The sequence below is a fragment of the Phalangium opilio genome, unplaced genomic scaffold, assembly GCF_054372755.1.
Source record: "Phalangium opilio isolate 3A_F unplaced genomic scaffold, DU_Popi_V2 ptg000077l_1, whole genome shotgun sequence".
Lineage (NCBI taxonomy): Eukaryota > Metazoa > Arthropoda > Arachnida > Opiliones > Phalangiidae > Phalangium > Phalangium opilio.
In genome coordinates this window covers 8,290,060-8,361,058 of record NW_028324185.1, presented here as the reverse complement: position 1 = coordinate 8,361,058, position 70,999 = coordinate 8,290,060, and the positions used below count along the sequence as shown (strand labels likewise).

The following is a 70,999-nucleotide window of genomic DNA, read 5'->3' as shown; positions in this document are numbered from 1 at the left end:
GGGGTCGGACGTTCGGCATTTTAGTGTACGGGATTTTGAAATTTCAAGATTTTGAATAAGATTTTGAGATTTTGCCCAGATTTTGAGATTCTGACTGAGATTTTAGAAATCTTAAAATCAAGTCCAAGATTTTAAGATTTCGGGATTTTCAAGGAGATTTTCAGATTTTGAACGGGATTTTCAGATTTCGATGGAGATTTCGGGATTTGTTCAGGATTTTCAGATTTTGAAGGCGATTTCGGGATTTGGAACAAGATTTACAGATTTTGAAGGAGATTTTCAGATTTCGAGGAGATTTTCGGATTTTGAAGGAGATTTTCAGATTTCAAGGAGATTTTCCGGATTTTGATGAAATTTTGGGAATTTGCAGGGGATATCAAGATTTACTATTTACTTCCGGTGTTCAAAGGATATTTCGATATTTTGAAATACAGGTTTAGGTTTTAGGCTTTAAATTTCCTTTAATTTACCGTAATGAATACTGGGCAAAAATCGAGAAAACTAGTCTAATTTGTAATACAGAACTCTTATATAGCGTAGGCGCCAAAAAGCGAGATGGAAGGCAGAGTTTTACCCCCATGTCTTCCCCTCTTAAATAGATGCAAAACGTGTATTGTAATCGTGGGGATTTTCAGATTTTGATATTTTAGGGTGAGATTTCGGGATTTTACGTTAAGATTTCGGGATTTCTGGATTTTAATGTGAAATTTCGGGATTTTAGGTGAATATTTCGGGATTTTGAGATTTTAAGGGTAAGATTTCGGGATTTCGAGATTTTCGAGAGAGATTTTAAATAGATTTCAAACGAACTATACGGGATTTTGACAAACGTCCGACCCCTCGAATCTTAGCTCTCCCACTCTTGGGCAACCCCTCGGCCAAAATCCCATTACACTAAGTGGAACAGGTATAAACTTGAAAATACAAGTGGGATTAGGTGTCCCTGTCCAAGCGTACTTAGTTTAGTGGCTTTGTTCGAAATGTTTCAAAGTTTCCCATTTCCATCCCATTTTTGTTCATATTTTTGTACACTAATTCCACCCATATTTTTCATCAACCTCCCAATCCGTTACCGATCCGTGGTTTCCAAATACCAACCATTCCCGATTAAGAAACGTTATTGCAGTTCCAACCATTACCGAAATGAACAATAGCGAAAAACCATTTCCCTACCATAGTTTTCGAAAGAATATAAAACTTGAGCGTCTTGGTTTGGGCCAAAACTCCCACTGCAAAACAGGTTCTTCATCGGGAATTTTAGTAAAATTAAGGAGGCCAGACAACTGTAGAAAAATTTGACTTGACTGAGGGACTCTTGTTCGCCCGTCGCCAAGTTGCATGAGTCACTTCCCAAAATATTTATTCCGAGCATTTGGCGCGAAAACTTACAATGGACTGATTAACAGCTATAGTAGCCGTGAATCTCGTTTGTAAAAGTAATAGGAGGATGAGCTAGAAGACGGTACTGTGAGCTTCGTTCGCTAGTAACAAGGCTAGGACAAATTAAGTGAGATGAGTAGTAGTGGCACCTATGTTATATTGCCATATATCGTCTAATACAGTCAAAGGCAGAGAGCTGCCATTACTCAGTGGCAAACCCCTTTTTAAATCTTTTTGGAATTTTAGAACCTTCCATAGAAAATAGGTTCCATCCATTTACTAACCATTTCCAAACTAAAATGTATATCAATTAAACCACTTCCATTCCATATTGGTTTTTTCCGTCCATTCCCGATCCGAATATGTGATATTACTAGAAAAACCATCGATTCCCACGGTTTTCAATGGTTACCGTGGTAAATGGAAATATACCATTTCCATGCAGCTCTCTATTTTCTTGGGTTGAAATGTTTTCAAGGTTTAAAAATACAGCCAAATATAAGCGTGAGTAGGTGTCTTTGTCAAACCGTACTTGATTTAGTGGCTTAGGTTGAGAAGTGTTTCATGTTTATCAGAATACAGTCAGATTGGCCAGGACAGAAGGGCCAAAAAGGGCTTGACCTAGAACATTTGAACATAAAGATGAAAATTGGTTCATGTGTTGTTTTTGACCCAACAAAAAATGTACTAAAAGTCCCCTGCTGTAGAGCGCGAGCTTTCACCGCCATCTTGGAAAATGGCCGCCGGGAATGCCAGCAAGAATGTATTCCACGTTCTTCTTCAAAAATTATGAAAATTATGACAGATTATGATTGGAACCACAAGAACAACATGACAAACTTTTACAGCTCTGTGTTCAATAGTTTGGTCGCCATATTGGGAAATGGCCGCCGTGAATGCTAAGTACAGTATTTTTCATCATGTCGTGGGAAAATTATGAAAATTGATAGGTATTATAATGAGAGCTGTGTGAACCTCATAGTAAAATATTGAAGCCATTAATCAGATGGTTTGGCCGCCAAGTTGGAAAATGGCCGTCATCAATGTCATTTAGATACAGTATATGGTTCAAAAATTATGAAAATTGGTAATAATTATGTTGAAGACCGTCTAAACATCCTCCTTGAATATTGAAGACGTGCTAGTGATAGCTTGGGCGCCATCTTGGAAAATGACGCTTGAAATGCCAAATATATAAGCGATATATAAATTTTTTCGATATTTCTTTATTGAGTAGATGATTTTCATGAACGTATTAAACACCATAAAAATAACTCTTTTCGAGTCTAAATTATCTACCCATCTTCAAAAATGGTCGCTGAAATATTATTATCCTAAAATCTGAAAAAAAAGAAAAGGAAAGCCATGATACTCGGATTTTGGTTAGGGAAAACCGTTTCATATGGGGTATATACATTCTAGTGTCGTTAAGGATTAGATTTAACACACATTTTTAACATTTCGTTCATATTACTCGTCATCCTGAAGATTTTTTATTACGGCTAATACCTTGACAATGACCACACATTGCCGTGAAATCCAATCCCGATCGTCTACATTTTTTTTCTAAGCTTTTGCCTACAAAGGGATTTCCACACTAAGCCGGTGGCTTATTTACGGGTGGTTCCCTTAACAATGCATAGAGGGGTGGTGGCTAGCGCCTATGCCACAGCTAACCTACAGCGCTAACTAATACTAACTATTACCGTTAACCTCTGCAATTTTTGATGAATGGAGAAACCGGGTTAGACCGCGGAGGAAAACACCTTTAACAAGCGGGGAGAGAACTTGCAAACTCTACGCAGAAGGATTTGTTCCCAGATTTTCACCCGGTGCCACAGTCCGGGATCGAACCCGGGATCCTCTTGCTGCGAGGCGAAAGCGCTAACCGCTACGCCACCCCACGAGACGGAACGGGATATCCTTTCCGATAAACGATTGGCGGGAAAGAAATTTTGGCGGATGTTTAATCCGCCACCTGCGAATCTGGTCGTGGCGTCCGTTAAGGCGGAGGATGGTGTTACGGTTCTGTCTTGCCCTAAGGACGTACGAACGAGGGTGGCTGATTTCTTCCGGGTGGAGAGGCTCGCTTCCTTGAGTACCATGCCTTAATGCCGCTGCTGCCTGCTCAGGGGGAATGGGTTGTGGGTCCTAATGACTCTCTCTGCAGTGCGGTTTTGTTACCAGAAGTTCATGCTGCACTAATGCGGGGAAAGCTAGGGGTGAAGACTCTATATCGTACGAACTTTCAAAATCTCTGGGGGGTCGTTCACGACATGTCCTGTGTGACCTGTTTACTGATGTTATAGACCGGGCCTCTTTTCCTCAATCATGGGGGTTAACTGAAATTAAACTCTTGTTTAAAGGTGGTGGTAAAGACATAGAACAACTATCACCGTTCCGTCCAATTGCCCTTTCGAAATTGTTTGTCGCGATCTTTTAAAAGCTCGGCTAGCAACATTTGTCGAGGAAGATCAGATTCTTGGTGAGATGCAGAATGGGTTCTGTAGGGATAGAAGGGGGGCTGATAGCCTTTTTATTGTGACGCAGTTGATGGACATTTCTCGATTTGAGCAGCGTCCTCTGTTCCTAGCTTTCCTTGACCTCCGCAAGGCGTATGATAGCGTTAGCCGTCCAAAATTATGGGAGACCTTGAGAATGTTGGGCATTCCTGGTCGGTTCGTTGCTTTGCTAGCTGCCCTTTATACGGATGTACAATATCGGTTCTGGTTTGGTGGGTTAGCTACGGAGTTCCTCCCAAGTGCGGTCGGTTTGAAACAGGGCTGTCCCTTATCACCGCTCCTCTTTGCCTTATACTTGGAGCCCCTGGAAAGAGCCCTTAGAACGTCCAACTGTGGTTTTTCCCTCTGTCTCCCTGGCGCCTCGAGTGTGGAACTCAGAATATCGGGGGATCTCTTCGCTGATGACATTTCTGTAGCTGCAGAATCGAGGGTATTCTGGATTTTTGTGGGCAGTTTGCGTGCGCTGCCGGGTTAACCTTTAGTACCGAAAAGTGTGTTGTTCTAGCTGTCAACGCGCCTATGGGGGAATCGCCGGTTCCTTTTTCCCTTCAAGGTGGTGCTCTTTTAGAGGTAAGGGAGGTGACATATTTTGGGGCCAAATTGACAAATAGGGTGCCATTTCTGGGGAGCCAGGATACCTACCTGGCTGCGAAAGCAAATCGCTTGGCCGGAGCCATTAAACACAAGGGCTATCACTCGTACAATAAATATAGTGTCATGAGGACGCTGCGGAAGGCTGTGTCTGAGTGCCACGACGTATCGCCGTCTCGATCAGGCTCAGTTCTCTGTCGGGAAGGCTGCTTTAGGTGGAAATATTTTGACTGCCCATGCGGCCGTTAAAGGGGAAATGGCTTGGTCGACCTTCGAGGAGAGGGAGGCTAAGAGTAAGCTACGTTTTCTGGGGAGGCTTTGGTATATGGACGACTAACGCCTTGCTAAGCGCGTCTACCTTTACATCCGCGCGATGCCCCGTAAGACTTCGTGGTTACAGCGCGTGGAACGCCTACACGAGCGTTATGGTTCCGGTGTGTCTAGGCGCGACGTTGACTCCCTGCGGGATTGGTACAGGTTTATAGATCGGGTGGTGGTCGAATCCTCGCAGGAACGGTGGCGAATGGAGTTTTGTCGGCATCCGAGCCTGACTCGTTACGCTTTGAAGGAGCGGCCGGCCCTTGATCAGTTTTATTCTAACTCCATCTCGAGTAGTTATCTTTTTTGGCCAGATCAGGTGCTCTTCCGACTGGCGCCCGCTTATCTCGTGTTTTTGGGAACGCAGACCCCTGTGGGGCAGCGCGAGAGGACGTGGAACACATCCTTATGGTGTGTCCGGTCCTTACTCCCGCGAGGGATTTGTACCGGAATTTTGGGAATCCTACCCTTGAGGATAGGCTGGCTCTTGGGGGTGATTTTGCGAATGGCGTCATTGAGGTCACAAGATTGGTTTTAAGTCGATGGGCGTCTTTACGCCTCCAGAGCTCTTCGCGATCCGTTCTGCATCTCACCAGCAATTGGGTTATTTGGTTTTTGGGTTTTTTGTTTTTATTCATATTTTGCGGCTGTATAATTTTGTATGTTTGTGTTTAATCCATTAATTTTTTTATTGTGACGTGACTCTTTGTCCTTAGCCAATTTGGTTTAGATATTGATATTGCTATTGTTGTTGTCGGTATATTTGTTTGTTACAAATTTTGTATGTATTTTTTGGACATGTGAACCTCTTGCGGGTTCCTCCCTGATTCAAAAGGGATTATTAGGGTCATTGAAACATTCATTCATTCATTCACATTCACAGTTCTTTATACAAGATGTTCTGTAGACTGCAGGTACAAATAAGGAGTGTTATAAGTTCATCTGATGCCGGAAGGAGAATGGTGTGAATGAGTCTTCGACTTTCGCGATCGCGAACCAATCCCCACTGTTCGGGATTAAATCGTTTCCTAGCTATTGCTCGACTTGAAGATACGCTCGGAAAGAATGTAGTTTTGCGGCGTCGGTTGTTGGACGAAGCTTAGCGAGATCAAATGATGACTTGACAGAAAGTGTGGCAACGGTTCCATTATACGTGTAATATCTACATCTCTGTCAATTATCACCATAAAAAAGCGACGAGAAATCTTTCTTCGGCAGCAGCTATGGCTTCCTTAGATGCAATATGGTCATTAAAAAACCAGGCCTTTATCTCAAAGGACTTGTCGTCCTTGGAGCTTCTTGCTGGCAAGACGTGCAAGATTTGACCAATTCGCTGATGTCATCATCTATTTTTGGCCACCAAATTCGAGCGCGGGCCGTTGCCTTCATCTGTACCATTCCCTGATGGGAACTGTGCAGGTCCTGAAGCAGTTTCTTTCTTTGGCTAGCAGGAATTATGACTCGATTTCCTCTTCAGAGGATGTTGCCAAAAGTGGATAGTTCATCCCGATGTCGGTGGTACGGTATCAGGGCCTCTGGCAGTGATGAAGGCCAACCTTGGGTCATGTAAACGCGGAGTGTAGATAAGACTTTATCAGTGAGTGTTAAATCATCCAATTCCTATACTGTCAAAGGGCCAGCGGTGGCCTGCGTTAATGCAAAAACGTATTCAGCAGGGACAGGAGTTTGCCCTGCAGGAAAAAGAAGTGGATATCGGCTCAAAGCAGAGCTGTGCCAATTAATTAGTTAGCTAATTGAATTTCTAATTAATTAGCAACGTTTACTAATTGAAAATGGTAATTGAATTTTAATTACCTTAGTGCTAATTGAGAAGTAATTATAATTAATTAGTATGAAAAGGAAAGGTAATTATCTAATTAAAATTTAATTAGATTTAGGATTAACTAATTAGCCAATTGGATTTTCAATTAATCTTTTAATTTAGTAAAAACTAAAAATCGAGGAATTAACTCTTGAGTCTTCTATTTGAATATTTCAGCTCCTCAAAACATGAGAGAATACTAGAACTAGTAGAAAATTTCGTAAATCGTAATTGTCCCATTTCGAAATTTTGACTGTTTTTCCTACTCGAATTTATAGCAGTGCCCATGGATTTACTACTCAGAGTCCATTATTGGAACTGTGGCAAGAAAATGAAGAAATGAGACAAATTTTAACATGACGGAAGGCTCGAGGCTTGTCTCATTTTTCGTGAATAATTCACGGCTTCCGTACCCGTTTTTCAATGGCATTAAACCATTAAACTTTGCATTACCAAAGTACTAAATCCATGGGCGCTTTTAAACTTTTATATTTACTTATGGTTTCTTTTTTTCCTTAATTAGACAAGTAATTAATTAGAAATTAGTAATTCTAATTTAATTAGTTTGATAAATAAATGGCTAATTTCTAATTGAATTTAATTAGTTTCTATGTCTAATTGCAAATTGGCTAATTAATTAGTTCATAAATATTTACCTAATTTCTAATTCTAATTCAATTAGTAGTCAGCTAATTAGCACAGCTCTGGCTCAAAGCATCTGCATTTACCTTCAATGCACCCTTCTTGTGTCGAATTTCATACGTGTAGGCAGGTAGGATAAGCGCCCATCGTTGCAAGCGAGCAGCTGCTATGGGAGGAATGGGCTTCTTTTCGTTTAAAAGGGAGACCAAGGGCAGGTGGTCTGCGATAAGGATGGAATTCTGGCCATAGATGTAGTCCTGGAACTTTTTGACACCAAAAATTATGGCAAGGGCTTCCCGATCAAGCTGCGAGTAGTTGCGTTCCGCCTTGGTTAAACTTCGTGAGACGAAGGCTATAGGGCGCTCTTGGCCGGGTATTTCATGCGAAATTACAGCTCCGAGCCCCACTGGCGAAGCGTCGCAGGTCAGTGTCACTTGTTTGGTGACATCGTAGTGCATTAGGACACTTAAATTTTTCAAGGTGTTTTTAGCTTCTTGAAAAGCTAATTCTTGGACTGGGCCCCGCGGTGTGCTTGTTCAAAAGGGAATACAGTGGTGCCAGCTTGGTTGCACTGTTAGGCAGGAACATGGCATAGTAATTCAAGAGCCCTAAGAAGGAACGCAATGTTTCCAAGTCCTTTGGAGCTGGCGTGTCCATTATGGCAGCCATTTTTGAAACCTGTGGGTGTAGTCCAGTTGCGTCGAGCGTGTGTCCAAGAAATTCAACTACGGGTTCATTGAACTTGCATTTGTCACGCTTGAGGTGATTTTCTTGGAAGATCGTGAGCGTATCATCGAGTTGTAACAAATGATCATGCTTGGTTTTGCCGCCTAGTAAGACGTCGTCTTGAAATGGGAAGGTTTGAGGCATGTTGCGAAGCAAAGTCTCCATTGTGCGTTGGAATATGGCGGGTAATGACGCAACTCCCTTAGTTAGACGCGTGAAAGCGAACAGTCCAAATGGCGTGTTGATGGCGACATATTTGCGTGATTCGACGTCAAGCTTTATTTGGTTGTACCCTTAGATCAAGTTTTGAAAAGTACTTACACCCGGCCAACTTATCGAACAGATCTTACGGTTTCGGGAGAGGATATTTGTCCACGTTTAATTGGGGATTTAAAGTGGATTTAAAATCCCCACATATGCGTATCGTGCCGTCAGGCTTCTGGTCTGGGACTATTGGCGAGGCCCAGTCGGAAACATGTACCTCTTCTATAATTCCTTCAGTTTGAAGGCGGCGAATTTCATGCTCCACAGCTTCCGCGCGTGCATAAGGAGTAGTGCGAACTTTGCAGAAAACGGGTACAGGGTCAGGTCCCTTTTAGTTTTCCGACCCCGGGAGAGAAGATGGCTTCGGTTTCTCTATTACAGAATCTAAGGTGACTTTGCATGGATCAGCTGACTTCTGTGATGGCAGTGGTTGTAAAAGATGGATGAGTTATTCCAATTGGCGGAGGATATTTAAGTCCGAGTATATCCACTTCCTGCCGCAGAGGTTGGGACCTGTTCCATCGATGAGTAGTATCGGGAGGATTTCTTTTTCACCCTCGAATTCAACCAGAACTGTGATTCTTCCTGCTACCGAGACCTTATCGCCCGAATATGAATGTAGGGTTGAAAGAAAAGGTTCTACCGTGGGAAGTTGTGGTAAATTCTGATATTCCCTCAGATTAAGCGTGGAATGACCCGAGCCTGTGTCGATTTCGAAAACTAATGGCTTGCCTTGCACGTTGCATGTAATCGTAGTGGGAGGAGGTATAATTTCCAACCCATGGCTGGTCACGTGTGTTTCCAATGAGGAGAGGCATGTTCGCTAGTGCTATTTTCGTCTATGAGAGCTTACGTAGGGCAATCATTGTCATCGAATTCTGTGCCCTGTTGAGCCTGAGCATGGAGGATGGCTATGTGATTTGTCTTGCGATTTGGCTTAAAGTTGCGTGGTTTAGCAACTGCTGGAGGAGCGATGACTGCTAGGAAAGCTCTTGCTAGATGGCCAACCTTGTTGCATCGGGCGCAAATGGCGAAGCTATGAATGCAATTTGGGCCTGTGTGACCCGTAGCAGCACAGCGGATGCAGGCATTAGCTTCCACCCTGAAACGTCCATTAATAACTGTTCCTCGTGGTTGTGGAACTGTGGTGCTAGTATTGTACTTGTGAACAGTAGCACGTGGTGCCGACGTTTCTCGCTTTTGTATATCATTGCGAAGAATAAGGAGTGCGCGTCGGTCCTGGTGCAAATGGTTATTGAGGGTCTACGGGAAATAGGACTGAGCGTAAACTCTAAGAAAAGTAAGGCCATAATTATCAGTCGAGGACACCTGGATGTGAGTTCCGAATTCCTACCTTCCCTTGGTGGCGATTGTATCCCAACCCTTGAGTACCATGAACGGGTCAAATATCTAGGAATTGACTTCAACGATGAGATTGTTCTTGATAAAGCAGCGGTTTTAAAAAATGTATCCGAAAACCTCGACTTATTAGTAGCCAGCCCGCTGCTTCAACCAAGCCAGAAGTATAACATCATCAATCAATTCCTCTGGCCATCGGTGGTCTACCCGCTTCAAAATGCTCCGCTCAAAAATTTAACCAAGGGTTTTCTGAAAGACATTGATATCTGCATTCGAGGCGCTGTAAAAAATAATCATGATTCCTAATGATAGCCCGGACAACATGTTTTACTCCCCAAGGCGACTTAGAGGCCTCGGAATTGTGTGTGCCTCGTGGGAAGCCTACCTACAATACTACAGTATCGCTTTAAAGCTGAATAAAATCGAGGAGGAGAGTGTCGAAATTTCGAAGCGGAACGTCTAGAGTGCTTAGATAAACTGGGAATTCAATTACGCCCAGCGAAATCAGCGTTCTCTTCTCAAAAACTGAGGGACTTGCTAAGAAAGAATGCCTTTAAGGAGTGGTCTAATCTACCAGGGAAAGGTCTCGGAGTGGCGCAATTCGCCGAATGCCCGAACGCTAACTCATGGATGACCACGGGGAAGGGTATCTCATCGTCCCAGTGGACCTCGGCTATCAAAATGAATTGTAATTGTTGCACCACTCTTGGTACCAAGGGTCGTTCCAATGGCACAATCTCATGCAGGTATCCTAACTGCATGAAGAAGGAAACTCTTTGTCACGTGCTACGGGACTGCACGCATTCCAATGAGTTGGTAATTGCAAGGCATAATAGAAGCAAGCTGTATCGCTTCTGGTCACGACGTGTACAAGGAAGTACACTGCTTTATTGTTTCCGCGCGCAACCATGGATGGCGCCAGTGTCTCAACACAATCGCCACCAAATCCATCAATGTTCCTTCAGCCAATGAACGGCTCCGCCTCAACACCACTTCAACGCTGGGGCTCTCTCCCGGCTCTAGCCTCATCCGTCTCTAGCGCGCCTCTCTCGACCGCGCCAGCTCTCCCGCCGCAGTTGCCCGCGCCCTCTTACGCGCAAGTGACCACGCCGCCAAATTCAAATGTGCCTCCGCCTCTGAATACCTTCGTTTTCTCTTCGAAAACCCGTAATTACGAGCGTGGGATTTCCATCCGCTCTTCCCATCAGAAAGCCTCCATTCAATGCTATCTTGAAGCCGTTGCCATTCAGGTTCCCCTGCAAAACATCACCGATGCGTGGCGGGAAAATGGCCAAATATTTATCTACTTTACGGACAAATCCTTCGCCCTACAATTAATTGGTACAGGCCTCACTTTTAGGAACTCTACCATTCAGTGCCTTCCCTTGGGCGTCGCCCCCCAAAAATTCAACTTTCCAGCGTCCCTCCTGACGTGAGTAATGATATGTTACATAAAGTTCTTTCAAATTTTGGCCAAGTTCAAGGCAAGATTCGCAGCCTTACTGCGGCCGTCACCAAGCCGGAGTTCAAACATATCCGCTGCGCTCGGCGTGAGGCCAACGTGCTTTTCGCCTCTGACGATGACTTCAAGAATCTCCCCCCTTACCTCACCGTCATCGTGGACTCTGTCCGCCAAGATGTGTTATTTGCGGCAACACTGGCCACATGAGTAAGGTCTGCCCCACTCCTTCCACCAATAATACCACCACCACCACCACTGCACCTACTGCTCCAGCACATGCCGCTAACGCCACAACAACAACCGCTCAATCTCCGATTTTGGCCTTAACCTCTACGGCCTCAACCTCTGCGGCCTCAACCTCTGCGGCCTCAACCTCTGCGGCCTCAACCTCTGCGGCCTCAAGTCCCGCCAATACGGTTCCCTCTCCCGCTCTTCCCATGCCCTCTACGCAGAACAGCTCTCCTAAGCCAGCCATAGACGCCGATCTTGGCTATTCAGCCGACATGGACGGCGAGGTTCCTTTTGATGAAGACCCTGCCGTAAAAACGTCACCCATCAGAAGAAACGTAAGCAGGCTGACCAGACGCCTTCTGATGCCGTTTTTTCCCAGCCTACACGTCTCCCTCCTAAGACGAAAAAGCAACGCCGTGCCTCTGGCACCTCCCGTTACCTCTACACCCCTGAGACGAACTACTGGGCCGACCCTCGCGGCCCTTTTCAGGCAACGTTCCCCCGAGCTACAGTTGCCTCCTTCGCGAGTGAGGCTTTAAACGTCCCCACTGCCGCCTTACGCGTTAATGCCGCTAAATACGCCAATGATCCAGCCACCGCTGAAACACTCGCTCGCCAGGTGCTAGTTGTGGCAATGACTGATCCCGGTATATCTGCCATCGCCTCTTACGCCCAATTAATTTTGAGTTGAGAAACAAGATTATCTTAAATATTAAAATAAATACAATTAATATTAAATATTTTCTTCGTTAGTTGTTCGCCTTACTGAGCGTTACATCGTTTTGATAAAGAACAAGTAAACATTCTTGGCGTTTGAAATGAAGCATACGCCGGTTGCTTCGCCCTACTCAAATAGGTAGTATATAAGGGTGTCGAACTACAGCTAAAAGCAAGAACAACCGCAATTGCGAAAACCTTTGGTGGACAACCCACCCTAGGGAGGCTAGACGTTTTTCGTAACCCTAGCCGATCCCCGCGAAAGTCTTAAACCCAACGATGACGATGGAGTTAGAAGCCAATGAGACAGATTGGTGTCTATGTGGAATAGACGGAAGACCAGTAGATAGTGGTGATTAGAAGCCAGTATGTACAGACTGGTGTCCAAGTGGAATGGACGAAGACCAGAAGATGGTGGTTATTAGAAGTCAGTAAGTACAGACTGGTGTCCGTGTGGGATGGACAAAGACCAGAAGATGGTGGTGTGAGAACTCAAGTAGAGGATCCATTTCCGTGACTGTGAAAGCAGTTCAGTAATGGCGAACACGTTTGCTCCGATTTGGAAACTGCGAACGCGGTCACGTGGGTGTAACAACAGACACACAACAGACAGACAGACAGACACACACAGGCAGACACACACGATCGTTACAGAACCTCTCCGTGACATACGTCACTCGGAGAGGTAACAAGTTGGGAAACCAAAATAAACCTCTCCGAGCCGAGACGAATTTACTTTCCAAACACCGGTCCGCCAGCCAATGAGACAAACCGGAAATACATAGTTCTAACCGGCGAGATATTGCAATGATCATTTGTAAAGTTTATAGCGTTTAATAATTTCCTGCGTATCCTCAATGATTCTAATGAGGACCTAATATCTATCACTTAAATGTGTATTTAACTTTCGGCTCACTCTGAGCCGTTAAGACCTTCCATAAGAGGACATGAAACAAGGTCAATTCTGGTTAAAATCTAGGTTATCTTATCTCATAGACCCAGTCGTTTCAACACGTATGGAGAGATGAAGTATTAACATACTAATTATTTAATGAAGCTAAAAGATACGTTTACACTATATATAAATGTAGTAAAGATGAATTAAAAAGTAAACACCAAATTTTAAATGTTAATATCAAAAGATGTTCTTGGAATATTGAGATGAAACAGAGCTTTATAGCTACACAACTACTAAAAGAATCGTAATTCCGAAAAATATTTAAGTATTTCCATTTAATATTCTGCCAAAACGAAATGTTACCGTTTTGTAAGAGATCTTTTCATCCTACTCGCTTTATATTAACTTTGATATGCGTGTAGTGTTTCGATTCAGATGCAATCTTCATTACTCGTTCTATATTAACTCTCACTTGTGTCAGTACATAGAAATAAGTTTATCTTAAATAAATAATTTAATATAAATGATATTAATTATTTTAATCGCCAGTAAATAACTTTAAAAATAGTTAAATCGTTTAAAATAAAGTTGTTCCTATTATCTTTCGAAACTTTGCAAATATAGACGTTTAAAGTGAAGGGTACCCCTCTTGCCCGCTTTTTTCAAATTTTGGGATATATATACGATTCGTTTCCATTATAATAATAGATAAAAACGCATTCGCGTGAACCGATGGTGGAAGCCCTGCCATTGGGAGGCTAGACGTTTCTCGTAACCCTAGCCGATCGCCGCGTATATCTTGAAACCAAACGGTGACGAAGGAAAAGAAGCCGGAATGGACTGACTGGCGTCCATGTGGAATGGTTCTTGTTTTAATATAAGCATTTCACATGATTTTTCTAAATGAAATTATAAACATGTAAGTAACAAGGGTAAGACGTATTCGACTGCCCATTTAAGAGAAATAAATGGACATATACGGGATATCGAACCGACCATTCCCAGAGGCCAAAAATTATAAGAGCAGGCAGTAGAAGTCGCCTTTCGCATTGAACACCGTACACTACACTAACTTCAAGCATGTTATATTAACCATTCCAAACATTTGTTTAGAAATGGTAATCCGGATTATGAGAAGCTTCCAAAACTGATACTAAAATTTTTATGGAGTCGGATACAGCCAACTGTGAGAGTAAACAATTGCCCGACAAAAGAAAAAGACGATAAAGAAAAAGAGACACATTTGTAAGCAAATAAATACTTACAAATATCTATAGTTTCATGTTTCATTGATAAAATAAAGAAACTACTTTGCGATGAACCAAATGGTACTTGTGTCTCGGAAAGAACAAACTTACAGAGAGTCTAGTTGCAAGGAACCAGAGAGTGGTCGACCTTTGGCACTTTCGAAAACGTAAGAGAAAATATAATTTAAAGGAGAACAGAATACGAACTGGCTAAGGAGAGTTGTTTTAAATTTAAACCCCAGGTTTACTGAGAAAGAGACAACCGATGTTGTAAAAGAGTATATACAGAATAAGCTGTCATCAGAGATAGGGAGTTGCCTATCCTGTAGAGTGAAAACAAATTTCATCACGCGCATTCTTTATCCATGTTAATAGTTTCAAAAAGAGGGCTAAAAAAATTGGGGATTGAATTTTTGTCAAAAGGAGCCTTTAAATGAACTCCTTCGGCGGAAGGGTAAGAACACCCTTAATCGCTACTCCCCCCGCAAAATATTCTTTTCGCGGGAGAGATGAACACCCTTGTGCACTCTAGGCCTTAAGCCGCGTTTTCAAAGCAGCGGGTAGCGGGTAAAATTCCAGCGATAGCGCAAAAAAGTTCATAAATCGCGCTCTCGCTTTTGCCACTACTGTTTTCATGGAAGCGATTTTAGGCAGCGATAGCTCAAAATCAGTAAAGATCAAGCGCAAAATCAAATATCGCACCCGTCTACCTCAGTTTGATTTCATCGCTCCGTTTCAAAAACTCGCTTGACGTCATTCATTTTTCAGCGAATGAGAAGGAGCTTTCGGTCACTTTTCATTTTTAGATTCTGATATCTGTGAAAGTCGTAAGGCGTATACGCCAAGGCTTAACAACCATGCCTCTAAAATCAAAAATGCTAAATTCCTAGAGTCAATTAAAAGCCGAGCGATTTTGGGTGTATCGTCTTTTAGCGATTCCATAATATTTCAACAAAAATATACATATACTTGTATTATAAGCAATTTTTTAACTTTAATAACAGGCGCCTTCGCTTGCCTATTACCACCATCTTGATACAAATCGGTCAAACCGCACTGGGCCTATAGAGCAATCGCTTCTTTGAAAACCTTTCAGCGAGAAACAAGGCACGATTTTTTAGGCGATAGCGACAAACCAATAAATCGCTCCAGCTTCGAAAAATCGCTCGCGCGCATTTTTTTGGCTGAAACCCGCTGCTTTGAAAACGAGGCTTTAGTTTCAAATACGTGTGAAATTGCCTACAGCCTATTACACGTATTTGAAACAAAGGCCTTTAGGTCCGTGCACCCGAGCTAAAAAAACATGCGGATATTTTAAATCCTGAAGATCCTCAATTTTTTGGTCTATTGTCAGCACGCATAAACCTAGGTTGCATAGAGACCTAGGTTTGCGCGTGCTGACAACCGATGTTGTAACAGAGTATAAATAAAAATAAAATAAATAAATAAATAAATAAATAAATAAATGCTTTTATTCAGGAGCAATCTTTAAGAGTGATTCTTATTTACAAAGATGTACCTTAGGTTAAATTATTAGATGTTATAGTATTTTACAGTGAAATGACCTTAACATAATTATTAATTTCTCTTTTAAAAATATTTATAGAAGTTGAGCCTTTAATATTGTTGTGTAGGTCATTCCAAAGGCTGACGCCTTTGTGTTTAGTGCTTTTATTTCTATACTTAGAGTTAAAAGTTTGCACATAAAAATTTAATTCATTACGCGTACTGCGTTTTAGTAATTTAGGGAAATGAAGTAATAGGTACTGGGGAACATGGCCATTTTTGATTTTATACTTTAATATTAAGATAGCCATCAGGTATCTTTGATAAGGTGTGTCTATTTTGGCGGTTGTCAATGCCAGTGTGGCCGATGAGAACCTTTTGGCTTTGGCAATTAATTTTGAGCAGGAAGTATACAAGGCGTGCAATTGTGCATGTATTGTTTTACTAGCGTTAGTAGAAGATATTTCCATAGTCTATTATCGGCTGAATGCACGCAATGTATAGCATCCGTAGTGTATCGATATCTAGGCTGTTCTGTAGTGGTTTGAGGAGCCAAATCCTGGATCGGACCTTCTTCGTAATGTAATCTATTTGGTGAGTCCAGTTTAATTGTTCATCTAACCAAATACCTAGGTATTTAAAAGATTGCACACGCATGATCCGTCCATTATAGATGCTGTCAATGTTTTTAGAGTGTAATCTCATCTTGGGTTTTGGGGCGAGAATCATGAATTTAGTTTTCTCTAGATTTATTAACAGTCCCCTGGATTTTAACGTCTTATTCAGTTTATCTAAGTCGTTATCGACGTCTATTATTAGATTTTCTAGGTTTTTGTTGGAGGCTATTATAGCGGTGTCATCAGCATATTCATGGGCTTCCGTGTGCTCGAGCGCTTCATGGATTTTTGAAGTATATAGATTGAATAGCAATGGGCCCAGAACACGCCTTGAGGAACTCCGTGGGTAATGGTAAGCTTTTTGGCGGAGAAGCCATTATGGCAAACACTCTGCTCCCTGCCTTGGAGATAATTTTTATGCCACGTTAGCGCTTTTCCAGTGACTCCCGATTTTTCCAAATCTCTTAGCAAAATAGCGTGTTGGACTGTGTCAAAGGCTTTAGTTAGGTCCACGAAGACGATGATTACATATAAGTCCTTGCTTAAATGTTCTAGAAGGTTCTCAAATAGGTTAAATATACACGTGATTGTTGAATGCTTGCTTCTAAAACCAGACTGTAGCTGTATATACAGAATAAGCTGCCGTCCGAGATAGGGTGTTGCCTATCCTATAGCGTGAAAACAAATTTCCCCACGCGCATTCTTTATCAATGCTATTACTACCGTGATAGAAGGCCGGAGACCAAGGAGCCTGTATAATAGGCGATTTAAAAAATGACGTTTCACATGGGGCGCGCGCAGAAAAGCGGGAGGGAAAAATGCCTTCCATCTCCGCTTTCCTCCCCCATTACATCGTTTGTACAGGGAACTTTTGAAAAGGCCTATTATATATCCTACTTGCTGAAAGCTCTCTCTCCCAATAAACGTGTTTTTCCCCTACCAACCTCCCTCCCTCCCCAAAGACGCTTCGCTCGGGAGCGAGGAAAGCGCCTCTAAAACTAGGGGGGACTTTGGCTTGTATAGGATTGTCGTTTTGCCTCAATAGCGGGCGCGATTTTTCAAAGTTTTTCGTGGTCTTCTTCTCACTATTGAAATTGATCTTGACTAGATATCCAATATTGGCTAAATAGTTATTTCATATTGTATGCAATTTACAGATTTTTATCTATTTCAACGAAAAATAATTTAAGGGTGAATTAATTGTGTATTTACCTAATTAAATTGATATGTAATATTCCTATTTATGCAAAAGCAATAGTGCGTTGTTATTGAACTTAGAAAGTTTATTTGAAACATTAATTACATAAGTTATTTCGATTTGTATACTTTAACAGGTATATTTTCTAAACTTTTAGTACCTTTCGGGATAAAGTCTTTTTATTAAGTTTCTTGAAACTTCCCACTCTATCAGTTGCATCGTTAGCATAGTTTGTAAAAAGAGGTCTCAAATATTTTTCAAGTAGTTTTTTTGATAATTCTGTATTGCCGCAATGACATTTGAAAGGCTTTCTAAAATGTGCTAAAATTGCTTGCATATAATTTTGAAGAGGTTTGTTCCGTGGAAATAAATGTAAAGACCCTTGTGCAAAATCTGTTACGAGCGCTAGCGACGCTAGTAATAATCGCGAAGGCGAATTCAAACCACCACGATCTTGTTCTCTAATTAGAACTAAATGTGGTGCATTGGAAGTAGGTTGAAATAGTTTTTCATTGCAATCTAAACAATTAGTTGTTTCATGAGCAATTTTTACTAGATAACCTCCAATCATCGCAATTGATAAATTTCTAATAGTAACATGTGAGTTATCCGAAATGGTTAAGCTCTCCATTCTGTTTAATATCATATTCAAATGACTAGGCAAGTTGAGATCTGTACTATTGTCTGAGACATTTGCTGCAATTTGAGTAGTATCGCCTTCATGATCCACAACTGCTTTAGATGTAGAGGCACGGCTGCAGTTAGAGTACCCAATGCCTTTCAAAATTCCAATTCGCAGGTGATGTTCGAGGCTTAAAGAGAATGACCGAACATCCATTTGGTCGTTATATCCACCAGAGCGCCTTATATGATAATAGGTTTCCTCAACCCCATCGCTTGAAAGTTTTCGGGTGAAAATGTAGTGAAACCCACTGTTTAACAATTATCGTACGACTCCAACAGTGGATCTTGAGGTAGTTTGTATGGCTTCAAAATTTCTTTAGTGAAGCAGTCGCTTGTGTTTGTTGCATTTTCCTGAATCATGGCAATAAAAGGAAGGAATTCTTCTACAAGCCAATCAAGTCTTTCGTCGCTTATCTCTGTAAACGGCAACTTATTTGGCACTCTTAGATGGATGGCATAAGTTTTATTATGGACCTCGTGGATTTCGAACCATTTGCGAACCATTTCCATGAAAAATACTGTTGCTTGTATGTGCTCTTTGTCTTCCTCATCACACATATTTAATCGTACAAAGGCTTTTAAAGCAGGGTATAAAAAAAGTAAGAGTGGCCGAATGGTTTAAGGCGGTGATTTTTGGCACCAGTCTGTTCGGGGCGTGGGATCGAATCCCACCTCTATCAGCTTGTTTTGTTTTCTTCGATTAATAATATGAAACATTTGCTTATTAGTCTGAGGTGACGTTTGTTTTCAGGTAGAGTGGTCGAGTGGTCTAAGGCGCTGGTTTTAGGCACCAGTCTCTTCGGGGGCGTGGGATCGAATCCCACCTCTATCAGCCTATTTTCTTTTCTAAGATTAATAATATGAAGCTTTTGCTTAATAGACTGAGTTTGCTATTGCTCTCAGAAAGAGTGGCCGAGTGGTCTGAGGCGCTAGTTTTAGGCACCAGACTCTTCGGGGGCGTGGGTTCGAATCCCACTTTTATCAGTTTATTTTGTTTTCTAGGATTAATAATATGAAGCTTTTGCTTATAAGTCTGAGAAGACTTTGATTCCCAGTTAGAGTGGCCGAATGGTTTAAGGCGCTGATTTTTGGCACCAGTCTGTTCGGGGCGTGGGATCGAATCCCACCTCTAGCAGCTTGTTTTGTTTACTTCGATTAATAAGTGAACCATTTGCTTAATAGACTGAGTTTGCTATTGCTTTCAGGTAGAGTGGTCGAGTGGTCAGAGGCGCTGGTTTTAGGCACCAGTCTCTTCGGGGGCGTGGGTTGAAATCCCACCTTTATCAGCCTATTTTGATTTCTAGGATTAATAATATGAAGCTTTTTCTTATTAGTCTGTGGTGTCTATTGTTTCCAGGTAGAGCGGCCGAGTGGTCTAAGACGCTGGTTTAAGGCACCATTGTCTTCGGGGGGCGTTGGTTCGAATCCCACCTCTATCAGTCCATTTTGTTTTCTAGCATTAATAATATGAAGGTTTTGCTTATAAGTCTGAGATGTTACGCCACTGAGTTCTCCCCGATTATGCCACAGCCCCATACGAATATCTTAAATAAATTTAGAATTTGTAAAATTGTAAAGTTTTTCATACAATATTTGTTTTTTTTATAGTTTTTAATGTTTTTTGTATATGTTAATCGTAAATAGTTGTATTACAATTTGAATAAAATTTGTCAATAATATTTTTTACTTTATATTATGGTCTTTATGAACTTATTCCTAATTTATAATCCAACACAATCAATCAATCAATCAAATATTGACAGGTTGACAAAAAAGAAGAGAGAGAGATCGGAAAAACACGACTCCTACCCCATGAGTGGCCGCCATCTTGGATCGGTATACTGGCGCTCTATTCTCTATGGTTAATTATAGTATGTACTTTCTTATCTATTTTGTCAGTTGGGTCACTTTTTAGCATAGTATGATCATCACTTTGCAGAATTTTAATATTTTTTTTCTGAATAGTCTATAGAATTTAGAACCACTATTTTCCCCCCTTAATCTGCCTGGACAATCTTAATTTATTTGTCTTTTTGTATTGATTGTAATTCATTTTGTACTTCTTTCTTTAAATTTTTTACTGTTGAGGTTTTTGCAAAGTTGTTTTTTACTATTCTACAGGGCCGGTAGGCCCTTGTAGATATGACTTGATACTCCTTTGTAACGTTAAAGCAAAATTCACATGCTTTTACCAATTTTCCTATGGAGATTAACATGGGGTTTTTCATGAAATTTAGCCACCTCTAACTGAAAAACTAGAGCGAAGTTACTTTTCGGAATACTTTTAATTTAACAATTAAGTATTCAGGGTGTGCCTTTTGCAAGTGTCATCAAAAACAATTAAGTCTAAGTATGTTAATTTTAGTTAATTCTGAAAGTACGTCAAAAAATTACTTTTGGGTCAGAAGTCAGCCTAACCTTATAGCGCGCTTAAACCTATTTCTTCATTTCGTTCTCGTTGACAACTAAAAGGGCCTAGTTTTGTGCGTGCTAACAAGTTACTTAATCGAGATAAACCTTTGAACTAAACTTAATCGAGATAAACCTTTGAACTAAACTTAATCGAGATAAGCCTTTGAACTAAACTTAATCGAGATAAGCCTTTAAACTAAACTTAATCGAGATAAGCCTTTAAACTAAACTTAATCGAGATAAGCCTTTAAACTAAACTTAATCGAGATAAGCCTTTAAAATAAACTTAATCGAGATAAACCTTTGAACTAAACTTAATCGAGATAAACCTTTGAACTAAACTTAATCGAGATAAACCTTGGAACTAAACTTAATCGAGATAAACCTTTGAACTAAACTTAATCGAGATAAGCCTTTAAACTAAACTTAATCGAGATAAGCCTTTAAACTAAACTTAATCAAGATAAGCCTTTAAAATAAACTTAATCGAGATAAACCTTTGAACTAAACTTAATCGAGATAAACCTTTGAACTAAACTTAATCGAGATAAACCTTGGAACTAAACTTAATCGAGATAAGCCTTTGAACTAAACTTAATCGAGATAAGCCTTTAAACTGAACTTAATCGAGATAAGCCTTTAAACTAAACTTAATCGAGATAAGCCTTTAAAATAAACTTAATCGAGATAAACCTTTGAACTAAACTTAATCGAGATAAACCTTTGAACTAAACTTAATCGAGATAAACCTTGGAACTAAACTTAATCGAGATAAGCCTTTGAACTAAACTTAATCGAGATAAGCCTTTAAACTAAACTTAATCGAGATAAGCCTTTAAACTAAACTTAATCGAGATAAGCCTTTAAACTAAACTTAATCGAGATAAGCCTTTAAAATAAACTTAATCGAGATAAACCTTTGAACTAAACTTAATCGAGATAAACCTTTCAACTAAACTTAATCGAGATAAACCTTTGAACTAAACTTAATCGAGATAAACCTTTGAACTAAACTTAATCGAGATAAACCTTTGAACTAAACTTAATCGAGATAAACCTTGGAACTAAACTTAATCGAGATAAGCCTTTAAACTAAACTTAATCGAGATAAGCCTTTAAACTAAACTTAATCGAGATAAACCTTTGAACTAAACTTAATCGAGATAAACCTTTGAACTAAACTTAATCGAGATAAACCTTGGAACTAAACTTAATCGAGATAAGCCTTTAAACTAAACTTAATCGAGATAAGCCTTTAAACTAAACTTAATCGAGATAAGCCTTTAAACTAAACTTAATCGAGATAAGCCTTTAAACTAAACTTAATCGAGATAAGCCTTTAAACTAAACTTAATCGAGATAAGCCTTTAAAATAAACTTAATCGAGATAAGCCTTTAAAATAAACTTAATCGAGATAAGCCTTTAAAATAAACTTAATCGAGATAAGCCATTAAATCAAACTTAATCGAGATAAGCCTTTAAAATAAACTTAATCGAGATAAGCCTTTAAACTAAACTTAATCGAGATAATCCTTCAAACTAAACTTAATCGAGATAAGCCTTTGAACTAAACTTAATCGAGATAAACCTTTGAACTAAACTTAATCGAGATAAACCTTTGAACTTTACTTAATCGAGATAAACCTTTGAACTAAACTTAATCGAGATAAACCTTGGAACTAAACTTAATCGAGATAAACCTTGGAACTAAACTTAATCGAGATAAGCCTTTAAACTAAACTTAATCGAGATAAGCCTTTAAACTAAACATAATCGAGATAAGCCTTTAAACTAAACTTAATCGAGATAAGCCTTTAAACTAAACTTAATCGAGATAAGCCTTTAAACTAAACTTAATCGAGATAAGCCTTTAAAAATAAACTTAATCGAGATAAGCCTTTAAAATAAACTTAATCGAGATAAGCCTTTAAAATAAACTTAATCGAGATAAGCCATTAAATCAAACTTAATCGAGATAAGCCTTTAAAATAAACTTAATCGAGATAAGCCTTTAAACTAAACTTAATCGAGATAAGCCTTTAAACTAAACTTAATCGAGATAAGCCTTTAAAATAAACTTAATCGAGATAAACCTTTGAACTAAACTTAATCGAGATAAACCTTTGAACTAAACTTAATCGAGATAAACCTTTGAACTAAACTTAATCGAGATAAACCTTTGAACTAAACTTAATCGAGATAAACCTTTGAACTAAACTTAATCGAGATAAACCTTGGAACTAAACTTAATCGAGATAAGCCTTTAAACTAAACTTAATCGAGATAAGCCTTTAAACTAAACTTAATCGAGATAAACCTTTGAACTAAACTTAATCGAGATAAACCTTTGAACTAAACTTAATCGAGATAAACCTTGGAACTAAACTTAATCGAGGTAAGCCTTTGAACTAAACTTAATCGAGATAAGCCTTTAGAGAAACGCGCTTTTTTTATAAAAAATCTTATTTCTTTCAGTCAAAAAAAGATTTCCAACTGAGTTACACTAAAAGTTTGGAAAATTACTTCCTCGGGCAAAGTGATTCGCCGTACTCCACAATAATTTGTGGTTTTATGGTGAAACGTTTTGGTAATATTGCAAACATTTTATAATTCATCATAAGTTTATATATTACGTTCCATAAGTATGCCACGTCCTAAGTATGCGGTCCATCTCCCTAATTCGTCTGTAATATGCCTTGGACAGCACTTTTCGTTTTCCGAAAACTTAGGAATATTTAATTACGTCACGACTATCTCTTAATTAGCTGTGGAACACTTATGGAACACATCTTATAAACTTATGATACATGTATACCTTAACAAACCATAAATGCAGATCACATAATTAGGACTCTATTCTTTAGATATAAAGTTTCGAAAGAAACCCTCGAAAAAGAAAAGGGCCAAACTTCCCAGTTTTTTCCTCAAGGGATATGAAGAACTTGTAAAGCAAACACCAACTTTTAGAAAAATGCTTCTTCTTCCAATAGAATGTGCAAATTTCAATCCTCGCACAAGGCCGTCAGGAACCAGATGTGCGGAAACAATGGTGGAAGGTGAGTTGAAAAGTGATCTATCGGGAAAAATAATGATTTCTCGTTTTCAGAACAAACCGTTTCTGAAGGTTCGGAGGAAAGCGAAGATGAAAGTTTAGATGTACCAAGTGTTAGTTTCACTGAAGTGGGTATCGCAAATGAAACTCCGCAACAAAAACATGCAAACCTGATTAAGAAAAAAGACGTAGAAATTGAGATTTATTTGAAAATAGTCCCATATCCTATCTAATACAATCTTTTTTAGAAAATGATATGTTTAAAAGCATACCTCCAAAAACAAATAGAGGCTCTTGAAAAGGATTTGAAAAACGATAACGAAATTGAGGAAAGAAGGATTATTAATAATTTGAGATCAGAGATACAAGAAGAAGAATTAGAAAAAGCAGTGCAAAGGATGCTTCACATGAAAAACACCATCAATATTTTAGCTAAATCGCATGGTCTGACCGAAATCGGTTTCCTGGCTTACCTGGGTAAAGAGTAAAAAGGTACTTTGTGTTTGAAATCTCAACACTTTTATGTTCAATACTAATGATAATTATCTTTTTAAGCTACAAAAAATGAAAAAAAGGTAATTAAGATTCGCAGACAATTTATGTAGCAGAAACGAATTGAAAATCTAATGTATCATTTTCAATTGAAATTAGCGTCATCTAGTTCAAGCAGTTCCAGCTCGAGTTCTTCCAGCTCGGATTCTAGTTCTGATTCAAGCTCAAATTCAAGCGATGACAGTAAAAATGTCAAAACGCGTGGAAGCGGATCAGAAGGTAAGGCTGCTAGTGCGGCTTAGTGCCTCAAAAGATTAAAAGGGAAAGTGATCATGTTATTCTAATCATTACGAGTTTTTTCAGCATCGTCTTTGCGAGACAGAAGTGAAGATGAAAATATTGAAATTGAAAAAACAGGAAGATGCGATGAAAGCAACGCAGCTGAAAGTAAAGAATAAGTGGAAAGCTTACAATAACGTGATAACTGTTGTTAATTAACATCTATTTCAAGGAATTGCTGACTCGTCCTAAAGGGCATCAACGGAAAAACAATATCAAAAGGCGGGGAAAATTTCAATTCCCGAAGTTTAGAATGAAATTGAAATTGACTCGAATGAAACAATCAATACGGTGGCGTCCATCAATAATGAAAAAGATAATGAGGCTTCAAATGAAACTCAAACAATTGTTGAAACACAGTTAGCTTTTCGTAAGTCTGCGTTAAAATCAAATTTATTAGTTTACAAACATTGACAAATTTAATTTATTACACATAAAGTAGACCAATCAAAGGGTACGAAAAGAAAGCATAAAACGCGTATAGGTCCAAAATACCAAGAGCAGGGGGAAAAAATTGAAAAATTGGATACGGAAATAGTCCCTCGAGAAAAACCTATTGAGGCGTCCACCCCTCAGGATATTGATACTGAGATGTCCACAAGTAACGAAAATGAAACAATTAAGGGTACAAAAGGAAAGAAAAAGAATAAAAAACATTGTAAGATACAATCCATACCTAAAATGTAAAATTTTGTTTTGTAATTTGATAATTTCCTTCTTTTTTACAGCAAGCCCAAGATCAAAAAAGAAAAAGACACGATTTCAAAAATACACAGGATTGACTTGACAAAAATAATCGATATATTAAAAAAATTTCAAAACATATTTACTAAATGTAACTAAACTTTTTTCAAACGAAAAAAGTATAAAATTAAAAACATTTTTAAAAATTTCATATTTTATACAATGTTGCAATGTTTAAAATGATGCAATTTAAAAAAATGTTTAAAAATTTTCATGCTATATAGAAATTTGAAATATTAAAGAATTTTGAAATGTTAAAAAAGTTTGAATTGTTAAATCATCATTTTCAAATAAGTCTTTCGTTTCCGATTTATTGGTTTCAAACTTGCTAGAACCCAATTTTTAGTTCGCTTTTTTGCAATATCATAGATCTTAGCTATATAACATGTCTCAGAAAACGTCTCTTGCAACACTTGACAACTACGTAAGCACCGTGAAACTTTTAGTTCGCGTTTGCTTAGCAATATCCCAGGTCATACCTATATAGATACTTGCGTCATCAATTCGATTTTGGATTGCAATATCACAGGTGATAGCTATATAAATTATGTCAAACCGAACGTCGCTTGAAATCCTTTCCTAAAGACAATGCAATGAAAAACACAGTAAAAGTACTTTACTGTAGTATTTAAGAGGCTTGGTTTTTTCGTGTGTTTTGCCTATGCTGTAAAAGTACCAAGCCCCTCAAATACTATAGTATAAGTATACATCCTCTGCATGGAAACAGAAAGTAACAAGCCACTCAATTCGCTTTTGGTTAGCCATATGCCAGGTGTCAGCTATATGAAATAGGTCTTTCAAACTCGTTTGTAACACTTGCGCCATCAATTTATAGTTCGCTTTTGGTTCGCGGAAGCAAGAAAAGTTCAAGAAAGAATGGTTCACTTGTAAAGTCTGTTTGGTGGATAAACAGGGTTACCAGGCTTTAATATAATAATAATAATAATAATGAAATGAAATGAAATGAAAAGATTGTTTATTGTGTATACAAACAAGTTGGGAAAGCCAAAATATTACCTCTCCGAGTGGAGATGACTATCACTACCCCTTAAACAACCTAAATATATGCAATGCTAATTAAAGGGTTACGTAAGACCATTTCACTCTGGTGTTTATATTTGAAATGTTAATATCAAAAGATGTTCTTGGAATATTGAGATGAAACAGAGCTTTAAAGCTACACAACTACTAAAAGAATCGTAATGCTGAAAAATATTTAAAATATTTCCATTTAATATTCTGCAAAAAGAAAATGTTATCGTTTTGTAAGAGATCTTTTCATCCTACTCGCTTTATATTAACTTTGATATGCGTGTAGTGTTTCGATTCAGATGCAATCTTCATTACTCGTTCCATATTAACTTTGATATGAATATAGTGTTTCGATTCAGATGCGACAAAAATATATTCAATATAATTGAATAAATCATGCGGCCATTTTTGAGACGCCTGTAATTTTCTGTTGTAATAAAACAATTCTAACACAGCGAATTTTATTTTATGATTTTATTTCGTATTTTTTTTTTAAATATAAACACTACAAAGCTCAATATTATTCAAAATACATCATACATCATGGAAACTCAACATTTTTTTCTCAACGGACATTCGTATTTTAAATGAAAAAATAAAAAAGAATAATAAAGATCAGTAAACTTACATAAATGTTTTCTTGGAAATATGAATAACGAAACAAAAGGGTTACTCGAATCGAAAAGACGATCTCGACAGCTACTACCCTGTCGATATCTAGTTCGACAACTTTGTCGATAATCGAGATGTTTAAGTTCGACAACTTCTTACAGAATACCATTTTTGTGATTTTCGAGATCGAGAGAGATGTCGATCGACAACTCGCTTTCGAAGCTTACAGAATAGGCCCCCTGGAACCATTAATTGTCTATGTCGTCGGGTTTTTAAGGCACCTAGTAATATTGACTGATGCACTTTTTGTTACTAACATCGGTATTAAGTTCGAGCTAGTTATATTGTTGATGAAGTAAACGCTGGAATACAGTTATTTCCATATATCCCCCTCCCCCTGTGGCCCCCAGGGGATGGTGTCAGAGGCCTTGTCGTGGCGAGGGGGCCCGAGCCTTGGCGCATTATGCCTGGCCGCGAACTGTCTGACACCGGCACGTAACTAATAGCCGGCATACTACAGCTCAGGGGCAATGGTCGACGTAGGCAAACGTGTAGTTTGGAATACAACATACGAAATGATGAATGTGATTTAGTAAATCCAGGCAACGAATACTTCCAGGTATCATTTATACAGGGTGTTTCTGGAAAGTCTGGCACGAATTAACAGGCATGTTCCTTGGGTCAAAAGGAGTCCGAAAGGTCCTATGACGTTTTGGGGTAAAGCGCTCCGTTGCGACGTTATGGGCTCTCAAAAGTAGACCGAAAAACAAGGAGATTTTGCAGAATTATAGCACTAGTATTGTGGTTTTGACCCAATTGTTTTCGATTATTGAGCATAAGGCAATGATCGAAATAAGTTCAAACCTAGTGGAAGACCTTGAACGTGTTAAACGGCCAAAAGCGTTAATCCCTTTGTTTTTATTAATGATTGTAATTAAAGGTAAGGAAAGTAGCTCAAATATCGGTTACTTGTTTGTTCAGATGTACTGATAACTGACCAGTCTTTAATTCTTTTTTTCAATTAGACACATCACTTTTACAATAATTCGAATGAACCCCTTAAATTTTACAATAAATCGAATCGATTCCATTAATTTTATAATAATTTGAATCGAACCCATTACATTTACAATAATTCGAATCGAACCCCATTACTTTTACAATAATTCGAATGAAACCCATTTACTTTGTTCTACAAAAATTGTTCAAAATGGGCGTCGTTTGAAAGATTCACGAACACGTTCGAAGATTCCTGGCGTGTTACGGATGCTATCACATCCATCACTTATCCTTTGTCGTAAGTCTTCGACATCGCGAACTTCACTTCGGTATACCAAGTCCTTGAGATGGCCCCAAAGATATAAATCGCATGGGTTGGGATCGGGAGATCTTGCTGGCCACGCAACAGTTCCGCCTCGACCTATCCACCTCCGTTAAAAACCAATTATGCTGTGTTGGTCTAAACATTAGGGTAGTTTTCAACGTCAGAAGTTGTAGGTTTTTTACAGACGGCTTAAATGTGTCTTCCTTAACGTGCTTCATGGCGTACGTGGACATTTGGAAGCTTATCTGGAACTAATCATGGTCTACTTCACGAATGCAAAGTACTCAGATATCCATGTTATGTATGGACTGGCTCGGGGAAATGCGGTGGAAGCTCGGCGCTTGTACCAGGAGCACTTTCCTCAACAACAAGTTCCCAATCGACAAACATTTACGGCAGTCGACAGACGCATGAGAGATACCGGGAAACTTCAACCGTCGGGACCTGAACCTCGTGCGTCGATTGTTCCCGAGGATGTAGAGGACACCGTTTTGACAATTTTCGAAGATTACCAACAACCAGTACCAGCAACGTCGGGCGGCAATTCTGCGCTAACCATGTAATCGTCTGGAAAATCCTTCGAGGACATCAGTTCCACCCATACCATTTGCAAAAGGTACAAGCTTTAAACGAAGCTGATTATCCGAGACGGGTCGATTTCTGCCAGTGGTTTGTGGCACGGGTAAATGACTTAGACTTTCCGCGTACTTTGCTAGTTTCCAACGAGGCCAATTTCTCGCGTGACGGGATGCTTAATTTGCATAACTATCACGAGTGGAAGCAACAAAACCCGCACGCTACCACTGTCATGAAACATCAAGTTCAGTTTAGTTTGAACGTCTGGTGCGGAATTGTAGGAGATAATTTAATTGGGCCTAACTTTTTGCAACCGAGCCTAAATGGGGAGGCGTACTTGACCTTTCTGCGTGACAATTTACCGGAGCTTTTAGAAGACGTACCGTTACGACTGCGACAAATAATGTGGTTCATGCAAGATGGCGCATCGCCCCATTTTAGTCTTCAAGTTAGAGCGTATCTTGATGTCGCGTTTCCCCGGAGGTGGATTGGTCGAGGCGGAACTGTTGCGTGGCCAGCAAGATCTCCCGATCTCAACCCATGCGATTTTTTTCTTTGGGGACATCTTAAGGACTTGGTATACCGAAGTGAAGTTCGCGATGTCGAAGACTTACGACAAAGGATAATTGATGGATGTGATAGCATCCGTAACACGCCAGGAATCTTTGAACGTGTTCGTGAATCTTTCAAACGACGCCCATTTTGAACAATTTTTGTAGAACAATGTAATTGGGTTTCATTCGAATTATTGTTAATGTAATGGGTTCGATTCAAATTATTGTAAAATTAATGGAATCGATTTGATTTATTGTAAAATTTAAGGGGTTCATTCGAATTATTGTAAAAGTAATGTGTCTAATTGAAAAAAAGAATTAAAGACTGGTCAGTTACCAGTACATCTGAACTAACAAGTAACCGATATCTGAGCTACTTTCCTTACCTTTAAATACAATCATTAATAAAAACAAAGGGATTAACGCTTTTGGCCGTTTAACACGTTCAAGGTCTTCCACTAGGTTTGAACTTATTTCGATCATTGCCTTATGCTCAATAATCGAAAACAATTGGGTCAAAACCACAATACTGGTGCTATAATTCTGCTAAATCTCCTTGATTTTCGGTCTACTTTTGAGAGCCCATAACGTCGCAACGGAGCGCTTTACCCCAAAACGTCATAGGACCTTTCGGACTCCTTTTGACCCAAGGAACATGCCTGTTAATTTGTGCGAGACTTTCCAGAAACACCCTGTATGTTCCAAACTATTCAATATGTCTAGTGAAAGGCTTATCCCACACGCGATTCGTAATCCTATCCTGTGGTATGTTACATTTAACAAAAATAATTTCACTCGGAAAGGGACATCCTGACCGTTTCGATAAGCCCTACATGACTGATGTAGATGGGTTGTTACCATTCAAAGGCATAAACGTGTAGCTATGGTTGATAACACGTCTTGCAGAATTAACACGCGGTTGATATAACACGATACCATGGATCAAGAATGCGCGTGCGGAAATTTGTTTTCACGCTATAGGATAGGCAACTCCCTATCTCGAGCGACAGCTTATTCTGTATATACTCTGTTACAATATCGGTTGTCAGCACGCGCAAAGCTAAGTCTCTGTGTATGTACGCTAACTTTGTACATGCTGGCAAGACCCGGAAAACTCGCGGATATTTGAAATCCTGAAGATCCTAAACGTTTTTTGTCTCTTGACAGTACGTACAAGGCTAGGTTACATAGAGCCCTTGCTTTGCTTTGCGCATGCTGACAACCGATGCTCTAACAGAGGATATACAGAAAAAGAGGTCGCTCCAGAGAGGGAGTTGCCTATCCTGTAGCGTGCAAACAAATTTCCTCGCGCGCATTCTTTATCCATGACGATACTCATGAAAAATAAATAAGACTTTACATTCCAGATCAATCAAGGCTTGTCTTATTCTTCTGCCTTCATTTAGCAGCTCATTATCATCATCACCATCACTGGCTTCATCGTCGTCCTCATCATCATCAAGGTTTCTTACCACGTTTGGATTTGGTACAGCTGCAATGGAATAGTTTTCTTTAACACTCATGTTCCATATATATAAAACTAATTAAAAATGTGTCTATTGAAGGGATTTTCCTGCATGATGACCATTGTGACTACTTTGAATTATTATCAAACAATAGGGCATGTACAATTGAGTTCTAGGAAATTAATGGACTAAAGGTGTGTTTTCAAGGCGCGTGTTGAGGGTATTTTTAGCGAGAAGCGGAACGATCGATATTTGGTTTCTCGCCAAGAAATTTTCCTTTTGTCGCTATCGCTTGCGCTAGCGATACTTTTTTGCCAACCGTTTTCATGTGCGCGATAACCCTACATAGAGAGATCGTTAAGCCTAATTTTTCAGTAAATGTTTTACATTCGTTTTCAAAATGATAAACATTTTAGCTGAAGAAAAACGCCTATATCACTAAAATACGTACTATTCATCTCCACATTCGTCGCTACTTCCATCGATTTATTCTCTTTAAATCTGTGTGGCGATAAGCTCCATATAATGTCTCTTTTTCTAACTAAATCTATCAATTTTTCTTTCTTTTCATCGGAAATCCTTTTATTCTCAGCTCAAATTAGTCATATATTTTCGTTTATTAAGAATTGTTTACCCATTTTTATATTCACTTTTAAAACTCTGAATAATTAGGCTTAAAACGTCGACTTTTAAGTCCCGCGCTGCACTTAAAACACGCGCCAAAGTTTTCGACGCTCCTATTGGCTACGAAAAACATTAAGCGTGAAAGAAAAACGCTTAGCGAGAATATCTAATTGAATCTGATCGGAGCGGGTAGCGATTTTGTTCCAGCTCGCGGCTTTTACTCGCACCCGCAAAAAATATCGCGTTAATGAAAACGGTTGCTCGCGGAGCGGGTGCGAGAATTTTTGGTTTTTTCTCGCTCCCGCTCGATTGTCACCCTCAACACGCTCCTTTGCAAACGCACCTTAAAGGGAGGGTGAAGTGGAAAATCAAGTGATTTTTTATCGATTCTTCTACTAATTATAAGACCAGCCTGCATAGTGAAACATTCAAGAAATACTTCGGAATGATTTTTAAATTCAAATTAGGTTCAGATTTTAAGGATAATTTGAAATAAGGACGTCCGACCAATCGCGTAACGCCCTGCCTTTTTATTAACAAAATTCTCGTGGCACGTTCCGTGTCGAATGAAATTTATCACGAGATTTGATAAAATTCGCGCGCGACGTGATAATCGTGGCGCGAGACATGGAGCGTGCCACGGAATTTTGTTTGTATAAAGGCAGGGGTTACGCGATTGGTCGGAGGTCCTTATTTAAAATTATCCTTAAAATCTGAACCGAATTTGAATTTTAAAATCATTCATAAGTATTTCCTGAAGGTTTCACTATGCAAACTGGTCTTAAAATTAGTAGAAGGATCAATAAAAAATCACTTGATTTTCTACTTCACCCTTCCTTTAACTGTTTAAAACTTAGGAGTATAAAGGAGATTCATAGTGAATTTATTGGAAAATTGAACACTAAAACAAACACTGACACGTGACAAAGGAAATTAACGTGAACTAAGAGAAAAGGTAGATCACATGGTTTCTCTCATACAAAACTATACTAAAACGAAACACAGGCATTCAGTTGAGGACACGACAACTAAAATGAACGCGATAAGTAAACGTAATTTACCGTCTTCTGCAGGCATTGCTTCGCCCAACAAGAAGTTGTGAAGGAGGCAGCAAGCACTTATGATATCATTCACTTTCTCAGGCTTGTAGCACAAGACTCCTCCGGAAGAATCCAAACATCGAAATCGCATTTTCAAAATGCCATTGACCCTTTCTATAACGTTGCGACCTAATGAACAAAATGTTTACGTCAATGTGTGTGCCTTTGCAAAGCCTTGCTCTGTAGCTCCTGCTTTTAACAAAGAAACTCAACAACAAATTGGCACAATATTGAAGCGTTATATTACAGGCCTATATTATTTACGTAACAATGCGTAGATTAATAAACATCAATTACCTGACATGTGACGTTGGTTGTATCTTTGTTCATTCGGCGTTCTGGCTTGACGAAGGGGGGTCATTAAAAATGGCTGAAGAGGATAGCCACTGTCTCCAAGAAGATAACCTTCAGGCATTTTATGAGCCTTAAAATCTTCCAGCACGCCACAGAAACGCCAAATAAAGGCATCATGAGTGCCACCACCCCATTGAGCCACAAAATCCCTTATACGGGTTTCATTGTCACATATCTATAGCATGATAAAGAAGTGTTAGTTGTCAGTTTGCCTATTGTTAGATAGTATATCATTTACCAATTGCACATTAATGGAATAATTCCCATGCCTATCAAGATGGGCATTGGGTTCCACAGCTGGTGCTTTAATTTGGAAATGGGTACAATCTATAGCTCCAAGAACATCAGGAAAGACGCACCTGGCTCTGAATGACGCCTGAAAAAGAAGTATTAAATTCTGAAACGCAATCTGTCGTCTCAAAATAAATACGAACCTTGATAGCTTCCACTTCAGCATTTCCAGTGGGAAAGCGAATGTAGTGCCGCATTACGACATTGATGGCATCAGTAACTCGACCAATGGATCTACTAACTGACGGTTGGCTCATTCCATGTTCATAGTTACTGGCAAGGCTGTGTTGGAAAGAGCCAGAGCCATAAAAAAGCAATGTCACCAACACTTCGTCTTTAACAGTAAGAACGTATAAGCCTCCGGTGCGCTCTTTCTCGAGTTCGGGCTTTAACATCTCGCACAGCTTCTCTACTTTCACCTTCGACATTCGATATTGGCGCAAAAATTCAGCGTTGGGTAACTTAAATCCATCTCCTTTAATTCTTCGATAAATTAACCGTTCCTCTTCTTCCTAAGCAATATCAGCTAGCAGAACACCACCGATCGCGGCCATTGTAGGAAAGAGAATAAATGCTGTCGTCTGCTTTCGGTGCGTTCAGCAATGAAATGTAACCGAAATCCCAAAGTGGTTAACCGGGTTTTAAGGTTGAACGACATCTTTTTCCATGTAGAATTTTTTAAACTTCCCACACAGCATCTGCCTGTTTTTTCGGTCTATCACGTCACAGAATCCAAAATAGTGACGAAAGCGCTTCCGCCACTCAGAAGAGAGAATCCAATTTCGCTCCTGACCAATGAGCGACGAGAATCCAAGTGGGCGCGGAAGGCTAATAGCGTTTTCCTTTGGGTCCTCTCGGAGCGCTCCCATGGAGGAATAAAAATAGGAGATCCTATTCTTCAAAAACAGTCTTTAACGAAGCTGGAAACTACTACTACCATTTTTATTGCTCCTTGGGAGCGCTCCGCGAGGACCCAAAGGAAAACGCTATTAGCCTGCAGACGCCGTATTGTACAGTTTATTTTTTTTTTTGATTGAAAGGGTGAGATAAGGAGTTTTTTTTCTTAACCTCCGCCACTCTCTGGCTTCGGTTTTACAAATTTTTCTTAGGGGTGGTCCGAGTGCATACAACAAAAAAAGGGGGTAGATTTTGGCCTGAGCGGAAAATTTCGTAGAAAACCCGTGACGTAGGTATACCTGTTTTTTATTTCTTTTTTACCGATTATGTCCAAGAGGTTACAGTTTTGGGGTCTTATATATTTTTCAACAAAAAAGGGGGGGGATTTTTTGCTTTTATCAGAGTATTTTTTAATTTTTATTTTGAATAAATGGGAATTTGAGATTTTAATTAGCGACAAAATATGAAAGTATTTAAAGATGCTGGCGGCTCCCGCGCCCTTAGTAGTTTAAATTTTACGTGTGTATTTTAAGCCTTTGTCAATTGGATACAGTGTGGTGTTTATTATTGCACGAACCTCTCAACCTGTTAAAAGCAAATATTGCCGGAATTTATGGTAAGCTCGTTAACTTAATAACCACATAGGCTCTACGTTTGTCCCTGGTTGACGACTTGACGTTTAACTTAGATATGACAAAGGCTTAGATCTACGCCTCTTCCCTGGAAGATGAGCGTAAATACTAAATCGTGCTACAGGGGGCTTCAGAGGTGTTTCCTTGTTTTAGCCTATTTCTATGCAAACTTTCCCAACATAGACATAATGAATATTATTAAGGTTAAGATGGAAGTTTAAATTTTATCATAGACTATAAATCTTGTTAGAAATTTATCTTAAAGTGTATGTACATGGAAAAACACGCCTTTTACATGTACATATCAAAATTTATGTTTTTTAACCGTTAAAACAAGTTCATTGGTCAACTAGAAACGTGCCCTAGGCACTGGCAACAATGAAATTTGAATTTTAACGTCATGTGGTATTGTCATGTCATTAAACTACAGTTAAGAATAAGGTTAAATTAAAATAAGGTGGGTTTAAAGTTCAACTAAATAAATTCTACGCTAAGGAAACTTTTTATGGCCCCTTAGTGTATAGTTGGCCCCCCAAAATTGCCCGGGGATTAGATTATAGGGTGGTTTAGCTATTCGAGGTCAATTCTATACCTTAGACGCGCAAACACGGTTCCAATGAATTTCTCTAATACCACAGGAGAAAAATTACTAAATTATACTAAAAAAACCTATGCATAGCTAATCCACCCTGAGGCTTATAAGAAAGATATAAGCACAATGAGTCATCCATCGAAGTGTTATCCGTTATCTTGGTCTAAAAAAGGTGTTACTCACTATGAACCCTCCATCGCGGTTACTTGTTGATAAGGGGACAAATAATTAACCAAAGGCCTATACTTCCACCAATTTTTCCTAGAATGGTTTAAGTTAGTCGAGTATAGAAGTCATTTTAAACTTATTATTAATTACTTACGTCCATGTCTTCGCTCGATTAGACCTTCAAAATAATTCATAATACCCGTACACATCCGTTTATTTCTGTTTATGACGTAAGAGTAAGGCTGTTTTTATATATATTATTTCATTACTATATATTCATATTTTTCGACTTCTATTGAATTTTTCCCTAAATATTTAGTAATTCGTAATTATTAGTTATAGGCCTACAATAATAGTTAATTCAGAAATTCCCCACGGCATTATTTATTTAAATTAATTAATTTCTCAAATATTTAATTACGATTTATAATTATTTGGGTTTGAAGTTGTATAAATGTGTTATACTAGCGTGAAGGTTAGTTATTCTGGATGGTGTTTTAGGAAGGCGTTGATATTCTCAGATATCCTGGTTTGAAATATGTACGGGTGTTTTTTTATTTTTTAGGACTTTTATATGGTTCCCTGTGATTTTTATGGATAGCTAGTTTAAACGGGCGTCCGTTTTGCCTCTGTGTTTGTCTGTCCGTAATATATATTCCTAAAATTAATGGTTAAAGTATTTTAGTTTGATCAGGGGGATCTGGTTTCTATTATATTACGTAACTGGTTAGTAGAGATTTACGTCAAATTAGTTATTTAAAGCAGACTATATAAAATACAAGAAAACAAAAAAACTGTTATTTTTTTCAAATCAATTTTTGAGACTGTTATCTTTGACCCCGTTTTATGTTAAACTCGACGAACGTCAACTTGGGCGGCCCGGCATATTAAATAAGCTTGTTATTATGATTCAAAACCTCGTTATAGTTCAAAATATACAGTATAAAGTTCTGGTTATAATTATAAAAAAATATTATAGCCATTTTATTTAAAGTAAGAAATTGATGAACCTTTGAGGGAATGGTCTACGGAATGTCTACTTTCTGAGGATGCCTTTACATTTTTTTCTATCTAGTGTAGATCTGAAGATATAAGCCTTTATAAAATATTTATATATTTATTTATGCATATTTTTTTAAATTAGGTTCGAACCGAAGGTGTGACTTTGTTACTGACAACAATGACTTCTTAAACCTTAACCTAAATCAATCATTAAGTGATAATCCCCACAGTGGTAAGCCTTTCTTTATATTTAATTTAAATTAGTTAAAATCATTTAATATCAAATATCCACAGACTACTATAAATTAATTAAAACACTTGGGTCTATTAAAATTTTTCGTTAAAAGTGTATTACCCCTCGAATAAATCTTACCTTGTGAAAAGGGTTAAGGTTAAACTTTAAAACGAAGGTCGTTATGTCATATTTATTTTGTATTTAAGACGACCCTTTTTTACCCCATTAGCCTCGAGTCATGTTGAAAATGCGACATTACCAGCAGCCGCGTTACCAAATGAGTGAGTGTTTTATTTTGTTTTTTAAAAATTGATTAACCTTAGGTGGAAGTTGGAACCGATACAAGGCTTCTCGTTTAACAAATCCTCGGCGCTGGCTGGCTCCTTCTTTCGAAATTTATAATTATTTAACCTTTAATTCCGGTTTTCTTTTTAGGCCTAATTCCTTAAGTGCCCATCGAGAAACTCCTCCGCCGAAGTGTAATTCCGAAGTCGACAACGACGTCATGAGTGATCAGACACTTAACATTTATGGAGTTGAATCGACGCGTTCAAATTCCACCACCGCTAATAGTAATAGGTCAGTCTTCATTTTATTTTATTTTTAATTATTATTTTTTTTTCGTTTTATTTTATAATGTTTACTTATCGGATTCAAATTTAATTATAATTGAATACATATTCTAAAAGTACACATTTCGTTCTACGTTCTACATTTTTAATTTTGCAAGCAATTAAACACCTTAATTAGATCAAGATTAATAACCAAAATAATTTAAATTTTCATTTATTTAAATTATAATTTATTTCTTTCGATTTTTGCGTTTTATTTTATAATGTTTACCTATTGGATTCAAATTTAATTAAATTTATAATTAAGTATGCGTTCTAAGAGTACACATATCGCTCTATCATTTCATTTTTACACTCAATTAAACACCTTAATTTAAATATAATTAGGGTTTCGGCCGGTGATATTTTTGAAAAATATTAAATTCATATTAAGATTTGTACCTCAGTATAATTTAAATACATATTTACAATGTAGAATTGTTGCTCTACAAGTGCACGTTGACGACAAATTGATACCTTAATTAGAACCTGAGTAATTAGCAAAGAGAAAGTGTAATTACGACGTGTTTTAGATATTGTGATATATACGAAAAACCACTAATATTACGTTCAGATTTATACATCAATTCAATTTAAATATATATTTAGAAAATAGCTCAACAAATTAATTAAATCTTGATTAATTAGCTATAAAATTAGTGTTCTCCCTTGTGATATGAAATGATAACCTTTATCTAAGTCCAGACTCGTGGCAGACGGCAATTGTTAAGATATTTCCTTCTTCTTCTTGGTCTTATATAGATTTATTTCGAACAACAGTCCCGCTTCCATTTTAGGAAGTTCAAACCATTTGGTTTTGAACATGCCCCGTTCGGACAGCATGCCAAGTACCTTATCCTCGGTTAACCCTGACCGGGTAGCCAAGATCAAAGAGGAACGTCGTAAATTACACCAAGCTCGTTTCAACGAAGCCAAAATAAAGTTTGAACCCGAAACGAACGCCTTGAGTACCGAGCCCCAATTTTTCAGACATTCCTTGAGACAATCGAATAAAACAACGGCTTCGGATATCGATGGAGGTATCCAACAACAACAGGAACAACAATATCAAGATACTACAACCGCCGAAAGTGCCTTTTTATCGAGTCAACAACCGCCTTCTTCTAAACGTAGAATTATCAAAAGAGAGCCGAATGAAAGCTCCGATACTGGTACAATACCGCCGACCAACAATGCGTCTATCAACCCTGGATTAGTTAGGTCAACACGGGCGTCTAGGTGAGTCCAATTTGAATTTTTGCAAATATTTAGAATGGATGCCGGGTTAAATTGAATCAGTTCATGGGTGCGAGTTTAGGCTTTAGAGGCGGAGGGCTAAATTTTTTTTGTATTATATTTTACAAAGAAACAAATTGAGGTTAATTTGGTCTCGACCCCCTGCGCTGAAGCGTGCCTGTTTTTGTTAATTCCTGTTCTGTTATTATTTCATTTTCATTTTGAAATTATTTCAAAGAAAATGAATCAGTTGAATGGAAGAAATTTCTTTTTAATCAACTTTCTTTTAAGCAAATAATACTCTTTTTTCCATTTATTTTATTTTTATTATGAGTGGGTTAGTTATTCGAGACCACAAATACTGAACTTTTTAATTTTTATTTACCAAGAAGTGATATCTAGTTTATTAGGGCGAAGGTAGAGGATACTTAAGTATTCACTCGCGCGCCATAGTTCCAGTCCCTCGTTTCAAAATACAAAAAGGGGGGGGGTAAAAGGAGGCCGGGCTATTTCGCCCCACCTCAGTCGGATAATAGAAGTAATTTTTTTCATTCGCATCGCGCTGACTTGAGTTTTAAAGAACCAATGAGATGCTGGTTGTTTTAGAGGCGGGGATTAACTCCGGACCTACGTGCGTTTGGACTGGAGATAAAGCTGGGTTATTAATGTGGCGCGAATTTATACCTTCTCCCTAATTAACTAGATATCGCTTCTTGATTTTACTTTATAATTTAAGAAGTTATGGGTTTGCAGATTGCGAGTTCAAGCCGCGTCCGCTTCTAGCAACAACGTACCAAAAATCGTAAAACATAATTGTAAGTATGAATATACGTTTTAATATATTATTCGTGAGTTACCTTTAACCTCTGTCCTAAATGAATTTTTTTAAAGAGAAAAAAGAATTAACGATTTCCTTACAAATTATGTCTTGAATATATTAAATTTCAATTTGAAAGCGGTTATTGCGAGACTGTTTGATTCTGCCTTTTCTCATTCAATCCGAGTTCATCTTACAGGGCTACTTTAGGCGGACCTTGAAAACTTAATTAGATGTGAAACATTAGCTTTTATAAATGTAAAAGTATACGCATTTCTAAGTTACACTTACTAAAGTCCTTCATTGGATGAATGGAAATATTTTTCAACCAACTTTAATTGCTTATATCTTTTGATCTAATAAAGATTTAAAAATTTGAGATTACCGCTAAAAAATGACATTCGGCTAAATATTATCCTGTAGTTTTATTAAAATCATACCTGTAGTATATTCACCGCAATCCAATCAACTTTAGGACCTACGATTATGTTTTTTCTCGAAACTATTGTATTCTTTAAATGATTATATCATTTAATCTATATTACTTAGAGTAAAATTAAAAATAGCCGATTAAAGTAGACATTTCATAGTGTAATCTACCCAAATTTGATAAATTTGCTCTTTCAAATAAACTCAGTACAATCGAGTAGACATTAAGTAGACCTTCCCTATATTTTAATTCCTAATTAAAATCCAGAAAAAATTGAAAGCCAAGCAACACAAATAAGATAATTGGCCTCAAATTTTACCAGCCAGTTTCAAAATAAGCATGTGTAATTAATAATGACTTAATTGTTTTGTGTTTAAACAGCGGATAGCTTATCTCGTGGTACAGACATCAACGCGTGCTCTCGCGAGATAACAGCATCTGATAGCGATGTCCCTCGCGTTCCCTCATCATCAGCCAATCCTAAGTCAATTACAAACGACTTGAACGATAATCTAACGGCGTCCAAAAATGTAAGTTCTTACAGTATTTCATCCCGTTTCATATCATATGAACATGTCTCGTTGGTCTGCCTCAATATACTATCTTTATCTGTTAACGCGTAATTGCTTTGTTCTCCTCAGACATGTCTTCCTTATTTTAGTATGTCTAGGCCTATTGGTGGCTTATTCTATCCTCGGTTAGGATATTAGTTAGCGAGGCTCGTTTGAAATTAATGGTTATCTATTTTTAATCGTAATAAGATCGCCGGTAGTAGTTCTCTTCCAAAAATTGGTCAAGATGACGTACCCAGTGACGCTTCGGAAGTGTCCAGTTTGGGAAAAGCCAAGGATAAAAGTGGGAAACGAAAGTTAAACTTGAACCGTGCAAATGTACTGGACGAACCTCGACCTATTCCATCTGAAGCTCACGGTAAGAAATATTTCTTATAAATTTTAACTCGTCAGCTGTGCCTTGTTTGAGTTAAAGACGCGTGGGTGTCAAAAGTTGCCTAAACTTCAAGTTGCCAATGTAGAAGTTTGTTTAGAGCCTAGATGATGACACAAGCAACCGGTTGGGGTCCGCTATTATACTCTGTGTTGGCCCTGGTTCATATGAAATAGAAAGCTCTCGTAAGCCTTGCTAGTAGTGCAAAGTGTAATTCGCAACATAAGTTAATAATTTCTTCCAATAAGTTAAACGAGATCAGCTACAAGTTTCTCTCTTATTATCTGCTATTACGAACCTTTTTCTGACTTCACACCATTCTATCTCTTACCTCAGCTCTTGCCATGCAATTTAGAATACCAATATTGACGTCACGTCCCGTAGCTCCTCCCATCTTAATACCACTCTATTGTATTGTTGTTTTTTCAAAATTCAACCTTATTATGTTGTAAAATATAACAGCAGGTTTGATAGACAGTAAACATAAGGATTGACAACGCCAAATGAAATTACATTTAAGTGTTAAAGTTATTAAGATGTTATCATTAACTTATGGTGGTACCAGTTGGCTATTATCCAAGGAACAAAATTAGATTTGGCATCCTCAAAATATAAACTTTCTTTAAAAAAAAACAAAACTGGGAATATCTTTAACACTTCAGTTTAAAAATTGAGAAATTCGGTGGAGCTGCTAACAAGTACGGATGACTCGTCCTAAGTTTAGTTTCAAATACGCTAAGTAATTAACATTAATTATAAAGGTTTAAATGATATTCGAATTGAGGTAAATCTCGTTTCGTTTTATATTATATCATATTGGCAAATTAGCATTTGGAGAAAGTTTTGAAGTAGGGTTGGTACCGGTAATTGGGAACGATTCTAATTGTGAACACTTTTTCTTTAAAATTTTGTAACTAATTTTTGGGCGGCTCAAACTCCTTTTAAAAGGGCTTAATTTGTAGATTGAATATCGAGGATTACGATAAAAATGGTTAGAATATTGTAAGAATACGTGGATGAAAGATACGGACCAATATACGCACCAACTCGGACTGATCAACTTAAGTTGATGCCAATTTTAGGTGTTTCTTAATACAATACCATCGGGGAATAAGCTTTAGCGAGAGTTACAATAATCCCACGATAACAAACCTTTAACCATTAGATAGATCACGTTTTTAGCTATAAAATTGATATTATAATCTGTGGTTTCGATTCGGAATTCGATTCAAATATAGAGTTGGAAAAAACCAAGTAAAAATTGCAAATGTGAAAATTACGTTTCAAGGTTAATTAGAATCCTTTTTAAGCTATTTTACTAAAAGATTAAACGTAATAGAGGTGTAAACAAGCTACTTTCGGATACTATTAACTTTAAAATACATCATTGACCCAAAAAATACTCAAATTTCGCGCCTTTAGCAAAGTTATCAATTTAGCCGTAAGAGGGCCGTAGCTACCACTACTTATTGGGCGGGAAAACGGCAAACCGAGTCAGCTGTTACGCTAGGGACTGAATAAAATGTGACTTCTCAACAAATTATTGAGCATTTTGACTCAGGTATTGTTTTTAATTATATTATCCTATTATCACTTATCAAATCTGCGTAAACTTTAATCCAGGTGCATGAATTTAGGCCCTACGTATTGGTAGCTTTTTTCCTAGGGCCTTTTTTATTCCTCCCATTTGATTAGCATTGGTGTTCACATTTGGGTCCCGCGTTCACTATTTAGAGTCAGGGTGTTTACATTTACCGGCGATTGTTCACATTTGGGTTCCTCTAAGGGGTTTAGGCAATAGGATATTGTGCAAAATTTAAAAGGGTTAAAAAGCTGAAAACATAGCGAATTGTGTCTAAAGAATCAAATTTCATGTTCTGAAAGTTTCAGGTGTCTAACGTTAGCGCCACGGAAGTTATTCAAAGATTTGTAAAAAGTGTTCCCAATTACCAGTACCAACCCTACTTAAGATATAATAAATCTTTATCGTTGGATCAACGTTTTTAGATTAGTTTTATCCTTTTAGCAGTTTTATCCTCTTATCAGTTAGTAAACTTCCTGATCTCGCTGATCTTAGCTAAGGTAACATTTTCCCTAAACCAGCCCGCAATTAATAATACATCAAATAGCTAAACCATGCACATTGTGTAAGTAATGTCGTTCTAGGCTATCCTTGAAAAATCGTATCCCATTTCACCAATCTTTAATAATATAGTAAACCTCGGGCCAAATTTTTGAAAATCACTTAAACATTGACCCAGATTAAAGTTGATTTTATTTTAGAAATTCGGCGTTCAAAATTTCGTTGCAGTAACCTCGGGCCAAATTTTTGAAAATCACTTAAACATTGACCCAGATTAAAGTTGATTTTATTTTAGAAATTCGGCGTTCAAAATTTCGTTGCAAAGTTTCAACGCCTTTAAAATATCGTATTAGTAAACTGCAATATTATTAAGACCTCGGGGTGCAACCAAAACTGATTTATTTCAATACGGCTAAATTGTTTCGGTTCTTTCTCTCTACCTTATGCCGTTCCTAAGTTTGTCCGTCTTTCTGACCCCTCTTAACCTTAATATGAAATATTCTAATTACAAATTATGATGATAGTATTCTTTTTAAAAAAAAACAACAAAAAAAGGTTGTGTTTTTTCGTGGAACTCGAAATTTTAAACGCTGTAAATGTAGGCCAACAACTTCCAAGCTGTAGATGCCGCAGCTAGGTTTGCGGTTTATTTTTTTCAAAACCCGAAGAAGTTTGGTCGGATCTAAAATTAGCGGCGCCAAAAGGGGGACAATTTCCCCTGAAAGACTTAAGTTACTTAAGACTTGTAAGCTGACTTTGTAACTTAAATATGGATTATTAAAGCAGGAAACAAACGAAATTAATTAAAATTATCTTGTCTAAGAATTATGGGGACTTTAATTGTTACTTGATTCTTGTCGTGTGTCAATTTTTAATGGAGATATGGCAAGGGAAAGGTTATAGGGTGGGGTGACGTCGCATAGTTCAAACATAAGTAAATACCCGTTTTAAGTTAAGCAGACTTTAACAAAGGAAATATATAATTTGAAAATAAACACTCTAAATTTTCCCTTTTTCGAATGATGTTTTTAATAAAGTCTGGTACATCCCGTGACTTTGTTGACTTTAATAATAATAATAATTTAATTATTTCTATACTTGTACCTTAACTTCCGGTTTGAAAGATAATATATAATTTAATTTACAGATTGGGTTAGCTATTAACTTAAATTATATTATTGATAAAGTAGAATTCGTGTCCCACGTTAAGTTAATTATTTTAAATTAGTTAGGTATGAGTTCTAAAATTACTTTTCAGAAGCTGCTAGAGTACGCAGTCGCAAAATTCGACGGACAAGTGAATCTTTAAAAACTTCCGGTTCGGATAAGTTAGATAAACGTGACAATCCATTCGCCAGGTCGGCTTCCTTGAGAGTAAATGACGTTACAAAAACAAACATCACCGAAAGTTTGTCCTTGTTGACAACGCGCGTCGCGTTACAACCAATAAATCGCAAAGGATCCTTCTCAGATTCACCAGTAAGTACTGTTATAATTATTTTCATTTGTATATTGTAGAGACCGACAAATCTTGGCACCAACACCATTTCTTATCTGGTATGTATTTCATTAAAATAGCGCGAAACTTGCGGGAGTTTAACCAAGAAACGAGAGTCCCCGGATAAAACCTTGGGTAGTTTATCGACGAGTAAGAAATCGGCGGACTTAAACAGTTCAAGACGCGTGAAACCGGGGGCCTTGAAGAAACCAGATATACCAGAAGTACTTAAAGTCCAACAACGTCACACTCCCGTTCCCTCACCGACCTCCTTTTTCTCATCGCTCAAAAAAGTGCCAAAGTCAACCCCAAACAAAATAATTGCCCCTAAAGAACCGAAACCCGTCCTAGTAGAATCAATCGTCAAACACGTCCACCAGGGTTCGACGACTTCAACTTCCGTTGAAAGCCAGGGTTCTTTGATAAATTCCACGGATGTACAAGTACTTGAAGATAAAAATAAAGCCATCGAACAAGCCAATTCCTCGAACGACGATATCTTCCCGACGCCACCGGATAGGAGTCGGGATAATACCGTCTCACCTACCCCAACTTCTGGAGTTTTACCAGAAGTCGACAATTTTGTGCGCTTCACTTCAGTACTTAAAGGTATTTGTAATTAAAGACTTGGTGCTAGTTAGCTAGTAATTTTCTTGACTTCGTTCAATGTAGGAAGCCCGAAACAGGCTTCGTGTTCGTCAAATTCCGTGGTCGAGAAGCTCTCTGAGAATGTTTTAAAGACCCCAATTCTAAAACGACGTAGCATCGATGACGAACCTCGTGATGTTATCTGCAGTAGCATTTTGCGTCCTTTGAGATCTCCACTGGAAGAATCTATACCGGTAGTTGCCCAATCGGAACTGGATAACAAACCCTCGATCATAAAGAGACGAGGAAGTTCCGAAGAGAAGGAATCATCTGACCAGGCCATCGTCCATCCAATATTGAAGAAACACTCGTTTGAAGAAACAGGAAATTCCGTTAATTCGATACTTGAAAGATACTTAGAAGATTTGGATGTCGTGTCGGGCGCCCAAGTTGACCAAGTACCGAAACCGATACTTGAAAAGAGATATAGCCAAGAGGAATTGGTCGACCTTCCAGGGTTAAGGAACGAACCCAAGAAACCCATTCTAAAGAAGAAAGGCGACGAGGACAATTGGGACGAAAAACCCAAATCAATTTTAAAACCGCGTCGCCGTTTGGACGAACCTTCAACCGCCTTAGATGTCTTAGGACTTAACCGTAAATACGAAAGTTGCCTTCAAGAATCGGCCATCCGCTCCATTTTCAAGAAGTCATTGGGATGTGAAGCCGAAGAGAGTGACGTGGACAACCAATCAAAACCATCCATCTTGAAAAGCAAGAGTTTACTTCCAAGTTCTTCCTCGTACCCAAATCAACGCAATTCCGAAGACGCCGTCGTATCGGATTCGTGTATGGTGACCTCGAATCGACCTTCCAATTTAGCCTTTCAAGGTCGAAGAGGTTCCGTCGATACTGATAATAGATATCAAAACCAGTTCCGAACAAATCACAACCAGTCTCCAGTTCAATTTCAACCATTGCCTACCATACTGAAGAGAAAAAACTCAGTCGAAGTTGAACTTGCCTCCAAGGTAGAACCTGATACTTCACTTGGACTGGAAAAGAATCAATCAGCTAAAGGGTAAGTATTCATTGTTGAAGGTGCACTATTACGTCATCTTACAGGATAAGGAATTGTAGGCTAATTTAAAGGCTTGGGTCTCTTTGCTCTCTTAGGGTCTTCCCTCGCCGCGGTGGTTTAAAAGTGACCGACGGTGTCGGACCAGTTCACGTACTTATAGAGCGCTTTAATCGTCGCAGTGCCCAACGCTATCGAACCCAACCCGTAACCCAAGTAGACGTCGAGGAAACTGACAGTTTAGAATCTGTCCAAGCCTTTAGGGCTTTGATTATGAAAAAGGCCTCTTTGGACGTCTTCGAGCAAGGTCAAATCATACCCAAAATAACCACAGTTGTTCCCACCAGACCCTTGGAACCGGAAGTACTCGGTCTCGTTAAACCCGAGTACCCTAAGCCTTACCGTTTTGAACGCAAGAAAAGGTTCGATAAACGTCAAGACAGACGAAATAACGCCAGGTACAGAACTCTACCAATCACGGTGGAGGAATTGGCGGAAGCTGAGAAGTCCGAGGAGGGAAGAACCAATCATTCCTCGGAGTCTTCCGATAACCATCAAGAAGGTCAATCTGAAGGGACACAAAGTTCAAGTAGCGACGAATTAAACAAATTGAGCGTAGCAGCCATGGCCTCCTTGTTTCAACAAAAAGCCGAGAAAGTCAAAGCGTCCGCCGAGCCACGAAGACTAAGCGGAAGTGATTCCTCCGTCAGAAATCGATTTCTGAAGAGGCGAAGCTTAACCAGGTCACAAACGCAACCCGTCACCGAAGATGAAGTTTACGAAGCTGCCAAAATCGGCAAGGTTGTGGCGAACATTGATGAAAAGGTAAGATCATTGATCCCCGATTTTACTTATTGCGAGATGCGTTCGGCTTTAGAACACTGTGACGATATTTTGGTTCATGATTTAGATTTTTGATTCCAAATATATAATTTTGACGCAGACTACTTCGAAGGGGGAATTAGCTTCCCCTACTGAAGAACCGTCCAAACTTAGTCTGGTCGAAAAAATGAAGTTATTCACTCAGAAATCGAAGGCGGAAATTGAAGCCGAGAAACCGGAACTAAATCGGGGTCCTTCGATCCGTCGATACAGGGGAAATTCCTCTCGATTCAGGACGCAACCCATAACGACTGAAGAAGTTCAGAAAGCCAGCTGTTTATCCAAAAGTGGTAGCAAAGGCGGTTTGGCCGCCTGCATTTTAAAATCTGCCAAGGAATTATTTTCCAAAAACGATTCGTCCATACCATCGACTCGCGATGTCCAACAAGACCTTAAAAGTAAGCGCCGACCACTTTCCCCCAAGTGAAGTAAGTATATCTGACGTAGTATCTTGTTTTTTATGGACTTATTAGGTTTGTTTTCAACGCCAACGTCGCAAAACGGGGCCAACGTTGTGGCTTTATCACCGCAGTCGGGCTCTTATCGTTCAAGCGTCGCGAACGAGAAAATTGGCGGGAACTCTCCTAAGACTGTCACCAAAGTAGTCGCGAAACAAGAGGCTAAGATGTCCACTAGCGAGTCTTCTTCCTGTTCGGAAGAGTCCGAAAGCGGCGATGAGAATGACTTGGACGAATCCAAGACGGTCTTGGCTGGAGGACAGAGTCATATCGTCATCAATCAGATGACCGGAAGTAATTCACCGGCCATGCCTAAGAAGATAACGAATTTGGCTGTCCAGAGGAAGTACAATTCTTCAATGCGTCAAAAGGAAGAAAGGTCTGAATTTTACCTTATTGGTTTTATTAAAATATATAAGTTGAAAATGACGTAGTGACGCGCGAAACCAGTACCCCCTTATAAATTTATATCGCGGCCTAGTTAAGTTCAGAGTGACTGCGTCACTTACCCTTAACAGTACTGTTAAGTATATGTATAACACGCGCGTTGTCATCCCCATAAAGCCGCGTATCTCCATGCAGCGTGAGATATCTCGTGACTCTGACTAGGTAGCCCTAGTAGTACAGCGCCGCGTCACTATATGTCAAGTATTGTTGGGGGGAAATTATTATCTCAACGTAGGCCTAGCTGTGTACTCGTTCATATGATATAATTTATCACTAAATTAACACCTGTATGATAATATAAGTCCGCGATATCTTATCGTCTGCTTCACTACAAGAATAACTCTTCGATATTCAAATAAAACATCTAATATTGTTCTAAGGTGACAATATGGTTGGTTAAGCTAAGAAAACTCGTTTAAATATATTTCAATAAAGATGTGATTCTAAATGAAACATGATTTCGGGTGACCCAATCAAAACGAACCCGCCCGGAACTTATTTTTAAATACCCATTTCTTTTAAATTGATATCACAAACTTTCCTAAATAAATTAATTATTTCAGTGTCTTACTTATTGTTTAATATATCACTTATGTTTGCTAACTTTTTGGGGGACCAATTATTCATTTATGGTGATGTAGCTCAAGGTTTCTGGATTTCAGTAGCGCTTTATTGTATATAGGCCTAGAGTCCCAGTTTTTTTACACGATACATATATGGACCTATCTATAATAATATTAATAATAAATAATAAATAATAAATTTTATACATCGGGTCAGTAATACTTCAAGCGCGTCTAACACCGCACCGAATCGCCTCGCGACGAGTGTTGTTAGTGTTGCTTAACGCGTAACTTAATTTTAAATTTCACAAATTTGCGCAATTAAATCTGATCTAATCAAGGAAAATTGAGTAAGACTTGGGTTTTTATTTATTTTTACCTTTATTTTAAGTAAGAATTTTAGGGTAAATTTTTTTGTAGGGAAAAATTGGCTTGTTTTTACGCATTTGAAAACGATTACAACTTTGGGAATTTTGAAATATTTTCGTTCGATATAATCGGACTTGTTATTTACGCTTCAATGAATTTAATGACTGGGCATCTAGACGTTAGACGTTCTCGTTCCAACATAGTTGCAAAATATTATTATTACGAACTTGTATATTGAAATGGCTGGCGTAGGTGTCTCGTTTCTTTTTTATTTAAAACTAAGTGTGGAACCACCAACAGGGGCAGTGTCTTTATAAACGGTGTAAAGCGGCCCACGTGCCGTTAATGCCACGTACTTGAAGGACAACCCTTTAGTTTAAATCGTAGACACGGTTGATTTTTTTACCATGCTGCATTCAACATCAGTTGTCTTTAAAAGCTTCTGGAAATCGCCGGAAAATCAAAATACGGAAAGAGAGGAAGTTGAGGTCACCAAAGGGAGGTCGTTTAGTTCCTCGGATACCCTTAAGTCCAAGTACAGTTCGAAGGATGAAAAGAAACAAGGACGCCAACGGAGTCTGACTCAACCCGTGCTGATGGCCGCTGACCTTGAAAAGGATGCCAAGAAAGGAATCATCGCGGATAGGTAGGAACACTGAAACCCCCCTTGACCCTGTTGACCTTTTCACCAACTTTTCGCCGAAACTTTCTTCTGTTATTTCGGCTTATCAATTTGTAATGTTCCATTGCGAATGTATCTTTTTTATTTAAAAAATTTCCCCTCTTTATTATTATTTGTTAAAAAAAACAAAACCAAAACAAAGCCGTTTTCTATTGTTTTTTGCGGCAATGCTTTTTCCTTTTAACGTAAATGTGCTGTTGCCTAATTAATTTGCAACAATTCAGTCTTGAAGTATGGGTCACCGTTTTTTCGCGCCATTTCTTTACAGATTAGCGGCTTTGCAGCGCAGTGGAACCGAAGATTGGCAGAAACGAATTTGCGAGGTTAAACCCGAAACGCCAAAGGCCGTGGCGCCAATTCCTAATCCACTTCGAGATGAACAAACGCCAAGTACTCCAACTTCGGTAAGTTTTATATATTTTTATATATACTCTGGCTTTCTTTTGTGTCCCGTGACAATTTCTACCGACATATCGTGACAGATTGAGAAGTTGGCTAGTATCTTAGCTTTGAAAAGTAAATTAGAGGAATCTGACACTCAATGGAAACAAAGGGTTGAAGAGAAAGACGCGGTCAAGTTCACAGTGGCCGGGAAAATGGGGCATCCTTTAGCTACCGTCCAAACGCCGGGTATCGAAGGTAGTACACCCGGAAGTCGAGTGCAAACTCCTCACACCACTACGGTGCTTGACCGCAAGAAAAAGATGCCAACGCCAATGGCCTTCTCTAGTTCCAAAGGTAAGGATTTCATATTAAAACCCACCAACAAAGTGGTTAGGTAAATACGCGTCCTTTACTTCCCCGGCTCGTCTCGCTTTAAATGGTGTTTTGAAATTTCGAATGGCCTTCACGTAGGCTCGTCTCTCCCTCCCTCGTGAAATTTCGAATGACCTTGACGTAGGCTTCTCTCCCCCTCACGAAATTTCGAATGGCCTTGATTCGTGAATACCGTGGTTTTTATATCGACAAAGCGCTTTCTGTTTTCTCATCCCCAATAATGTTTACGAGATTCAGATTAGAGTCTGTCTTTCTTCTTAAATAATTTAGCGAAAAACACCAATGATTTCGATGGTATTAGCAGCTCTGTTAAAGGTCTTCCTCAGGGGATATCGCCTCTAGTTAAAAGCAAGTCCATGCCCGTTGCCTTAAAAGGTAATGTCAACCTCAAATGTGGTTTCCCAACCATTTCTTAATAATTATGTCATCTCAATTCTCGAATGTGGTTGACAGATTTATCATCGGACGACGATAGTTTCTCGGACGAAACTGATTCTCCTAGTTCGCGTGTCTTAGTGCCAAAAGCGGATAACGAGACGTTTAGCTCTTTTTTCGATTCCCGGCTGGTCCAGAGAATCCAAGTGGACAGGAGCGCGACCACGTCGCAAACACTCGTCATTAGCGAAGACGTCTTTAAAGAAGTCGCTTCGCAATCCCATCAAATGTAAGCGTACTTATTTAATTAGCGCATTTAGCGAGGAATGCCGACGCTCAGAACTACGAATGGCTTATATAGGCTGGTCCAGAAAAGGACGGTCCAAAAGCAACGCAGAAAACACGCGGCCACTACGCGTAATCCAATCAAAGCTTTGGCTTCCAGAGCCGATCTACAGCAAGAGTACACGGAAGTTAAAAGCGGAATTGCCGAGAAGGAAGTGAAAAGACTTCAAATTGAGCAACGTAAGTAATTATTAAAATGTTATTTCCGGTAATTGAACGAATACTAGGTCAATTTTAAAGTTAAAACGTGGCTAACTTTGAAGGTATATCAATTAAGTTTTTTTCAAATTTAAGTCTTATTAAAACGCTACCAGGGACCGTTAACATTTTTAATCAAGTGTGATAAATGGTACTTATTAGTGGCCAAGTCTTCCAGCAAGTGCCTCTCGGCTTTAGCCGGTTTAGCCAGTACGGAAGACTTCAAGTCCATCTCCTTACGCAAAGGAACGATAGAAGCGAGCCCATTACTACCTCACAGCGACGTCATGTTGGTTCAAGTCAAAGGTCGACGTCACGTTCAAACGAGACTAGTGGAAGCCACGTCCGCTTCGGTCAATTCCGGCGATAGCTACGTTTTAATCACGCCCGAGAAAATCATCTGTTACGTCGGCGAATTCACGAACGTGATCGAACGTGCCAAAGTAACGGAAGTGGCCTCCGTTATTCAACAAAAGAAAGATCTGTGCTTCAAAGGAAACGCGGAAGTAATTTTAATTGATAACGAAAAAAATGCCGATCAAAAACAAGTCGCAGAATTTTTTGAATTACTCGGAACTGATTCCAAAATACCATCCAATGCTGGTCCACCTCACGAAGACGAGGTAAGACAAATAGGTTTTATCAAAGGATAGCTTATACAAATAACCGATTAAAATCCGGAAACGATAGATTTACGAAACGGAAGTAATCAGTACGAACAAGGTATACACTTTAAAAGACGACGCCTTAGTTCCTCTCGAAGGCGTTTGGGGTCGCTTGCCTAAAATTGAAATTCTGGACTCACAGGAGGTAAGAGCCAAAGGAAATTGAAGCATTTAGGCTTAATTACAATTAATTTTATTTTTATTATCAGATCGCGGTATTTGATTTTGGCAGCGAGTTCTACGTTTGGAATGGCAAACAAGCTCCATTTGACAAACGAAAGAGCGTGGGGCGATTGGCCGAAGAATTATTTGATCAAGGGTACGATTATTCAGAGTGTGATATAAACCCTTTGTGCCCCAGAATACCAAGTGGTAAGCCCCCATTCATATTCTTGTTCAAATTAATAGTTAGAATATTTAAGCCTAACGCGGCACTAATTTTAACAGAGGATTTCACGCCAACGTTAGCCGATAAGTCGTCAAGTCGGCCATCTTGGGTTGTTTTCGCCAAAATTAACCAACACATGGAACCCGTTCTCTTCAGGGAAAAGTTCTCGGATTGGCCAGATTTGACCCGGATTATCAAGGTTAAAGGTCAAGACGAAGAATGTAACAAGGTAATTAACGAATGTAATCATGATAAGGTGGTGGTGGAGGTTAATTCCGAGAAAGGCTCTTCTGATGAAGATAATCTCGCGGTCAAGTTACGTAATAACAGAATACAATTTAGTCAATTACTTATAAGTAATGATGAAATGGCCAGAATTAAAAGCGAAAAACTTGAGGCTCGGTTAGATGAAATTAAGAATAAACACGCTAAACCTAAATCGGAGGAGGTTAAGCCTAAAGATGAAGGGATTAGGGCAAAACTCGGGGATGTTCTCGCGAAAGATGAAGCTAAGCCTAAAATTCAGAAAGGCGTTAAGCCTAAGGTACATGACGCGGCGAAATATAAATGCGTTGAAAATTCTAAGCCTAATTCTTATGAAGAAATTAGGGCTTAATTAGAAGATGTTCTTACGAAAGATAAAGCTAAGCCTAATGATAGAATTAGGAGTAAATTAGAAGATGTTCTTAAAGATAAAGTTAAGCCTAGAGATAAAGGTATTAGGTCTAAATTAGATAATCTTCTTACGAAAGATAAAGCTAAGCATAATGATGAAGGAATTAGGTCTAAATTAGATAATCTTCTTACAAAAGATAGAGCTAAGCCTAAAGAACATGACGCAGATGGGATATTAGGCTGGCCACCGGTCTTCTGACCGGACACTGTCGGCTAAATAGGCACCTCCATCTGATGGGTCTTGCTGACGACCCCCTCTGCAGGTCGTGCCAGGAGAAGGAAGAAACATCCGCTCACGTACTTTGCGAGTGCGACTTCTTCGCCTCGCTTAGACTAGAACATTTTGATTCACACACTGTGGAGCCCTCGCGGGTCTCCTCCTTTACGGTGGAGCGAATTCTTCGCTACGCTGCGGCTACGGGCCTATTCAAGGCCTGATTATGAGGTTGCACAATATGCCTTTGGCATCGGTGCTAGGGCGTGAGCCCCGCCTCATCAACAATAATAATAATAAAGAACATGACGCGGCAAAATCTAAAAGCGATCATAATACTAAGCCTTAATATGAGGATGTTAAACCTAAAAATTAAGAAATTAAGGCTAAACTTGAGGATATTCTTACGAAAGATAAGGCTAAGCCTAAAGTGGATGACGCAACAAAATCTAAAGGTGATGAGAATACTAAGCCAAAATCTAAAATTGAAAAGGAAGTCAGTAAAAGTAGCGAAAGCGATAACTCTTCGGAAACTAGCGAATCTAGTGATAGTGAAGAAAGAAGTTCATAATTTTACAACCAAGGCTTAACGCTTAATTTATTCTGTCACCAAATATCATAGCGTTTTTACTGCTTTGTAAACATACTTCAAAATAATTAAATTAGATAACCTCTTTGGTATATATTCCAAAATAAAACGTGATATTTATATTGCAGTAGTTTTAACCCAAAGTATTTGGCTATAAACCCCTCTAAAGTCCTTATACTTTTGCTTTATTATATACTTTTGGTATCTTTGATTTCTATCTCTGTATGTCTATACTATTTCTGCTTTTTTCACTTTCTTTTAAGTTTTCTTAAACTTGAAATGTATTTCTTTCTTTCTATGAGAGGGGGGCGGGCAGAAAACACTTTTTGTTTTTAAAGTTATATAAATCTCAATTTGAAATACACGAGATTAAGGATGGACTTCATTTTAATTAGTCTATTTAAAAAATAAGGCACGCTGTAGTTCTAATTTAATTTAATTAACTTTATTTAATATACTAATTAATTAATGTCGCTTTTTTGTATTTGTTATGTCTAAAGCCTTTCTTGTTTTTAAAGCTTACGTCTTCGCGGCCATGTTGTTTGCAAACGCAATTTTAGACTTTTTAAAAAGTAGGCTTAACAAAAATGAAATCAAGTAGCTAGCCAAGGCTTAACGAACGTATCTCTATTCTAACCATAAACTAGCTTTATTAACATTTTCATTAACCAAACCTTTTGGCCGCCCATAAAAGACGGAATCCATCGCGGACTTGAAAGCTTTTGACGCCCGCGAAATGTTCAATTGGCAACCGGAAGAACCGGACTTGTGTTTGGAAGCGAGTCATCTAGGCCGAGGCTTAGAGTATTACGACGAGGAGGAACGGAGAAACTTTGAAATTGTCACGAAATCTGTCGACGTTTGGCACATATTGGAATACGAACGCCAGCGACTGGTCCCCGAGAGCCACGGACAGTTCCATTGCGGTGACACTTACGTCGTACGATGGAATTACACCTTGATGCATATTGGTCGCGATTTTCACGGGAACGTTTCTAAACATTCTTTCACGGGTCGAAGTCGTTGTGCCTATTTCTTTTGGCAAGGAAAGAATTCTAGAATCACCGAGAAAGGCGCCTCTGCTCTCATGACCGTTGAGCTTGACGAAGAACGAGGTCCTCAAGTAAGTACTCGCGAGTTCCTACTCTATTCATTTTGCCACCGCGTGTATTCATCCGCGTTTTGTTTGCCTTTAACAAATAAGGTTCGAGTGGTCCAAGGGAAAGAATCGCCGTGTTTTTTAAACGTGTTTGAAGGTCGAATGGTGGTGTACTTGGGCGAACGGGAATGCGCCGAAACTAACACTCCAGGTAAATATCGGGTCATTGCGTGTTGAAGTTCGTTACGTAAGTATACGTATTGAGGGACGATCTATTTTGTTCAGGACCTTGGAAATTGTTTATGGTTCGTGGTGAATTTCCGTCCGAGGCTACGCTAGTCGAGGTCAACAATGGCTGTCAATCGCTGAGAAGTCGAGGCAGTTTCGTATTGGTCAATGTCCAAACTGGAATTATATTTCAATGGCACGGTTCCAAGTGTCACGGGAAAACCAAGAAAGTTGCCGATAAGGCCGTGGAAAACATTTTGGACAAGTAAGTTGATATTTTAATAATAAAAGTCATCTTCTTCCTCCGACCGATCTTATTCTCTTATCAGGCCACGTTGCTATATTATTTGTTAAATTGCGCGTAATTAAACAAGGGCTAATTAATTAATGTGTTCACGAAGCACTTATCTGACGTTAGTGTAAATTTTAAAAGATTTCACCGTGAGGGAGACGAGGTATACCTAATTTTGTATTTCCCCGTCATTAGCTCGTTTTTGCAATCAAATGTCAAACCCTAAATACGCTCTAAATCTAAAATTTGGAGTGCCGACTTACAGGGGTAAAACTAATAATGTATTTCCTAAGGGCCCCTGTAGAACGTTTACCCGCAATACACCGGTGTACGATGTTTATAATTTGTTATAAAATCTTATTTTACGAACTTCTGTACTAATTGAATCGGTTTTAGGATTAAATTTGAAACCCTATTTACGCTTCAAGATAGGAAATGGAGGGTTTAGGAATTAGTGGAAATTATAACACACTAGCGAGTCGTTTAGTATAGATGAACGCATTTTACTAGACCGGAAGAAATGATGTTCTCGCAGCACTTGGAAAAGTTTGTCATCAAGGTGACAGAGGAGGGACAAGAAACGAAGGAATACTGGTCGGCCATTGGTGGAAAGAAAAGGAGGAACTATTTTTCACTGTCTAAAAGTAACTATACGTGCGCCTTAGCTTAGTCCTGTAGGTTAATGTCCACCCCAATTAGGCATTCTGTCTTACGACTACACTCCGCGACTCTTTCGAATGACGAGTATCAACGGAGTGTTCGAAGCCAGCGAGATATTTTTTTTCTTACGGGACGACGAAGCACGCGTGCGCTTATCCCTTTTTACAGAGTGACATTTACGGAGTACCCCAGCCTGGTACGTAGCCGATTGAAGAAGCTCTCATGGGCCAGGGGCAAAATTGATTGTTTCGTTTTGTTTCAGCATTGTTCCTACTGGACAACAATTCCGAGATATTTTTATGGCAAGGTTGGTGGCCCGAGGGTGAAGAGACGATGAATGTCGCCACCGGATCAGCCAATCACAGGTTTAATATGGATAGAAGATGCGCCATGGAGACGACGCTCGAATATTGTCGAGGTAGCTAAAAAAAAATAATTTAAGACGACTTAACGAATGCGCGAGACTCTTAATGTTAATTTTTAATTGCAGTCGCGAATGAGTTGAAGCCGCCGAAAGCCTACGTCATTCACGCTGGTCGCGAAGCGTTAGTTTTCACAAACTTATTTCCCGAATGGGAAACTGTCCAAGAAGTTGTTCGGGTCAGTTCCCAGAATGAAGCCCTTTCGAAGCAAAGGCATCCGTGTCTCGTTAAAGACGTTCTTGGGAAGCTGGATCGCAAATACTACAAGTTGGACGAACTGAGAGCGCAACCTTTACCGGAAGGCGTCAATCCATCCAACTTGGAAGTTTATTTGGACGATAATGACTTTTTCGTAAGTAAAAGCCTGACAATTAGGGTATTTTTTTATTTTTTGGAATAGGGTTAATTTCGAATTGGTGTTTTTCAGAATGTGTTTCAAATGTCAAAAGACGAGTTTAATAACTTGGCGTCCTGGAAACGAACCAACTTGAAGAAAGAGGCTCAATTGTTTTAATTTGAACCAGCTACTTTTATAATAATAATAATAAAAATATAAATATAATAATAATATTACACGTGGGTTTTTGTTAAAGTTCGCACGTGCTAGTCAAATTAATTTAAACATTAACTTTTAATATTTTTTACATTTTAGTGAAAAGAAATTTATGAGAAATCATTTCGATGTTGTTGCGTAATTATTCAAATACTTCTTAAGCCTAATTAATTAGCTAAACGAGTGAGAGAGTGGGTTAGCTAAACGAGTGACGAGGTGGGTGAGCTAAACGAGTTAGAGGTGAGAGAGTGGGTTAGCTAAACGAGTTAGAGGTGACAGAGTGGGTTAGCTAAACGAGTGGGAAGGTGAGTTAGCTAAACGAATGAGATAGTGGGTTAGCTAAACGAGTGACAACTTGACAAGGTGCGTTAGATAAACGAGTGAGAAGTTTGTTATCTAAACGAGTCAGAAAATGGGCTAGCTCAACTGGTAAAAGAGTAATTTATTGCGTTTAATGCTATTTTATTGTTTTTCATGCTGTTTTATTGTGTTTTGATGCTGATTTATTGGGTTTAATGCTGCTTTGTCGTGATTTTATGCTATTTTATGGTGTTTCATGCTGTTTTATTGTGTTTTATTGCGTTCTATTTTGTTTTAATGTTATTTTATGGTTTTTCATACTGTTTTATTGTTTTCGCAATTTTATTGTGTTTTTATGCTATTTTAGTGTGTTTAATGCAGTTTTATTGTGTTTAATGCTGTTCTGTCGTGTTTCATGCTGTTTTATTGTGTTTATATTGTGTTTTATGCTATTAAATTGTGTTTTATGCTGTTTTAAAGTGTTTCATGCTGTTTTATTGTGTTTTTTTGTGATTAATGCTATTTTAATGTTTTTCAATGACAGAAATGGCGTGTTTTCTTCCTTTTATTTATCTCTGAAGGGGCGGGAATGAGAGAGAGAGCCCTATTTATTTGTGGGGTCGGATACTTTTGGTCTTTATATTTCTTTTTTATTTCTGTGCTAATTATCGTAAAAAGTCAAAGTTTTTCCACAATACCTGACGATCATTTAAATTTTAAGCTTCCTTGGCGCAAAGTTTAGGGCGTTCGGCTGTTATCCGAAAGGTTGGAGGTTCAAGGCCACGCGGGAGCATTGGTGTGAAGTTTTATAAGTAACGTAAAAAATCAAGGTTTTTCCATGATACCTGACGATAATTTAATATCTAAGCTTTCGTGGCGCAAAGGTTAGCGTGTTAGGCTGTTAAAGGAAAAGTTGGTCGTTGGAGCTCACCCGTTAGCGTTGGTTTGATCTTTTATAAGTAACGTAAGAAGTCCAAGTTTTCCCAAGGTACCTGATGACCATTTATTTTCGAAGCTTCCTTGTAGCAATGATTAGCGCGTTCGGCTGTTACCCAAAAGTTTGGTGGATCGAGCTTGGAAGAGGGAAGTACTGGAATGGAAAATACGATACCTCTAACATAAGCCGTACGTACCCAGGCGCGGGACAGGAGGGGGGCGAATTTGGCTGAACGTCAGTCTGTAGCGGCACCTAGTGTTGAAATTTATTCTTATTTTGTGAAATTCGTCTGCTTTTTTCAGTTTCGACAAAAATAAAGTCAGTGACGGGCGGGCCGCGGGAGGCACGGTTTAGGCTAACTTTTCTCTTCCAATGTTTAGCAACGCGCAATTCGCAACGGTTTTTATTATTTTGACTCTGTTTAGTTATGGGGAAGTACTGCTGTTACATTAATTGTAAAAGTGACTTCCGATATAATAAAAATATAAATAAAGAGTACTTCCCTCTTCCAAGCCTGAACGTTCGCCATAAAAATAAAAGTACTTTTACTTCAAAATTACTCTTAAAGGTGGCAGCACTATATGACGTTCAACCAATTGCGCAATTCCGTGTCCCGAGCTTGGGTACCGCAAGATTTCCCTTCCAGTTACTTCCCTCTTCCAAGGATCGAGCCCACCCGGGAACTGTTGTGAAGTCTAAGATGTAACGTAAAAAGTAAATGTTTTTCCACAATACCTGACGATCATTTAAATATTAAGGTTCCTTGGCGCAAAGTTTAGGGCGTTCGGCTGTTATCCGAAAGGTTGGAGGTTCAAGGCCACCCGGGACTCGAGCTTTGGAGTGAAGTTTTATAAGTAACGTAAAAAGTCAAAGTTTTTCCACAATACGTGACGATCAATCTTTTGCAAAGCTTCCGAGGAGCAATAGTTAGCGCTTTCGGCTGTTAAACGAAAGGCTGGTGGTTAGAGCCCACCCGAGAGCGGTGTTGTGACGTCTCACATGTAACGTAAAAAGTCATAGTTTTACCGCAGTACCTGACAATCATGTAATTTCTAAGCTTCTTTGGCGTGATGATTAGCGCGTTCGGCTGTTAACTGAAAGGTTGGTGGTTCAAGCCCACCCGGGTGCAATGTTGTGAAGTTTTATAAGTAACGTAAAAAGTCCAAGTTTTCCCGCAGTACCTGATGACCATTTAATTTCAAAGCTTCTATGTAGCGCGTTCGGCTGTTACCCAAAAGTTTGGTGGTTCGAGCAAACCCAAGAACATTGTTGAGCAGTCTCAGATGTAACGTAAAAAGTCAAAGTTTTTCCACAGTACCTGACGACCATGTACTTTCTAAGCTTCCTTCGCGTGATGATTAGCGCTTTCGGCTGTTATCCGAAAGGTTGGAGGTTCGAGCCCACCCGGGAGCTTTGGAGTGAAGTTTTACAAGTAACGTAAAAAGTCAATTTTTCCACAATATCTAACGATCATTTAATTTTTAAGCTTCCTTGGCGTAATGGTAAGCGCATTCGGCTGTTACTGAATGGTTGGCGGTTCGAGCCCACCCGGGAGCGTTGGTGTGAAGTTTTATAAGTAACGTAAAAATTTACAGTTTTTCTACAATAACTGACGATCATTTAATTTCTAAGCGTCCGTGGCACAAAGGTTAGCACGTTCGGCTTTTAACCGAAAGTTTGGTGGATCGAGCCCACCCGGGAACGTTGTAGGGAAGATTTATAAGAGACGTAAAAAGTCAAAGTTTTTCCACAGTACCTGACAATCATGTAATTTCTAAGCTTGGCGTGATGATTAGCTCGTTCGGCTGTTAACTGAAAGGTTGGTGGTTCAAGCCCACGCGGGAGCGTTGTTGTGAAGTTTTATAAGTAACGTAAAAAGTCCAAGTTTTCCCGCAGAACGTGATGACCTTTTAATTTCAAAGCTTCTGTGTAGCAATAATTAGCGCGTTCGGCTGTTACCCAAAAGTTTGGTGGTTCGAGCCCACCCAAGAACGTTGTTGAGAAGTCTCATGTGTAACGTAAAAAGTCAAAGTTTTTCCACAATACCTGAGGACAATTTAATTTCAAAGCTTCCGTGGCACAATGGTTTGCGCCTTCGGCAGTTAACCGAAAGTGTGGTGGTTTCGAGCCCACCCGGGAACGTAGTTTTGAAGTCTCAGATGTAACGTAAAAAGTCAAAGTTTTTCCACAGTACCTGACGACCATGTAATGTCTAAGCTTCCTCACCGTGATGATTAGCGCGTTCGGATGTTACCCAAAAGTTTGGTGAAACGAGCCCACCCGGGAACTTTGTTGTGAAGTCTCAGATGTAACGTAAAAAGTAAAAGTTTTTCCACAATACCTGACGATAATTTAATTTCTAAGCTTTCGTGGCGCAAAGTTTAGCGCGTTCGGCTGTTAACCGAAAGGCTGGCGGTTGGATGCCACCCGGGATCATTGTTGTGATGTCTCAGATTTAACATAAAAAGTCAAAGTTTTTCCACAATACCTGACGATTATTTAATGTCTAAGCTTCCGTGGCGCAATGGTCAGCGGGTTTGGCTTGTAACCAAAAGGTTGGTGGTTCGAGGCCACCCGGGAGCGATATTGTGAAGTCTTGAAAGTAACGTAAAAAGTCACAATTTTTCGACAATACTTAACGACCATTTAATTTTTAAGCTTCCTTGGCTTAATGGTAAGCGCCTACGGCTGTTAACCGAAAGGCTGGCGGTTCGAGCCTACCCGTGAGAGTTGTTGTGAAGTCTTGAAAGTAACGTAAAAAATCACAATTTTTCCACAATTCCTGACGACAATTTAATTCTTAAGCTTCCTTGGCGTAATGGTAAGCGCGTTCGGCTGTTACCCGAAAGGTTGGCGGTTCGAGCCCACCCGGGAGCGTTGTAGAGAAGTTTTGTAAGTAAGGTAAAAAGTCAAAATTTTTCCACAATACCTGAGGACCATTTAATTTCAAAGCTTCCGTGGCGCAATGGTTAGCGCTTTCGGCTGGTAACCGAAAGGCTGGTGGTTAGAGCCCACCCGAGAGCGGTGTTTTGACGTCTCAGATGTAACGTAAAAAGTCAAAGTTTTTCCACAGTACCTGATGACCATGTAATTTCAAAGCTTCCGTGGCGCAATGGTTAGCGCCTTCGGCAGTTAACCGAAAGTTTGGTGGTTTGAGCCCACCAGTGGTCACATAATACAGTGAATTTTTCGACAGCTAGGAATATTGTTTTAGCCTCCTCTTTGTCAAATTGTAATAAAATACAATTCAAGATGGTCTTGGAACAGTTTGTAGGTCAAAAAGTACCTTCAAAAGCAATGAGTGGTTTTTATATTGATCAGAAGAGAATTAGTGTTTTTAACATATACTTTGGTGGTGATTATAATATATCTTTCCGCAAAACCCAAAATGACTGTTTTCCTTGGACTTTTTTGAATTAAGTTGACTTCGGTGTCAGTCAGATTTAGTAGAACTTATTTTTTCTTTAGAAATGCCTTTCTGTAATTTCTAGATTTAAAGTTCGAATTAAAGCCTTTACTCATAGCATTTTTCGAATTCAAAACGTCAAACAATCAGTGGAAGTCCAAGAGAGGAAGGATATGTCGAAGGTATCGAGACATAAATAATAACGGTAAAAAATTCTATCTTTCTATCCATGAATGTTTTAAACTTCAATGTTGGGCCGGCCACTTTCTTGGAATACTGGATACAGCCTTCTCCATAAAAGTCCATACCCTTCGATACAGAGCTTATAATAGTTTGCGCTGCCAAGTTTACTTTCAATTTTTGGCTTTTAAAATATATGTGAAATTTTAAAAGCTTATTTTAAGCTTATTTACCATGGTTAAACCCTCGTAATCCTGTAGCTATGTAAGATGGAGACATATACTAAGCCAATACGCTAAATAAATACGCAATGTTTATTATATAAAGAAAAGAGTTGATTTTTTCTTCTTCGCCCGTGCGTTGGTTAGAAAAACACCATAGTGCTCCCATAAATTTCTCAAAAGTTTCTGCATGTGGCATGCGTCTAGAGCAATTTATACCTTCTCACTAGTATCTGCTGAATGGTGTAAAATAACTTAGAAACAGTGTACACATAGAGTAAAGGCTAAAGAAAAAAGACAAAATAATATAGTACCAGGGTTCGGGAAATGCTCTGTATGACATCTTTTGAGATTATTACTCCAAGTAATTGAACCGTTGTGAGGTTACTTTTCAGCCCATCACAACCAAGAGCGATACATTTAGCCCCAATTTAGTGTATATTGAAAACACACTCTGTTACCAGAGTTTTCAACATGGAGCTGGGGGTTCCATGAACCAGGAAATAGCCAACTGGCATTTTCCAATGTGCATTTATAGCAACAGCTATAAAAACTAGGGCTGATGTTGCGATCTCGTCAGAGTCTTGAGCTCAATGGCCTAACCCCAAGTTAACATAGCCGGAAAATTCTTTTTCTGTCCATTCCGTATGTTTTTTAAAAGACATTTCATCCAAAGAGAGCGTTTTCAATATTGGATGTTTTGATTTTTCCACCTCAGATTTGATAAACCCGAAGCTTACAGTAGAGAGCCCGGGTTGGCCATCAATTTTATTTGTCCATTCACCCAAAGTTTTGGATGGGGCAAACAGAACGGTTTCCTTAAAAATGCATACACTTTAGGCGAATAGAAGTGGACAGTCATGGCAAAGCTTCGAATTTCTTGAGTATACTTTTGCTTGGTTTTTACCTCTCCGAGTGACGTATGTCACGGAGAGGTTTTAAATTCGACGTGTCTGTGTGTCTGTCTGAATGTTCTTACACCCACGTGACCGCGTTCGCAGTTTGCAAATCGGAGCAAAGGTGTTTTCAATTCCCGGACCGCATTTACAGCTCCCGGATATTGTGTTCCACTTACAGGGTATAAAATCTTGTATCTCACAGACCGAACGGTGATTTTTTCATAATTTAATTACACTTGACGTACGAAAACTACTTTTTCTAATTCTTTAGGCGTCATTAAATTAACTTCGTTTAAAACATTAACTCGATTAAAAAAACTGTATGTCCCCAGATGTACATTAAAAAGACGGCCAAGTTCCCCACATTTTAAAATGGGACCAACGTTACATATAATGTAAATTTCATCATAATTATCAATATTTTAATTAAAAAAAGTGAATAAAAATGAATTTTGAAAACATATATTTTAAGGACCCCACTTGTCCGTTGAAATGACAGCGAAGGTCCCCACTTGTAAAATTTTCGAGTTTTAAAAAATATCTTCAAATACTTGAAGGAAACATAAAGATCCTATTTCGTAAATTTCATCATAATAATCAGTATTTTAATTACAAAAGTATAATATACATGTAATTAGAAAATGTGTGTATAAAAGACCCCACTTGTCTGTTGAAATGACAGCGAAGATCCCCACTTGTAAATTTGTCAAGTGTGAAAAATTATCTTCAAATACTTGACACTAATTCAAAATCTAAAAATTTATACACAAATGTCCCCAGATATAAGGTAGGAAGACGGTTTAGGTCCCGACTTGTAAACCTGAAATTAGCTCAAAACTTAACTGTTAAGCTAGAAATAGGACTGATTACTTAAATTTCATTCTGATTATCAATATTTTAGCTATAAAATTAAAATATACATGAAATTTGAAAATGTGTGTTTAAAACACCCCACTTGTCTGTTGAAATGACAGTGAAGGTCCCCACTTGTAAATTTATCGAGTGTGAAAAATGAAATTGAAATACTTGATGGAACCATATAGGCTTCGACACTAGTACAAAATCTAATAATTTATACACAAATGTCTCCAGATATAAGGTTGGAAGACGGTTAAGGTCCCCACTTGTAAACCTGAAATTAGCTCAACACTTAAGTGTTAAGCTAGAAATAGGTCAAATACCAAAATTTCATTATAATAATCAAAATTTTAACTATGAAATTATAATATACATGAAATTAGAAAAGTGTGTTTAATATACCCCACTCGTCTGTTGAAATACCTAAAACAATCTTATAGGGTTTGACACAAATTCAAAATCGAAGTGTTTGTTAAGAATTCTCCTCAAATATATGGGGAGGAATTTATAGATTTCGTCTGCTTGGAATCTTTAACAGCCGTGTTCTGGGTCTTTCTGCGTCAATTAGTGGGGGCAGGTGTAGAAGTCGTCACTCGTGACGTCATGCATAATGTATATTGACATTAACCTGATAATGACATGGCTAAAATCCTACTCTGAGATTCCCTATTAGCACCGAACCCTAATGTAAACAAATTCACTTTGCGTGTGCTGAACGAGTAAACCATGGGTTGCATATACTTTTTAAGTTTTAATTTATGGAGTTTAAATTGAGGTTCGTCTTAAGTCAATGCCTAACTTTCTCTTTAAGCTCCATTTTCACCATTCTTAATATTTTTATTTTTTGGTTTTAATGGCTAAACATTTGTTGATAACAGAAGAAGTTTTTTGTGTAAGAGTATGAGTTATTAAGTCTTTGCGAGAAGAGGATTTATTTTGTTGTTTGATAGATTAGATTCATTTTTCCTGTGGTTTTATTGATTTGAATGGCGAGGAAGGTTTTTTGTAAATAAATTTTTAAACCGTTCGATGGCAACTTATTATGATTATTCGATATATACTCTGTTCCAGCATTGGTTATCAGCACAAGCCAAACTAGGTCTCTATGTAACGACGAACAAATATTTTTTTCAGTATAAATAGTTTTCACACATGGAGAATTCATACCATTTACACCAGGAGACCGGGCTATCTGGCGGACAAAAACCCGTCTGCTTTTACCTCCTTGTGTAAATGGTATGAATCCTCCATGTGTGAAAACTATGTATACAGAATATCGCGTTTTAAAATCCTAAATATTAGTATTGCTTTCTTCTGTTGGCAGTACGCAAAAACCTACCTCACATAGAGACCTAGCATTGCGCGTACTGACAACCGAAGCTGGAACAGTGTATATATCGCATCAGCTGCCGTCGGAGATAAGGAGTAGAGCGAGGGGTCGGACGTTTTGGATAAAATGTACAGGATTTTGAAATACAATTTGATTTCTTCGGGTATCGTTTGATTTAGTCGGATTTTGTTTCATTTCAAGATTCGATAAAATCCCAAGGATTTTGTCAGATTTTCCCCGTGATTCCCCGTGATTTCTACGGATTTTGAGGTATTTCCTGTGATTTCCACGGATTTTGAAACTATTTCTTGGATTTCGTGAATTTTGTAATGGATTTTGCGAATTCTTTACTGATTTTGTGATTTATTTGTTTATTTTTTTATTCTGTTATTTCGTTACCGATTTTTTGATTTCGTTATTTCGTTACTGATTTCGTGATTTCGTTATTTCGTTATTGATTTTGTGATTTCGTTACTGATTTTATTTGTGAGATTTCGAAATCAGCGAAATAAGTTTAAATTGTTGCCGGATTTGTGATTTTGTTAATTTTTTCGGATTTCTTAAGTTGGATTTCGTGAATGACCGACCCCTCGGAGTCGCCTATCCTATAGCGAGAAAACAATTTTTCTCACGCGTTTATGATTTCCCAACAAAACGAGAGGAGAGAGTCTGGTCTGGTTGTCATCCATTATGACAGTGCAGATAATGTGGGGGAGAATTATACACTTTCTGTTTTGTTTTGCCAACTACTGTAGGTTCTTTACATGTACATGAAGGAAACAGATGGAAATCGGGTTTGGGGTAGGAGGGGTGTTCAAAGACTGGTAAAAAAGGAGACAGAAGTAGATTACCGTGGCGCGAAAACTTTATTTTTGAATTTCGGCTCTAATTTCCAGAAATCTTATGGTTGAAATGTATTTATTATTATCTGGGAGAGTTTCTAATTGCGTTTGATAAGGCTAAATACGTTTAAAATTATATTAACGGCTTGTTGAAAATAAAATTTAACATAGAGTCGTAGCAGTAAGTTCATTTACTTCTGACGAGAAAATCTACGTGATGAATTGTAGGCGGATTTATATATAATGATAATTCATGAAAGGGATAAAATAGTTCCGATAACAGAGACAGATAGCATCACTTGACGTGGGGCCTTTGGGACTTGGGCTTAATTTATTTTTAAAAGTGGACAAGCAAATTTCCTCTTCGGTTCTCTTTGGTACGTTTTGGGTTTCTCAACCGAAGGTTTACGAATAATTAAACACGTGGACGTGGTCACGTGATACACTGCAGGCTTGTGTTATATGATTTTAGAGTCGCGTACAAGCAAAGTGTCTCTCTGTTGAAAAGAAGAATTAATTGTTGCAACTAATTGGAAGAATTATGGGTTTAATATAGCTTCTGGAAGGCTTCTAGTCTGTTCGCAAATATTTTGGAATTCCCTCGCAATATGTTAATTTTGGACTAATTACACAAATTTAACATAATCCTGATTAAATAAAGGGTCGTTTAAATGAAAACTGGTTCCAAGCATAATTTGAATTACCGCAGACATTTGTGAGATATCAAGGTTATATTTATTACTTTAGGATCGCGAATCATTCTCAAATGAGAAAACCATAAGGATGCCAGCTAATCCACCTCATGGTGGATTGAAAATACTAGTAAGTAATAATTCGAATTCATAATAAATTAGGCAAATTCAATCGTTTAAATAGTTTTTAAAGCCATAGTTAATTACTCGAGACTCAATCGCCACTCAGTGCCTAGAGATGGAAAGTTCAAACAGAGAGCTTCGAACGGTATGAGTCGTAGGATTTAAAAGGATTGTAATAAATGCTGGCGCGATTTATCTATTATGAATCATTGAGGATCCTATCTTTGTTTTCTATTATATTTTCACTCTGGAACGTCTAGAAGTACAGTTCTAAATGAATAGACACAAAGGGTAGAAACACTTTGTTTCAATCGTATTAGAGAGTGTAATTTAAATATTGTTCAAATTACAAGGGAGGTTAATTAAAGGAACTTAGTCAATTTTAAAGCAAAATATTTAGTGGTTACAAATAATTTTCTTTTCAAGCCATTTGTTATTTTGAAATATGGATAAATTTAGGAATGAAAACACCGTTATAAAGAAATTTGTTATAAATAAGTAACACAACGTTATTAAAATACAATGCCGAACCAATTCTTCTCGAATTTCTTGGCAATATCATTCGTATTTAGCTTCTTTAAAATCTCTAGTCTTAATTTGATCTGTTCTAGCATCACAGAATTAATAAAGATTTCTTTTATTGGGCTGTAATAACAAAACGCTTCAATAGTAGACAAATTTCAGCGCAATCGCTCTTGTGAAAACTGTTTGCATCTTTCAAAATCACAAAAAATATCCGAATACTTCTAATATATTAATTTCTTGCCTAGCTATGCTAATTAGCTGGGAACAAAATAATTACAATTAGCAGTAAGAAAAATGTTTTAAACTAATTAGTTAGCTAATTATTAATTTGACATAAACTAATTAAATCCAATAAGAAATTAGTCAATTATTTATCAACTAATTAATTTCAATTACAAATTTCTAATTAATTACCTGTATAATTAAGGTCAAAAAATTAACCGTAAGTAAAAAATAACACCATGAAAGTGCCCATGGACTTCCTACTCCGCCTTTGGTTGTGCATTTATTGTTTTCGATAAAGGGGTATGAAAGCCTAACATGTATTATTCTCGAGAAATGAGAAAAGCCTCGAAACTTCCATCATGCTAAATTTAGTTTCATTTCATCATTTTTCTTGCCACTGTTCCTAAAACGGGCTCCGGAGTTTTAAATCCATGCGCACTGCTATTAATTCAAGAGGGAAAAATCATGATCGAAATACGGGAGTTACGATTTACGAAAGAGTCATAGTTTTCACTGCGAAACCAGGGAGAGAAAGGGAGAAGCCGCCTAATGCTAACAGAACTCGTATCTAGCGGGTAGGGGTTGAAAACGGGGGTATGAAATACTATGTTCTCTCTCTCTCTACCTTGGGTCATTCGGTGGATCATTGAGCATGCGCGAATAGTCGCTACATGAGATAAAAACTTTGGATTTTGCGCAGTAGCGCTCGCGGTGGCCCGGGCGATACTACCCCCGTTGGCTGGAAAATTTACTTCCCCCAGCCAAAAGAGAGACACCTCGCGCTATTCACGCGGCATCTCCCTTTGTCTCCCTGGCGAAACGGAGAGAGGAAACAGTGGGTGGGTTAACAATTTTGTTCCCCCCTCACTACTAGTAGTGGGACGCATTCTCTCCCGTTTAGATGAAACTCGATTTTTTACTACAAATCGGCGAAAGAGATTAATTGAAAATCCAATTGGCTAATAAGCCAAAACTAAATCTAATTAATTTTAAAATAGATAAATGCCTTTCCGATGCACACTTATTTATTATAATTATTTCTCAATTAGCTCTAAATTAATTAAAATTCAATTACCATTTTCAATTAGTGAAAATGCCAATTAATTAGATTTTTAAATAGCTAACTAATTAATTAGCACAGCTCGGATTTCTTGTATCTCTTTCCCCCGAGTAAAGTCTATGTTTAGCAACTATACTCAGAGTTTGAGCGGTATCTCTTTCCCCCGAGTAAAATCTTTGTTTAGCAACTATACTCAGAGTTTGAGCGAAATCTCAAGAATTCTCGGTTTGGAAATCATCAATATATTTTTGACGATTCATCATTTTCTCATTTAGGGTAAAAACTGACATACATTTCTCACGTAATTACCTTGATATTTCGGTGCTTCAGGAAAGTTGTGAGAGTCAACTAATAGAATAAATGGAAAAATTTCTTTAGTATTTTTTAACACTCAAAAAACTTACAAGTGGGGCCTTCACTGTCATTTCAACAAATACGTGGGGCCTTTAAAACAAAATTTTAAAATTTCATGTATATTATAATTTTATAGCTAAAATATTGATTATCAGAATGAAATTTAAGTAATCAGTCCTATTTCTAGCTTAACACTTAAGTTTTGAGCTGATTTCAGGTTTACAAGTGGGGACCTAAACAGTCTTCCAACCTTATAACTGGGGACATTTGTGTATAAATTATTAGATTTTGTACTAGTGTCGAAGCCTATATGGTTCCATCAGGTATTTCAATTTCATTTTTCACACTCAATAAATTTACAAGTGGGCACCTACACAGTCATTTCAACAGACAAGTGGGGTCTTTTAAACACACATTTTCTAATTTCATGTATATTTTAATTTTATAGTTTAAATATTGATTATTATAATGAAATTTAGGTAATCGGACCTTTTAAAGGCTTAACACTTAAGTTTTGAGCTGATTTCAGTTTTACAAGTGGGGACCTAAACCGTCTTCCAACCTTATATCTGGGGACATTTGTGTATAAATTATTAGATTTTGAATTAGTGTCGAAGCCTATATGGTTCCATCAGGTATTCCAATTTCATTTTTTCACACTCGATAAAATTACAAGTGGGGACCTTCACAGTCATTTCAACAGACAAGTGGGGTCTTTTAAACACACATTTTCTAATTTCATGTATATTTTAATTTTATAGTTTAAATATTGATTATTATAATGAAATTTAGTAAATCGGACCTTTTAAAGGCTTAACACTTAAGTTTTGAGCTGATTTCAGGTTTACAAGTGGGGACCTAAACCGTCTTCCAACCTTATATCTGGGGACATTTGTGTATAAATTATTAGGTTTTGAATTAGTGTCAAAGCCTATATGGTTCAATCAAGTATTTCAATTTCATTTTTCACACTCGATTAATTTACAAGTGGGGACCTTCACCGTCATTTCAACAGACAAGTGGGGTCTTTTAATCACACATTTTCTAATTTCATGTATATTTTAATTTTATAGTTTAAATATTGATTATTATAATGAAATTTAGGTAATCGGACCTTTTAAAGGCTTAACACTTAAGTTTTGAGCTGATTTCAGGTTTACAAGTGGGGACCTAAACAGTCTTCCAACCTTATATCTGGGGACATTTGTGTGTAAATTATTAGATTTTGAATTAGTGTCGAAGCCTATATGGTTCCATCAGGTATTTCAATTTCATTTTTCACACTCGATAAAATTACAAGTGGGGACCTTCACAGTCATTTCAACAGACAAGTTGGGTCTTTTAAACACACATTTTCTAATTTCATGTATATTTTAATTTTATAGTTTAAATATTGATTATTATAATGAAATTTAGTAAATCGGACCTTTTAAAGGCTTAACACTTAATTTTTGAGCTGATTTCAGATTTACAAGTGGGGACCTAAACCGTCTTCCAACCTTATATCTGGGGACATTTGTGTATAAATTATTAGATTTTGAATTAGTGTCGAAGCCTATATGGTTCCATCAGGTATTTCAATTTCATTTTTCACACTCGATAAAATTACAAGTGGGGACCTTCACAGTCATTTCAACAGACAAGTGGGGTCTTTTAAACACACATTTTCTAATTTCATGTATATTTTAATTTTATAGTTTAAATATTGATTATTATAATGAAATTTAGTAAATCGGACCTTTTAAAGGCTTAACACTTAAGTTTTGAGCTGATTTCAGGTTTACAAGTGGGGACCTAAACCGTCTTCCAACCTTATATCTGGGGACATTTGTGTATCAATTATTAGGTTTTGAATTAGTGTCAAAGCCTATATGGTTCAATCAAGTATTTCAATTTCATTTTTCACACTCGATTAATTTACAAGTGGGGACCTTCACCGTCATTTCAACAGACAAGTGGGGTCTTTTAAACACACATTTTCTAATTTCATGTATATTTTAATTTTATGGTTTAAATATTGATTATTATAATGAAATTTAGGTAATCGGACCTTTTAAAGGCTTAACACTTAAGTTTTGAGCTGATTTCAGTGTTACAAGTGGGGACCTAAACCGTCTTCCAACCTTATATCTGGGGACATTTGTGTATAAATTATTAGATTTTGAATTAGTGTCGAAGCCTATATGGTTCCATCAGG

General features: G+C 38.2%; 4 protein-coding genes, 2 long non-coding RNA genes and 4 other non-coding genes across 10 annotated transcripts; 9 read left to right on the top strand and 1 right to left on the bottom strand.

Moving 5' to 3' along the window:
• Window positions 1-18,934: 18,934 nt before the first annotated feature.
• TRNAL-UAG (transfer RNA leucine (anticodon UAG)) lies at window positions 18,935-19,016 on the top strand. Its single transcript has one exon. It is a non-coding gene; the product is annotated as a tRNA-Leu (tRNA).
• Window positions 19,017-19,238: 222 nt separating this feature from the next.
• On the top strand, window positions 19,239-19,319 carry TRNAQ-UUG (transfer RNA glutamine (anticodon UUG)). Its single transcript has one exon. It is a non-coding gene; the product is annotated as a tRNA-Gln (tRNA).
• Window positions 19,320-34,517: 15,198 nt separating this feature from the next.
• LOC149657553 (uncharacterized) lies at window positions 34,518-40,831 on the top strand. The gene is made up of 9 exons (XM_089844699.1): window positions 34,518-34,523; window positions 34,562-34,670; window positions 36,591-36,680; window positions 36,913-36,964; window positions 37,119-37,262; window positions 38,057-38,533; window positions 39,284-39,345; window positions 40,159-40,307; window positions 40,539-40,831. Exons 1-9 carry the CDS (start codon window positions 34,518-34,520, stop codon window positions 40,725-40,727), a joined length of 1,278 nt encoding a protein of 425 aa, XP_089700825.1. The 3' UTR covers window positions 40,728-40,831.
• Window positions 40,832-43,429: 2,598 nt separating this feature from the next.
• Window positions 43,430-47,944, top strand: LOC149657552 (uncharacterized). Its single transcript, XM_089844698.1, has 7 exons — window positions 43,430-43,442; window positions 44,064-44,284; window positions 44,384-44,912; window positions 44,976-45,972; window positions 46,068-46,794; window positions 46,913-47,249; window positions 47,325-47,944. Exons 1-7 carry the CDS (start codon window positions 43,430-43,432, stop codon window positions 47,741-47,743), a joined length of 3,243 nt encoding a protein of 1,080 aa, XP_089700824.1. The 3' UTR covers window positions 47,744-47,944.
• A 1,151-nt stretch (window positions 47,945-49,095) lies between these two features.
• On the top strand, window positions 49,096-55,292 carry LOC149657551 (supervillin-like). The gene is made up of 13 exons (XM_089844697.1): window positions 49,096-49,334; window positions 49,639-49,774; window positions 49,853-50,108; window positions 50,418-50,522; window positions 50,601-50,811; window positions 50,884-51,047; window positions 51,228-51,688; window positions 51,756-51,875; window positions 51,940-52,102; window positions 52,178-52,347; window positions 54,291-54,719; window positions 54,801-54,906; window positions 54,981-55,292. The coding sequence occupies exons 1-13, from the start codon at window positions 49,096-49,098 to the stop codon at window positions 55,190-55,192; spliced, it is 2,772 nt and encodes a 923-aa protein (XP_089700823.1). The 3' UTR covers window positions 55,193-55,292.
• Window positions 55,293-55,726: 434 nt separating this feature from the next.
• Window positions 55,727-56,275, top strand: LOC149657550 (uncharacterized). Its single transcript, XR_016370061.1, has 3 exons — window positions 55,727-55,859; window positions 55,915-56,071; window positions 56,138-56,275. It is a non-coding gene; the product is annotated as an uncharacterized LOC149657550 (long non-coding RNA).
• A 54-nt stretch (window positions 56,276-56,329) lies between these two features.
• On the top strand, window positions 56,330-56,811 carry LOC149657549 (supervillin-like). The gene is made up of 3 exons (XM_089844695.1): window positions 56,330-56,333; window positions 56,366-56,649; window positions 56,725-56,811. Exons 1-3 carry the CDS (start codon window positions 56,330-56,332, stop codon window positions 56,809-56,811), a joined length of 375 nt encoding a protein of 124 aa, XP_089700821.1.
• A 1,296-nt stretch (window positions 56,812-58,107) lies between these two features.
• LOC149657548 (uncharacterized) lies at window positions 58,108-59,306 on the bottom strand. The gene is made up of 3 exons (XR_016370060.1): window positions 59,122-59,306; window positions 58,823-59,027; window positions 58,108-58,240 (listed from the first exon to the last, which is right to left on the bottom strand). It is a non-coding gene; the product is annotated as an uncharacterized LOC149657548 (long non-coding RNA).
• A 1,291-nt stretch (window positions 59,307-60,597) lies between these two features.
• Window positions 60,598-60,670, top strand: TRNAT-UGU (transfer RNA threonine (anticodon UGU)). The gene has a single exon. It is a non-coding gene; the product is annotated as a tRNA-Thr (tRNA).
• A 368-nt stretch (window positions 60,671-61,038) lies between these two features.
• TRNAT-GGU (transfer RNA threonine (anticodon GGU)) lies at window positions 61,039-61,111 on the top strand. Its single transcript has one exon. It is a non-coding gene; the product is annotated as a tRNA-Thr (tRNA).
• The last annotated feature ends 9,888 nt before the right edge of the window (window positions 61,112-70,999 follow it).

Coding starts and splice junctions, on each gene's coding strand:
- LOC149657552 (XM_089844698.1), top strand. Junction 45,973..46,067: donor AAGAATCAATCAGCTAAAGG/GTAAGTATTCAT, acceptor TTGCTCTCTTAG/GGTCTTCCCTCGCCGCGGTG. Junction 46,795..46,912: donor TGGCGAACATTGATGAAAAG/GTAAGATCATTG, acceptor ATTTTGACGCAG/ACTACTTCGAAGGGGGAATT.
- LOC149657549 (XM_089844695.1), top strand. Junction 56,650..56,724: donor TGGACGATAATGACTTTTTC/GTAAGTAAAAGC, acceptor GGTGTTTTTCAG/AATGTGTTTCAAATGTCAAA.
- LOC149657553 (XM_089844699.1), top strand. Junction 34,671..36,590: donor AAATATTGCCGGAATTTATG/GTAAGCTCGTTA, acceptor TTTTTAAATTAG/GTTCGAACCGAAGGTGTGAC. Junction 37,263..38,056: donor ACCACCGCTAATAGTAATAG/GTCAGTCTTCAT, acceptor GGTCTTATATAG/ATTTATTTCGAACAACAGTC.
- LOC149657551 (XM_089844697.1), top strand. CDS start 49,096: ATGCTGCATTCAACATCAGTTGTCTTTAAAAGCTTCTGGAAATCGCCG. Junction 49,775..49,852: donor CGCCAAGTACTCCAACTTCG/GTAAGTTTTATA, acceptor ATATCGTGACAG/ATTGAGAAGTTGGCTAGTAT. Junction 52,103..52,177: donor GTGCCCCAGAATACCAAGTG/GTAAGCCCCCAT, acceptor TAATTTTAACAG/AGGATTTCACGCCAACGTTA.